Here is a 63,907-nt window from a genome sequence, read left to right as displayed (position 1 = left end):
AAAAGGCGGAGAGGAACCATGTATGCTTCCCTGAGCTTGGAGGAAGAGTGGTATAAAACCAGAAGAATGTACACTGGCGGCATCAATAACTCAGAGACAGAGCATAGGCTTTGTATATGCAGAAGGTCTGAAGTTCATTTCCTGAAGTTTCTAATTTGAGGATCTGGGAAGCGTTGGGAAATACTTTTGGAGATTTGCATCTAGTTGGAGTAGCAGGCCTGACTCAGCAGGCAGCATCATAGGAAAGGAAGGCTGGATGGTATGTTAGATCTGCACCATTTATGGCTTTATAAGTTAGCACCTTGAACTGTACTCTGAAGTTAACAACTCTTGATGCTGGGACCGACAGTGTCATGTATCTCAAGGCCATCCCTGCCACCAGAAGTCAGGCTGGTGCTTTTTGTGTTTGGCTTGTTTTTTCTGAAAGGCCGTCACAGAGCTCTGTGGAGCATGTTGCAGTCAATGCTGTAAAGGCAGGAAATAATTTTTATTCTATTTGTAGAGGCATGTTATGATTCCCTGTAGCCTCCCAGAACCTTTGCAAGGGAGAATTGTGACTTGCCAAACCGCTTGCCAAGGGTATTTCCAACTTTGGTACCATTGCAAGTCTGAAGAAAACTTGACTGTCATTTGGAGGTTTTGTTTTCTAACCTTTGCTAGGAACCAATGTGACCAAAGGATAGATCCTTCTTAAAATTTTAGGACTACCATTGTCTGAAAGGATTTTGTGTGTGAAAGCCAGATACCTTTGTTTAAAAATGACAACACTGGTTCTCTTAATTCTGCAAGATTGGCCATTTTGTTTTTAGAATGGTGTTAATAAATGCCTTGCTGTTAATGTTTTTACAAGAAATCCCCAGCACAGGATGCAAGGGCTGCAACTGGAGCTCTTTCTTGTTGCGTTTGGTTTGAAGGAAATTGTGAAAGAGGAGAGGAGTTGTGTGTTTACAGATGGAACATCCTGTCTGAAGTGAAAACTTGTCGACATTACTCTTCTTCTTGACGTTCGTTAACTAATTGGTTGTGGGTTCCAACCCCTTTCAGACATACTGCAGAGGTGAGTTCTGCACCAGAATCTCGGGCTGTCATCATGCAAAGACACCCTTTTCTCAAAAGAATGCTGCTGCAATTCTAGGTATGAAAAACATGTTGAAATCTCAGCACCAAGTGACTCGATTGGTTCTTCACTTATGAAAACGTTTGTTGTTCCCGACAGTCATGCAATCTCCTGGGAGATTGCCAAGTCCTTGCTACCTCACCGGAATGAGTCTGTGGACCAACATGCAATGTCATTATCACTTAACCACAATTTTGATTTCATGTTTTGCTGTGCTGTAGTCCTTGTTACAGAACAAACTGTATGTTGTCTTGTAGGAACTCTGTAACAGATTGTCAGTGCATAGCTAGAGGGTATTATAATACTATGTACAGAAATTCTTGAATTGGGTTTCACGCTTAAGAGAAGGCAGAAAAATAGCTGACAATAAGTATTTCTAATACCAATAGTTTTAAAAGGGGGTTATACACAGGCATGGAAGTTGGAGAGGTCTACCAACAGCCATGATGACTGTAGGTTGGGGGAGGGACCATGGCTTGCAATCCACATGCAGCTGTTTGATATATCATGTATGGCTCATGAAAATATGTCGACTGAGCTCCTTTTAGCATCACAATAAAAAAAGGTAAATAAAACATTTTCAAGCTTTATACTTACACAGGCTGTTTTGCTGTCTTAAAAGTTAGACCTATTCTTGGGTATATTGGGGTACTAAATCCAAAAATGGCATTGGTTGTGCCCAATTGGCTCTAGTTTTGGGGATACAACATAGCCACCTTATATGCTGATTCAAGCAGCCTCCTTGTGAGGAAGCCATGGCATCTACAGTTTATAAGGTGGCTATGCTGTACCTCCAAAATTAGAGCCAATCAGGCAAAACTGATGCCATTTTTTGATTCAGCACCCCAAAAATATCCTAAATCCGTTCAAACGTCCTTAGCAACTAAAAAAAGTTGTTTTGTAGGCCTTTGTTATTTACTGTGTATAAGCTGAGTCCACTGGTTTAAAATGTAAGTTTAATGTTCATGGTGATTAAATATATTTAAGAATTTAAATGCTTCTTAAATATTGCAGTTCTCATACGTATGAAGTTCACTGTATGTGGCTCTTACGTTAAGCAAGTTTGGCCACCCCTGCTTATAGATCCTCTGTTTTAGAGGCAGAAAACCCTTGAGTGCCAGATGCTGGTGATACAATACAAGAGGGTTGTGGCCTTTATTTCTTATTTACAAGCTTTCCGTGTGCATTTGACTGACCACTTTGGAAAGATAGATGTCCAACTAAGTGAATCTTTTGGTCTGATTCAGTGGGACACTTCTAATGATCTTATAAGCCATACCAGCTAAATATACCCTCCGAATCCAGGAGAGGATCTTTTGAGTTCCAATTCTTGTGTCGCAGGCTCAGTTCCCGGCATCTTCAGGAACTGGACTGGGAAAGACTTCTGCTCAAGACCCTGCAGGTTCTCTACCAGTAGCCAGTCTGCTTCATCTACTATTTATTTATGTTACATACTCCCTTTACTTTCATGGTGGAACTCAAGGCAGTGTACAGAGGACTCCTAGATAATTTCATTCCAGGCACTGAACAGATTGAGTCCTGCTTATCCTCAGTGGGTATGGGTCAGTGTGTGTTGAAAAAACTATAATTCTTATACTGCTCTCATTGACGTGCAGTCATCCTAGTATGCCAGGCATCAGGGAGTGGGGTTAGATGCTACAAAATAGCAGCTATGAGAAAGATAAGAAGCTTTGAAGGAGGCTTGGAGGTGGTAGAGGGGATAGATAGATGATAGATAGATAGGGGAGGCAAGAGTGCAGGAGATAGGGCTTAAGTTCCTCTATGGATCTGATTAAAATTCAAGTTGCAGAAGAACTTCTGCTACCATAACTCTGCCAGTTTTGATTTTTGAGCAGTGTTTGACAAAGCTTAGTTGCTGTGCTTTTAAACTATGCCCTGAGACCTTATCACAGAGGGACACAGGAATCTTTATTTCATAACTCTTCTGGCTGCTAACATTTCTGCAGGCTTTAGCCACAACCCTTCAAGCATGTCTTTGCAGTCATGAAGGCTAGGAACTTGTTTTGCCCTTTCAAAAGTGAAAGCAGAATTCTGCACTTACTGTCCTGCATTTCTGTGAAAACACAACTTCCCACCTAGTCTTGCCCATCTTATATTCTGGGGAGGGTCTGGCCTTCCATCCCAGGACTGTTGCCTGTCCCATCACATCTTGCTCTTGGTTGCTGCTGGTGTCTGGGTGGTCATGCATACTTTCCATACTGTGCAAGTCTCTGAATCTTACTTACTCTCCCTTAAATGCAAATGTTTTCCAGTCCCCTTTTCCTCAGTTCTGAAATCTGTCTGTGATTTACTTAATACTGAAAAGACCTTGGCTAGTTCTGTCTCCTAAGCTTACATGTACACACCTTCCACCTCGGTTCCCCCCCCCCCGCCCCATTTGCTAAGGTCTCACATCAAAGGGTAGTGTGGCTTTAGAGCTCCATCCAAAAAGTGGATTATGGGGCAAAATTTATAGTTTATTAATTATGGTGTCTGCAAGTGACAGATTTATTTTTCCATGCAGGTTTTTTATATGTATATATAGCTCTCATTATAGAGTTTCCTTTTGGACCAACTATCTTCTGACTCAGCTGCTCTGATGAAGAAGAAAACTATTGATGCTTTGAAATTTGTTGATCATCGCCATAGTTCAGCGGCTTCAAGTCCATTAGCTGCTAAGGCTCCAATTTTCCTTGTCAGTAATAATGGGACTCAACAAGGAGCACATAGCAGATTTAGCCCCTGTCCTTTTCCAATGATGTCTCTGTATAAAGCCATTATTTTTTAAAAATGCTGTGTTAAACAAATATAAACTAATTGTGTTTTTTTTCAACAACTGGTCAATTTTTTTAACCCATGTGGCCCAGGAACGTCTATGCCTCCCGGAGTATGTGGTTAATTATTCAAAATTAGTCCTGTTGTTGGCAACCTTCAGTCTCGAAAGACTAGCACTCTGAAAGGTGGTTCTGGAACAGCATCTAGTGTGACTGAGAAGGCCGATTCGGGAGTGACAATCCCTTCCACACTGGGAGCAAGTGCAGTCTGTAGTAAAGAGGCACATATGTAGTGGAGCTCCTTGAAGAGTAAGACACTTTTTTTTCTAAAACAGCTAATTGCCAATGAAAATAACAATGAAACATATCCCCCAAAAGAAGAAATGAAAAATTTAGAAAATCAAATTACACCCCCCTCCCCGTTCTTATCCGGCATACTCCTAAAATGTATCTGTGTCTTATAATAGTACAACTTGAGGCCAAGACAACCATTCTTTGCACAATACCTATTTAACTCATGGAATTCAGTGCCCTATGGAATCATCTGCAAGCTGCAGTGGTGGCTGAGATGGCTTTAACCCATTTTTGCCTGACCCGCAGGTGTTCACATTTAGTCCCTGTTGTGTATACACAACGTTGGGCAGAAATGGCTTAAAAGGGGGTTAGATAAATTTGTGAAGGAGGAGAGGTGAGTCAACAGTAATACCGTATTTTTGTTGAGTGCTTTCTGCAAATGTAAAGTGATTCACGTGTCCTTACAACTCGGTAGGGAAATTATTATCCCCATATTGTAGATGGAAGGACTGAGCCTGAGACAGAGCAGTTTGCCTAAGATCATCTAGTGCAGTGTTTCTCAACCACCTCAAGTACCAGTGGTACTTGAGGTGGTATCTGGTGGTACTCAGACCCCTGCTGCTTGGCAGCGAGACTATCAATGCAACAAGCAGAAGTTTGAGGCTTGGTTTGGCAGGCAGAGCTCCAGTGTGTGCTTTTTGCATGCTTGAAAATGCCCTCCCACCTGTCCCGAGCCTCTTATCAGTGTTTGTCAGGTTGCATCTGGCCTCCCAATTGGTTACCGGTGGTGACATCAGTGCCAGTAACTTTTGGTGGCACTTTCAATTGATGGATCATGCAGATTGGTGCAGCAGGGATCAAATATTGAGAAACACTGATCTAATGAGTTCATGGCAGTTGAGGTTTGAACCAGGGAAGTCCTGATTTGCATCTCAGTTTTGTCTCTGCTATCCTAGATTGACTCATGTTTTATCTCAGCTTATGCTCAATGACTTGTAATTATGATGGGAAACCTCTTTGTTCAGGAGAGTACAGCTTGAGATACTAGATAAGATACTATTTGGGGATTGATAGTAAGGAATCAATGCTCTCACACTTTCCTTGTAGAATGAATTGATCAGCCTTTGTTCTGATCCAGAAGGGGTTCTGATGTTCTTGTCCAGTCTGTTGCCTCTCAACACAGAGTCCTGCAACACAAATGTTTATCAAGTATGTTATTTTTCCCAGACCTTAAGAGTAACCTTATGCAATATTTTGTTTTAATATGAGATGGCTCCTGAGTGTAGCATTAGAGCTCCCCCTAACGTTCTTCCTGGTCAAGCTCCCTCTTGTCAAATGCCTGGTCTGCCTTGTAAATGCCAAATCATGGTAAGCAGTGAATGCAGTTTTCTGCATATTTCATCATGACTTATGACACAAACCAGTTTCCGGAAAGTTCGTGGCAGCTTGTATAACTGTGATCTGGTTTTATAACTAAAACCAGTGTGGTATAAATAAAAAATGTTCGCTTTTAAGGTTCAAAAAGCCATACCCTCTTCTCTTCCCAGCAAACAATAATTTCCACATTTTGCTCATTTTCACATTCTGGTCTAAGAATATAGTAGAACTAGAAACTGCGTAAAAGAGAGTAACCAAATTGGTCAATGGGATGGAGCACCTTCTGAAACAGGCTTTTCAGTTGTCAGGTTGCACTTTTTTTTTTTGCAGGAAAAGTGAGTAAGGAACAGGGGAACAATTATAGTCAATGGAGCTTATTCCCAGGTAAGTGTGGATAGGATTGTGGCCTAAGGCTTCCAAAATTATGCATGGATTGGAGAAAGAGTAGTTTTTGTCTTACACACACAACACTAAAAACAGGCATTGTTCAATGACATTGATTGGTGGATACTTTATGATGGACAGAAACAGGTGGTACTTCACATGGTGCACAATGAGTCTACTTGTAACGTGCGATGGACTTTACTTCTAGAAATCTGTGCAAACCTCTTTTAAAGGCATTGAGGTCAGACACCATCATCGCATCATGTAGCAAGGAGTTCCACATGTATTTCATATGTGTTACCTTACAATAACAATGTAAGGTAGTGGTTCTCAGACATTTTAGCACTGGACCCACTTTTTAGAATGACGATCTGTCGGGACCCACTGGAAGTAAAGTCATTAACCTAGAAGTGATGTGATGGCCAGAAGTAACATCATCAAGCAAGTAATCTTCTGCAAGTGTATGAGCTGTCTCTACTCTGCAGCATTGCATGGGAGGGGATGTGATGATAAATTATGGGCATTCATGTTAAGGTTCATGTTTGCCTTCACACATGCAGTTCATCCCTTGATGGTGATACAATCATCAAGAGGTAGCAATCTATATGTACTAATCAATCCTCAGTCTACTTTCAAGGGCTGTGTGAATTTGCCTTGATTGTCAAAAACCTGCTCGGCTCTCTTTCATGCTCAAGTCATCTGTCCTCAATCCTACTGCTACATTTTTACAACCTCTGCAAACCCACTCTTCCCCCCTCCCACTACACACAGAGCATCTTAGGATAAAGTACAGCTTTATCTCTGTACTATAAGATCAGGGCGATTGCATTGTTGCTTCACCCCAGCCATCATCTCATCACTCTGTTACTGCAAAAGCAAACTCTTTCTAGCAGGAGCCAACCCAGATGCCTGCTTGGCCTCTGGGGGATCACATTTCAGAGCTTATGCAGGCATAACTAGGAGCCAGGGGGAAGGGAATCACACAGTGCACTCTAGAATCACTTCTGCCCTAACAAAAAAGAAAAAAAGAAAGGTAAGTTTCTTTTGTCTTATGGGTTCTCCTTTCTTCCAGCCTTTTAGTCAGTTTCTTTGGATTCTGGTCAATTTCAGAGACCCTTCTTTTGCTTCCAGGCTGGTAATATGTGCATTCCCCCCCCCCCTTTGCTAGTGTGTGTTTAGATCATTTTTGAGACGACTGCACTGAGAAATTGAATAGCCCTCTTCTCATTGGTATGTTCTGGTAAGGAAAGGGGGGGGGAGATTTAGCAAAGACTTTAACATTCAGTTCAGATCAAAGTCACTTCCCTCTCCTCCCTGGTATATTTCCAGGAAGTAGCAAGGAAGTAGAGGCTATTGCATCTACTGGGATCTTGTCAAAAGGGGTGGGGGGAAGGGTGGAGGGAGGAGAAAAGCAAGGATGGTTATAAATGCAACAGGACAGAGAGTCCTCTACAACAGTTGCTCTGAGATCCTGAGAGAGCCCTACCCCTGGTTCTGCTCCCACTTCTAAGACTTAATTTAGATATTTCTCTTTGTCACCAGTAGGTTTCAGGAGGACTTAAAACAAAGGACTTTCCCCCCATTCTTTACAAAGGTAAGTGCCACATTTTTTGAAAGTTGTTTTTCCTAGGGAGGAGGTGAGTGATGTTAATGTCTAAGACAGGAAGAATGCTTTTGTTTCAAGTGTAATTTTCTTTTCCCAAGAGAACCTAGAAAGAGGGCTTTGCAGTTTTGTTCTAGAGGGAAAAATTCAGTGCTGGATCTGCAGAGGGCTCTCGCAAAGGAGAGACTTCTGGTATTTCTTGTCAGTCAGTGCTAACTTTCTTTTCAGAGGCAATGGGATAAAGTGATTGATCCAGGTGACTGAGCAGGGTTGCTCTGAAAGTCTCATCTGAGGTCCAACCTTGGGAAACCTTGGGATGGAGGTGCAAACACGGTGGCACTGCCACGAATTGTTTTCTCACCCTTAGTTACACTGGAGTTAGTCAGCCAGCTTGCCTCAATGAGATCTGTTTGTATGACTTGCTGAGTGTGGTCAATTCATTTGCAGTTTGGCAGTGGGCATCAACTTCACCTCAACTCTCACATTGTCACTGGTTATCCTGGCTCGGAGGTTTGCATGTTAGTGTCTCAATCAATAGGCACTAACATCCTCAAGGAACCCCTGGAACAATGGGCTCTCAGTGTGCTTTGTTTTGGCAATGCTGTTGCCCACCCCACCACTCATTTCCAGAGCTTTGCCCCCTTTTAGAATGCTTGCAAGCTGAATCTGCATGTGCTTACGCATTCATCTGGTCCTTCTCCATTATTAGAGAATGTTTCCTTCCTGATTTTTTTTCCCCCCAAGCTGCATTTGTACATATCCACCTATTCTGTAAAGGTGCTTTGCTAATTCCACCAGCAGATGATTGTTTTGGGAAAGGTAGCTAGGCTGGTTGTCAATCTTGCTCAACCCTGGCTACTTCACCCCCTCTTGGAGGGGTCCCAAAATGCTGTTCTCCCCACGCTTGCCATTTGTTAGATGCTTTGCTTCACAGATGCTGTTGCACTTATTCAACACACTTATACAAAAGGGAATCTCCTAAGATTGAGAGCATTTCTGTATGGAAAGTGCTCAGAGATTATAGCTTCAGATAATGGGGAACAAGTTGAAGTGAACACAGAAACCTGCCCTGTACTGAGTTTGGCCATTGGTCCATTCAGCTCAGTCAATATTGGCTGGTAGCAAACTCTCCACTGTTTCAGATGGGGGTCTTTTCTCTGCCCCTTCTGGTGACTGAACCTAGGACATCCCCTCTCTGTGCCACAGCTCCTCTCTGAAAAATAACAAAAGGTGCAGGTAGATTCTCAAAGGATGGTGAAGACCTTTTATGCCACCCCAATGACAGCGTTAAACTCACATACCTGAATGTGACATTATCCTTCAGCAGCTGAATGTTGCTGAGTTATGAGAGGGAAATCTTTATTTTTTTTAAGAACTTGCTTAAAATGTGATAAAACAGTTACACTTCCCAAACATAGGCACAGTTTACAAGCATTTTTAATCCAAACCCAGCTACTAAATTCCTGTGTAACTTGTTCTGTTTAACTGACTTGTTCTATTCAAAAATCTATTGGGATTTGAGGTCTTTCACTAGTTCCATACTTCATATTCTGGTACCCTGCATATTTACTCATATGCAAGTTCTGCAGGAGTTACTCTTGAATACATCCGCACCGTATTGCAACCTTTTTCTATGTTGTTAAAAATATCCCTGTCAGGAGTCTGGGTGATGCCATGAAGCAACAGTGGACATGCTGTACGCTGTTTTAACCGTGAAATGCAAAAATGAACATAAGTCTTTTCTGTCAGTCTATCAATGGATCTTCATGTGTGCTTTAATTCAGGCTTGTGATGGGGTGGAATGAATATGTTTGTGAGTTTTTTGTTTAGTCACAGACTAGAAACTTTTCTTTAAAAGAATTCTAAGATTCAGTGGGCTGATTAAGGTGGAGCAAAAGTGTCCTGGGTTCAGGAAGTGACAAGGATGGTGGGATTATTATATCATACACTTAGGGGAGGACTTGGTCTTTTGAGTTAGATACTGTATTACCTCTCAGAAGTTTTAAGTAGCATTTATTTATTTAAAAGATTTTTACCCCACCTTTCCTCTGCCAGAGCAGATGCCCAAAGTGGCTTACAATTTCCAGGTAAAAGTGTTGTTATTATTGTTGGGTCTTATAATAGGTAGGAATGGCACAGTTATAAAACTCTTTGCTTAAAAAGGGGTATGGATTGTTTGACCTGCACCCTTTGATGTTGCGATACTTGTTCTGTTTTCAATTTAATCGATCAGAGTGGGATTTTAACGGTTGCTGTGAATGTACATCCTCCTTGCACCAAACTGAAATCTATTTGTCATCCTCTTCCACCCTGCCATGGAACACATGGTTTCTCCCTCATCTTATCCCCACAACCACCTTGTGAGGTAGGCTGAGATGGACTGACTGCATGCAGAGTACTCAGTAAGCTTCTTGGCCGAGTAGGGTGAGAGCTGCCTGGTCCTAATCCAACTCTCTTAACCACTATGCCATGCTGGTTGTCCATCATGTGGCTGACTCACACACGCAGCTGTGCCCATAGAGTAGATTCGCTCCACCACATTTGGAGCAAGCCAATTTGGTCCTGTGAATTGGCTCTAATGTGCAACTGTGCAAAAATCCTGGCCGGGTTGCTTTGTGGGCAGTCTTGCCCTGAGATATGTGGGGTGACTCTGCGCTGTGCTTTTCCAAGCAGAATACAACTAACTCCCCCAGCCACAGGAAGGGTTTCCCCTTTAGTTCCAAGCCTTGGACTCTTTTTCCAGAATCCAGATGAGGCTTCTCCTCTGTCTGCACTGGGAGGCACTTTTCTGTCGACTCATGGCTTTCTGATTCATCCCAGATGTCAACGCAGCATCTGTAGCGCGCAAGTCGGATGAATTCAAAAAGAGGTCACCATCGGTGAGGCTCTCCCCCCTTCTCTCCACCCTCTTGCTTGAAACAAAAGCAACGTTTATTCAGCTGGCTAGATGGCAGCAGGTCCCTTTCAAAAGAATGGCAGGCGCTGGGAGAAAAGTTCCAAATCAAGCACCATTTCCTTCCTTTCCCCCAGGCGTTTGCAGAGAGTCTGCATGAGAGTTGGGGGACTGGGTCTGGGAGGAACTGGGAGGAAATCTCAAGAACCCAGCAGTGACCAGCCCTACATGATTGAAGAAGTAGCAAATATATGGGGTGAAGAGAAGGGATGGCAGACAGCCTGGGAACTCAGCAGGATAGTCTCAGCCACACATTGCCCAGCTGAAGGAAGCACAGTAGACCTTGGAGGAGCCAAACAGAGATGTGGCACTCTGGGAACCTCTGGTTTCCAGCAGCTGCAGAATTTTTCCCTTGAACTGCATGCAGTTCTCTCTTCTACAGCAGCCCTAGTGTGCACTTGTTTTCTGGGATACAGACTCTACTGGTAGATGGGGAAAGACCCATATATGAGATCCTCATGAGCTGGTGCCAATCAGTGTCAACAAAATCAACCCAATATTGACCGATGGTCTATAAGACAGCTTCATACATGTATATAGAGAGCCAGGATGGTGCACTGTTCGGGAACTGGACTTAGACCTGGAAGATAAGGTTCAAAATCCCTCTCAGCCATGAAGCTTCCCAGGTGACCTTGGGCCAGTCACTATCTTAGCCTCACCTACCTCACAGGGTTGTTGTGAGGACAAAAGAAGGAACCATGTATGCCATCCTGAGCTCCTTGGAGGAAGGGTGGTATAAAAATATGTGATAAATATATGAAATAAGTATATAGGAGAACTATTCCTGACTGCTAGGGTTCTGGATGCTAGTTTCATGCCCTGACCCAGCCTGGCTTAGATTCGGCAGCGTGACTGTATTTCAGTGATCTGCCATGCTCAATAGCAGGTGGAACAGGAAACTGGTCACAGTGCAAGACCCTGCTAACAATCCAATGCCGATAAGTCAACTTTGCTGCTTCTCAGCTCAGGCCTCTTTAAATGTTCCAGGTGGAGAAGGTAGTGTCTGCTTCTCTTTCACATGACAGTGGAGCAGTGGCCAAGTTCCCAGCTAGAGGGAAGGACTAGACGGTGGTGTTTGCCTAGGCAGCACAAAGAGCAACTGGGAGCTTGCATGCTATGATGACCTGTGCAGGTGTGAGTGGGTTTGCCTGTGCCCACTTCTGTGTGCGGAGGAGGAGGGGTTAGCTGAGATGGGATAGACTCCAGCAGACAGTGCCAATTTTCCATGCAGGTCACAATGATAAGAACGAACAGCTCCTACACGTCTGGGATCAGGAGGTGGCTATGGACGCCATGCTTGGCTTCCCAGACCAGTAACGTCTACATTGACCTGCACTGATTCTCCAGGGTTATCAACAGAGGAAAGTGTTTTCCAGCCTGCCCTGGAGATGGCAGAGGTTGAACATGGCATCTTCTGAGTGCAGTGATGCTGCCCATTGGTGGAGGCAGAGTGCTGGGCTGCATGGATGGATCCAACAGGTATATTAGGTGAATCTTGCAGGGTCTGAGCCAAAGCCCAGAATCCTGTTTCCCAGAGTGGCCAGGCATATGGCTCCAGAAAGACCACAAGCAGGGCACAGGGCATTGGCTTTCTTGTATGGTGGCTGTGCCCCAGCAAATGGTATTTAATGGTATACTGTCTTTGGACATGGCAGTTCAGAGACGATCATGCCTCAAGGGTCCAGGTCAAAGTATTACAACTTCCAGACTGGGATGAACTCATCATTTCAATATTAGCAGATTAACAGAGGGGGAAGAATCGCCTCCAGCCAGCTTGTGTTAGCTCTTTAGAACCTTGGAATTGTCAGGATTTGAGGGGGTAGAGTGAGGGACAGAGAGGGGAAGAATAACTCATAATCCATATCAGGGCTTTGCAAAAGCAGGTTGGGATTTCTTCTATAAAACCGAAGTCCATTCTGCAACCTCGGTCTGATCCTCCACATTCTTTGGATTCTGGAACGTGCCCAGGAATGCAGGATTGGCCCGACGAGTCAACACATGCCTGGCGTGATCTTGTCCTTTCATTTAAATCATGTTGTGGCTGCAACATCTGGTTAGGAGGCTGGTGTCAGCAGCAGAGTGCTGGGCAAGAGGTGGGGGTAATGGGCTAGCTCCGTAAGGGTTGGCCAATCCCAAAGGTCTTTACATCTGTTCTTCTGCTGATTATTATCAGTCTTGAAATGGGTCTTTCTTCCTGGGAGGCACTTTTATGCATCTTGTAAATTGCTCATGCAGGAAACAGCAAGTTACTGAGCGCTTGATTATCTCTTGAGGTTGTTTTCCCAAATTCTCCAAGGGCTGGTTTACGCATTATGGTTGCTGGATAAAGCCTGTTTCAAATGGGTCCACGTGGAGACCATCATCACGTGGAGTCCAGTGGTTTGCTCTGAGTGGCTTTCCAAGGTCTCCCTGGGCCTTCCTAGCATAGATCTTTTGGCTACAGATGCTCAAATCTGAGTCTTTATGCATGCAAAGCATATGCTCCACCGTTGAGTGATGGGCGCTCCTGATGAGCATATGACGTGAGTCAGACCATTGGTCTATTTAGCTTGATGATTTAGCAACTGTTCTCTAGGGTTTCAGAATGAGGAAAGTCTTTCCTGGCCTCACCTGAAGATGGCAGAGATGGAACCTGGGCCCTTTTGCATACAAAACGTGTCTCTGCCACTGAGTGCTGGGCTGCCAGGATAGTCTCCTGAAACAGGCAACTATTTCTTTACCCAGCATGGTGCAATTAATCTGTGGAACTCCTTGCCACAGGATGTGGTGATGGCATCTGGTCGAGATGCGTTTAAAAGGAGATTGGACAGATCTGAGATCTGACAAGTTTTTACAGAATGCCTCCCAAAACTGGAGTCTTGGGTAATAAACCTGAGATCTAGCAACCCTTGTGTGATAAACAAACTGACCAAAGCAGTTTACTTTTCAGGGTTTGTTTACTAAGACCAGCATCCTTGCCCCTGTGCAGACCATAATTAAAAGTAGTGTTCTTCAACCTTTCTCTGTAAACCGCTTTGTGAACTTTTTGTTGATAAGCAGTATATAAATACCATTAATAATAATAATAATAATAATAATAAATAATGGGGGTGGGCTGGGACGATGGTGAAGTGGGCAGATCAGCTCCTGGGAAGAGGCAGGATCAGCAGTGGGTGCCCAGTCTCATACTGTAATGGGGGGGGGGTTTGCATAAAAAAAAACCACTGGATTGCATTTATCTCTAAAATGCATGACCTGGGACAAAATAGGGGCACTTATTTCCCAGAGACAAGGACCAGGAAAGCCCTAAATTGGGGGGGGGGGAGAGTTCTGTGTATTGTAAAAAGGGGACAGAGGGGGGAATGCTCTGCTGGCACTATGCATTGTCTGTTGGAACTAGCTGCTGAAAGACTTTAAGAAGAATTAGGCATGTGTCCACCTTGAAGACTCTTGGTCCATAATTTGTCTACTTGCCTGCATAGAGCAAGGAAAGGTTGGTGCCTCTTTCTCTGAGCTGACAAACATTACATCAGATGGCCCAGTGCACTTTCTGTAACTTTACTGTTTCCTGAGAGCAGGCGATCTGTTTGGGCAAGGTTGCCGAGACGAGACAGCGCGGGCCGGTCTGAGTGGGGATACATATGTTAACCGTCTGCCGTACCTAAAAAGCAGGCCACACTGGAAAAAATGGCTTGAGCTAAAAGGCCACATTGTCAATGCTTACAGAAGAGCATCCATTTATAACCCCTTCGAAGAAGACTCTGAGAGTAGGAATTGTTCCCTGAAGTGGGTCAGACTGTCTACAAAAGTAACCGCTTGAGGTTAGCCACACCAAGCAAGGCTTTTGCTTGCAAGGAGGTGTGTGTGTGTGTGTGTGGGGGGGGGGGGAAGTACCCAAACAATGCTGCAAAGAGAATGAGGTTAAGGCAATATTTGTCCCCAGAGATGCTGAAGTCATCAACCAGGAAGCTAGTTTGGGGAAGGGGGGTTATAACTGCAGAGGTTCATCTTTGTGGGGTGGCTGGGTTAGTAGAGGATGAATGAAGGAGGAGATGCTTCTGCCACAGAGGGTTTAGAAAACTGGGGGCCCTTGTAAGGGAGCCTGTTTCAAAGAGAATTCCACTGCCCCTTGACCTGGTGTGTATGTCTGTGTTAAGCTTCAGTCTGGAGCAAGTTTTGAATGAGATTGCATAGGCTAACTGAATATATGCAAATGAGGAACAACCTATTGGTTCAAAATGTGCCTTCCTTTTTAAACTTTTACTTGATCCAAATGAAGAAGTTAAATGCAAGGGCTGAACTTGACTAATACCTCAAATGCAATGCTCACCATTTCTGGAGCACAGCTGTGTTACAACACAATCCCACACAGGCTTACTCAGAAGTAAATCTCATTGAGTTCAATACTGAGCAGGGGAGAAAAATTGTATCCATTATTCTAGCCTTATCAATCCATTTCACTTTCCCATCGTTTATGTGTAAGATAGAAGTAACAAACATTAACTGGTGCCCTTTTTTACATCTGATCTAAGATTTACCAGACTCAAGCTGCAATCCTATAATGCTTACCTGGGAGTAAGTACCTCAAATTCAATGAGACTTCTGAATAGATATGCATTACGCCAGTGTCATTTTAAAGACATGCTTTAAAATGTAATCAGTTCTCAGCCAACGGGCATTCCCAACAGGAGACATCCTTCTCATGTCTTGTTAGGTGAAAAGCAGTAGGACATTCCTTGTTATCTCCAGATAAGATCATTGCAATATCCTCAACATGGGTCTGCCTGTGAAAAGTGTTTGAAAGCTGCCTGGTACAAGATAAAGGAGAGACAAAAGAAGGGTAGGGGCTAAGTCAGGGGTGCTCACACTTTTTTGGCTCGAGAGCTACTTTGAAACCCAGCAAGGCCCGGAGATCTACCAGAGTTTTTTTTACAATGTTCGCGCCATCATAACATATAACAGTTATGTGTACAATGTATGTTGGTGTACCTTGAGCCCCACTGAGTATAACAAGACTTACTCCTGAGTAGACATGCCTAGGATTAGGCTATGAGGCTGCAATCCTAGCCACACTTACCTGGGAGTAAGCCCCATTGAGTACAATGGGTTGAGGTCAACCCTTAACCTCCTTAGTCAACCTCATGCTTGAGCCTAGCCTGATTGTGCTTGACTATCTTACTTCTGTACCTGCCTGCCTGGAAACTGGTGGTGTCATGTTTGGGGTTACTGAAGGCCTTAAATGCTATAGGTCAATGTACCCTCTCTGTGCTGCGATTCTGTCTTTAATTTGTTTCTTAAGTTTGTTTTGTGGTACAATCTAAGTTTTTCTGCATGGGTTTTTTTGAATGAAAAGTTAATATTTTATTTAGTGGTCAAAAACTTGCACTTTTGAGGGATTTCATTTTATAGGCCAAAGCAGCTGCTTATCTTGAATCCAGAAGTCCTGAGATTTCTCCATTTGTCTTTCTGTATTCTAGATCCATCGTGCGGCCAGAAGAGGGTCATTTGAAGGAAGAGGCTTCTCCATCTTCCGTTTCCACCAAGCAGAGAATGGCTAGAAGTCCAACCCTCCCATGGGCCATCATCCCATTTGGGCTCCTGCTCCTGGCCCATGGACTTCATGGCATGTTCTTGTCCAATTCCACCGTTTTGGAAGCCATCCTCAGTAAATACCGAGATGAGCCGTCCCACTCAAGGGCAAAGAGAGCCATTTCCAGATCAGACAAAGAAGAGATCCTCATGCTTCATAATAAGCTGAGAGGACAAGTTTACCCTTCAGCATCCAACATGGAATACATGGTGAGTTAAGTTTCCCTCCCATAATTACAGGACTGTCACTGGATCAAAGAAACCCAAGCTGATTAACTGGGAGGATTTGGGTTTTATTTAGTCAATTACATTTCTGCATCAGTAAAAGACCAGTTCAGACACATTTGTCATAGCAGGCATCATCTTAGCAGAGATGCTTCTTTTTATGTTTGAAAGAGATCAGGGAATGCCTCTTCCAAGCATTAGCAGCATTAGCATTAGCAGCAACAGCATTAGCAGAGGCAGCCTCTCTTGTGTGTGGAAAGGGAGAAATGTATCTTCTGCTTTTCATGAGCACCTTATGCTTGTAGCATGTAGCTCCAGCAGGGCTGGTCTTTCATGAGAGTAATGGAGGTGGGTCCCCTTTGCCAGAAGGTTGGGGGGGGCACTGCCCCCCTTCCATCTGCTTGTGTTCTACCTCCTCCTTCTGTTTCCACTTTCTAAATTTGAAAAGGAAGCAGGGAGTGGAGCAGGAGAGGATACGTGGAGAAGAAGAGAGTGTTGGGCTGCTTCATCAGACACTCTAGCCCACCACTTCTCTCTCCTCTGCACATACTTTTCCTCTTTGTTCCCCTGTTCCTTTTTTGAATCCAGGAAGTGAGTGGAGAAGCAGAAGTGGAGTCAGCAGCTGGGATACTACTGGAAGAGGGTTAGTCAGCATTTGCCATGTTTTCTCAGGCACTGGGAAGTTTGAAGCTGGTTCTGGACTCCACCCTTTCACATGGCCTTGAAATTGACCTCATTTCTCTGATTTAGGCCATGTGCTCTATAACAAATTCCAGCATAAGGAGGTCTCCCCTCCAGTGGTTTCCTGGAACAAATTTGGCTCAGATTGCAGCTTCTTGTGTCATTTCAACTGGAAAGGAACTGTTAACAGGGTCAGCTCAACCTGGTGCCACCATTCTCATGGTTTAGTTTCTCACTCTACATCTCTTGCTATTAAGAAACTGTTGCTAAGTTTTCCATCACACTCTAAGGTGACCCAGCAATGAGAGCCAGGCTGGGGTTCTGCAGATAAGGGGGTGGGGCTTCAAAAAGGAAACCCAGGTTAGAACTCCTGCTCAGCCATGGAGGTCATTGGGTGTCCTTGGGCCAACCATACCGTCCTAGAACAACTACCATGCGTTGTTTCAGGGATAAGATGCTGGTGTCAGAGAGGAGATGCATGTCATTATTTGAGTGGGTGAGATACAACGTTAAGCTAAATATTGGTATTGTAGGTTGTACCCCAAGAAAATGGATCCTGACTAAATTCCACTGAAATTCAACAAGACAAATGAGGCACAATTAATTTCAATGAGATTTAGACTTTCTAGGGAAATTACCTGTTGTTGTTATCTTTTTCCCCACCTTTCTACAACATATTCAAAGTTTTATTATGGCATTAAATGAATGATAAATATAATTGCTTTTCTAAAACAAAATAAAGAGAAGCAACTTAAAACAGCATCATCAAACATATCAAAATCCCAAGAACTACAGCTATCCTTTCAATCCTGGTATAGAAGCACTTTTCATCACAGTTAGTCTTGGACAATGGCCATCTCTAAAGATGTCCATTTCCCAAAGGTTCTGTGCCAACCTATTCCATTACCAAACTCATTGGGATATTCAGACTTTCCTAATGTTTAAACTGCATTTTCCTGCTTTGATGTTCATTCTTTTCCATCATTGTGCACTGAAATCAACTGCATGGAGAAACCACAATGGTAAATTCCGAGAAGTGTATGTTTTTAAAAACAAAATCCCAGCAGTACTTCAACTATGCCAGGTTATTCTTTGGCAAAGCATATGTGATGCAACTTGAAAACTCAACCTTAAGGTCCTTTGGATGTTTGGCAACTGGGGAGTTCAACTTTCTGAGCATTAACCAGGGCTGACCCATGACCTCTTGGCACTTGAAGCAGTGTGCCAAATGCTGCTCCCTCTTATCTGGTGATGTGCCAATCTCTGCTTCTTCCACTCCCTGGAGGACGTGAGGAAGAGAGGAGGGATATCTAGTTTTTCAAATTGTATGTTTTCTTTGGTATACAGAACTACATCACCTGACTATACCCCTCCTATCTAGAGTTTCTACTAGAGCAGTGGTGGCTAACCTATGGCACGCGTGCCAGAGAGGGCACGCAGAACCGTCTCTGTGGGCACGCACGCCATTGCCCCAGCAGCCAGGCGGGAGCCTCTATGATCACCACCTTGGGGCGCAGCCACAAAACCAGCCTCCTCCTGCTGGCAGCAGCCGGGGCAAGGGAGGGAGGGGCGAGGACAAGGGGGGAAAGGAACGGACAGCAGGGGGAAGAAGGAGATCAGGCAGGGCTGACGGTGCTCCCATCTAGGCAGGCCACCCAGGGAGGAGGAAGGCTGAGAGGCCCTCTGCCCAGCAGTCCAATGGGAGCGCTTCCTCCCTCCCCTGTCTGGGGTAAGGCGGGCAGCTCACATGCCTCGTGAGAGTGCGGCGGGTGGGGCACAGGGAAGCTGCTGGTGCTGCGGGCTTTGGGGAGCCAGCCCTGCAGGTGGTGCTGGTCCTGAAGTAAGTCTCATTAAAGTCATTGGGATTTGCTCCCCAGGCTAGGATTGCAGCCTGAGAGCCCAATCCTATGCATGTGTACTCAGGAGTCAGTCCATTGTAGTCAGTGGGGCTTACTCCCAGGAAAGCGAGGGTAGGATTGCAGCCCTAGTCAAAAGTGTGAGGGTTTGTTCCTAGTTAAAGAGCCCAATGCTATGCATATCTATGTGGGAGTCAGTCCCATTATAGTCAATGGGGCTTGCTCCCAGGAAAGTGTGGCTAGGATTGCAGCCTGAGAGCCTGCTCCTGTGCATGTCTACTCAGAAGTAAGCCCCATTACAGTGTGCGTGTCTACTCAGAAGTAAACCCCATTACAGTGGATGAGGCTTGCTCCCAGGAAAGGGTGGCTGGCATTGCAGCCTTGGAGCCTGCTCCTGTGCGTATCTACTCAGAAGTAAACCCGATTAGAGTCGGTGAGGCTTACTCCTAGGAAAGAGTGGCTGGGATTGCAACCTTAGAGCCCACTTCTGTGTGTGGAGCTTTTTAAAAAAATATATTTTCTTGTTTGAGAAAATGAGCAGTGGCAAGGTCTTGCAGCCACCCCCTCCCTGCCAGTATTTCTTTACCCAGTATGTAATTAGCCTGTGGAACTCTTTGCCACAGGAAGCAGTGATGACAGCTTGCCTAGATGCCTTTAAGAAGGGATTGGACAAGTTTCTAGAGGAAAAGTTCATTACAGGTTACAAGTAATAGTAGGTAAAGATGTTAATGTATGAGTTTTTTTTTAAACTAAAACCTCAGTATTCAGGTTAAATTGTTGTGTTGGCACTTTGCAATAAATAAGTGGGTTTTGGGTTGCGGTTTGGGCACTCGGTCTCTAAAAGGTTCGCCGTCACTGTACTAGAGTATCCCACTTGTTCTCTCTGTTCCACCAGGTTTCTATTAGGCCCACTATATCTATGTCCTTCTTTGAAACTGAGCACTCTAGGAACCCGATCTTGGTTCTTGCATTTGCATATAAACACTTGTGCATTGTGTGCTCTTCCAAATGTTTTTGGTGTGTATCTTCTCCCCTGCAGCCTTTAGCTCTCTTTGAGCAGTTGTCCTGCTCAAAAGAGCCCATTTCCCTCAGGAGTCAGTTTAAGAGGAGTTAGCTCTGCAACCATTTTGATGTCATGCACCAGCAGACTAGTTCAAGTGGAGCTCATCCCTTTTGTTCCACTTTAACTTTTCCCACTGCCTAACAAATCAGAATCCCTGCTCCCAACATCACTGCCTCATCCACATGTTGAAACTCTCTCACCTCTGCCTGTGTGTGAAACAAATAGCAGTTACATCTTTTTAGATTGTGAGCCTTTTTGGGACAGGGGAGCTATTTAGTTATTTGATTTTTCTCTGTAAACCGCTTTGTGAACTTTTAGTTGAAAAGCGGTACATAAATACTGTTAATTTCCAAAAAATACCACCCTGCAGCTCCTGGTCTTCAGGTTCCTTCCTAGCAAACTAAATTTGGCTTCCAGGATTGCTTGACTACAATTCCCAACCTCACGTGTGCCAGTATGCCAATTTCAAACCCATTTCTCTATGTTCCTAAGGATCAAATTACCCGCTATGAAGAGCCCATCACCCCAGGAGGACTATTCAGCATGAGTGGGTTCATCCTCTAAGGCAGGGGTGCCCAAACCCTGGCCCGGGGGCCACTTGTGGCCCTCAGGGGCTCCCAATCCAGCCCACGGGGTGCCCCCTGTCTCCAATGAGCCTCTGACCCTCCAGAGACTTGCTGGAGCCTGTGCCAGCTCCACCCAACGGCTCTCAGTGTGAGGATGACTGTTCAACCTCTCACTTGAGCTGTGGGATGAGGGCTCCCTCCACTACTTGCTGTTTCACATCTGTGATGCAGCAGTGGCAGTGAAGGAAAGGCCGGCCTTGCTTTGTGCAAGGCCTTTTATAGGCCTTGAGCTACTTCAAGACCTTCATTCACAGAAGTTCCGCCTCTAATATATTCATTTATGTAAATTTAGTCAAATTTGAAATGTAAATTATTTGTTTCCCGGCACCCGACACAGTGTCAGAGAGATGATGTGGCCCTCCTGCCAAAATGTTTGGACACCCCTGCTCTAAGGAATGGGTCACTTTTAAAGGATCATTTTGCTCTTCCTTGAATTGATTACTTTTTCGGCAAGATTCCCACTCTCTGTTGGCTCAGCAGTAGGAAACCTCTGCTGCATCCCTGAGGGTCTCATCCTCATCCCACTCTGCCTCTCTTAGCTTCTCCAGATCAGCTGCCTGGCTTCAAGAAGCAAATGTGTTCTCTCTGAGTCTGGACTTCATTGCTCTGAGAACACGCCCATGACCAGCAGTCATTCAAGTGGCACTCTGTGTGATACACCGAAAAGCACACCTCCCCCCACCCCTTTGACAGGAATTCACCATTCCTCACTTTTCTTATGAGAATCCTGAGTGGAAAAAATAGTCTGAGTTATGGACAATTGTCTGCATTACTGACAGAAAGCAGAACAGTTCATTTTGAAAAATAGCATCTTGAAAGACAGAAGCAGAAATAACATTTAGCCCACTTTGTTCCAACTCCTTTGCTATTAATCATCTTGGGGTTTTTTTTTGTCAGTGATAGAAGAATTTATAATTTTTTTTTTCTAAGAAGTTTGTATTTGCTGTCCTTTCTAAAAAACCTGGACATATTTATACAGAAATCCCATGAATCTTAAGTGGGAAGTGCTTCTGATTGGGGGCCAACTTTCTGTAGACCAGTAAATATGAAAGAGAACTGATGCAGTGTGAAGCCAAAAAGAATGTGCAAATGTGACAGAGGAGGTGCATGTGTGGTGTGTCCATAGCTTGGTGACGGATGGGGTGCTTGTCTTGCATGTACAAGGTATCAGGTGCATTCTTGGTGTCTCCAGTGAAAAAACTTCCAAGAGGAGGGCTAGAAATAAAACTGAGAGACAGTATAGAGCTTGAGGAGGGGCCGTAGCTTAGTAGGAGAGACCTTGCCTTGCACTCAGAGGGTTCCAGGTTCAGTCCCTAGCAGAGCCTCCAGGTGTCGATGGGAAAGACATAGGAGAAAAAGAACATGCTATGACTGGGGTGTCTCCTTTATTAATGTCCACATTTTCAACATTTCTCCAAACATGATGCTCCATGCCACAAATGTTCACATGACGACATTTAGCACAGCCCCCTTGGACCCTTGTACATTAATTTGTTTAAAGATTACGTTTTTGGGTCAATGAAAGTCAGGTTCTCAACATTCTCGATGTAGTTTATTTTCCACATTTTTGTACTGCCCTTCCTCCATGGAGTTCAGGGTGGTGTAGATGGTTCCTCCCCCTCTTTTTGCCTTTATAACAACCTGGTGGGGTAGGAGAGGCTGAGAGAGCAATAGTGAGAGTGACTAGCTCGAGTTCACCCAGGAAGTTTCATGGCTGAGATTTGAACCTGGATCTTCCAGGTCTAAGTCCAACTCCCAAACCACTACACCATCCTCAATTGTGTTTCAAGCACCCAATTCCTGCAGGTTGTATTGGAACATACAGCTTCGCTTGTGGACTCCTGCTGCAAGTCTATTTAGGATCACAGCTCCTGTTACTCTTGGGTAGATAAGCTGTTCCATGTTTGTGAGGGCAGGAACAGGCCTGCTGCTTCTCTGAAAGTAAACACAACGCCACGCAAGAAAGCCAAATGTATTTTCCTTGGCCTTCAGGGTCCCTCTCACTCAGTGCTGTAGCAGAAAACTTTCTGGCCAACAGCTGTTTGCTTGTCCAACGTGGTGTCTGCTTCATGTTTGGCTTTGCTCAATGTGCTTTTCTCCCTTTCTTCCCCCCCCTGAGTGCTGTGAGGTGCATAAAGAGCCTTAGCAAAAAGGCCAATGCTCGATGGCTCTGCTGGGACTGGCTCATAATCCACCTTTCATTGAGGCATATTTACCTAATAGGACTTGGAAATCACAGCACACACCTTCAGAATACAAATTGGGTGTTGGTCCTTTTGTTTTTGCAGCGAGATGTGTACATCCCCCCCCCCCCCCGCAGTCAATTTGTGGTCTTTTAAACTAAGACCAAGAGTGATTAGCAAATGGTTTTGTACACACAGTCCTTGGGTTTTCTGCAGACCTCTAGCAAACAGTTCCAACTAGACCTGGTGCTAATTTGGAGTTGGTTGCTAGAACGTGCGTTCTTGGCTCAGTTCCCCTCCCCCTTTTTCTCCTCTCCCCTTCATGCCTTGGCTCTGAAAAGTCACGCTCCCCAAGCATGAATGTACTTAAATGACCTGCACTCACTCCTGATTGCCAGGATTCCAGCTACTGTCTGGCTGTGGCATGTCCTGACATATGACCTGTGCAAAATACAGCAAGCAGAGTTCAGTGGCCAGTTTTATGCCCATCTCCAACGCTGTTTCTTCAAAGAGTGGCAGATCTGAAAGCCAGACTCCCTGTTCTGTTCTGATTAATGCCCCAATTCCAAGATCTCTTAAAAGGAAAAGTTAGTGCCTTGCAAAAATGGCACTGGCTTCACTATGGTTTCCATTATGGTCCTTCGGAATAATGTCAAACAGCCCTTTTCCTGCACAATTAGAGAAAACACAAAACAAAACAAACATGATGGTTCACAGGCGCATATCCTCATCGCTTTGCACCTTGAACTGCCTTTATGAGGAGAGGGCTATTTTTGCAGTGGTACAAAGAAATCACTTGCCTCACTGCTTGATGGCTGTAGTGCTCTCCGACTGTATGCAATGCACATTATTACCGAGAAGCATGTCCCAGGGAACTCGGTGGGGCTTATTTCAGTGTAGACATGCACTGTTTGTGTGATTGAACTTTGGGAGCGTGGGAGAGATACAGAGGAGGAGAAAGTGTGCACGGTGCTGAGTTACCAAAGTATGGTACTGATCATTAGGAGAATCGTCCTCACTGAGTGGCAGCTCCAGACCAACTGCCCGTTCACGGTACCAGGGAATTGGGCAGCAGGCAGGCACAAGTTCTCCTTCACCCAGTAGCTGCAGCCACAGGAGTGGGGCTGAAGGATTCTCACCTGCGTGCTTTGCACTTGCTGGGTGATTTTCCAAAGTTTTGTGGAATGGGGCCTTAGGCCACAATCCTAAGTGGGACTTACTTAGTGGGACTTACTTGAACACAATGGGACTTACTTCTGAATAGGCATGCATAGGATTGTGCAGTAAGAAGTTGAACATGTGAAAGATACTTTTTGGCAAGCAATCCCAGCAATGGTGCAGAGGTCCAATGGTTCAGTCCAATGATCCAGACCAATGGTCCAGCGATGGCCTAGAGGTCCAGCAGTGGGGATGGCAGGGGAACTACTTGTTCAGGGGCCCCTTTTCCCCCTCTTGCTCTTGGGCACTGTCTGCTCCCCTGCCTGCTGTATGGGGTAACAGGAGTCTGGCTTGCTGCACAGATCTGGGAAGGATTCAATAACCAGAACAGTGGGGGAATGTTTGTTAGTGTTCTGTTGCTGATCCTCCAACTGCATTGGAGAATTTAAGAATTTCAAGTAAAAATTAGCAACTTGGCAACCCTTTTAGCTGTTCATCAGGAAAAAAAATTAATAACTGGCTGTATTTAGACTGCGCATGTTCGAAAAATATGAAGCCAGCCAAAGAGGTGAATGGTTAGCCTTTTGTAACCTATAGAAGTTGCCCGTATTTTTTTATGCACACCTAGATGTAGACTGTGCAGTTTCCCTTAAGTATCTTAAATCCAGAACTCACAAATCTCCGAATTAAGTCAGGTGTGTGCCTTATAATCATGTCCACACAGAAATCTGCGGTTTCTTATTTGAGAAGGTTGATTCTGTTGTGCAGCTCTCATCTGTTTCAATGCACTAAGAACATCTCCATGGGTTGCATCCAGATCAGGCTAGTGGCGTGCAGCAGCCTTCAGGGTTAATGCTTGTGTTTTGGCAAGCTCACCTCTGAGGCCAGATGTGCAAAGTGTACATTTTCTCCCCAATATTGCTAGCCAAAAATAAAATTGCCCTGAACCACTTTGCAACTCTAGTACATCCACTTCTGTTGTATGTTTTTGTTATAGAGCAGTTACAAAGACAATGGAGAGCAGCCAAAGGCAAGCAAGTGCCATGTTGATTATGAGCTTAGAATGAGCGAAGAAATCTGTGACTTAAAAGCCTGGGTGTGTTGTCAGTGAGGCAAATTGGGAGCCAAACCTTGAAGGGAATGTGTATACGAGGCCATAGGGATCTCATCATGGATGTTCTATTAAAAACGCCTTTGTCAAAAGGACTCATTGCAAGATTGTTAAGGAGCACTCTCTTCTGTGCCACATTGAAGAGTTCTTGGATTTTGCTTGCAAGATTGCACTGTCTGTCCTTGGGCTTCTGGTTTGGCTCCTTTAAAAAGAAAGAAAAAAAATACCTGAACTAATTTCTCATCCTTTCCTCTTTCTCTCACCTAGACATGGGATGATGAACTGGAGAGATCAGCTGAGGCCTGGGCTCACGAATGCATTTGGGATCATGGGCCAGCCACCCTCCTCAGGTCTATTGGTCAAAACCTGGGAATTCATTGGGGCAGGTAAGATGTTACCACCAGCTTGTATTTGGAGGAGGTCTTCCTAGGTTGGGAACATCAGTGGTGAGGGAAGATGTGAATTTGAAATGGTTTTGATAAGAGCTAAAGGGCTCTCAAGAACATATTTGGAGATCTTCAAGCAGAGACTTGGCAGACACCCTTTGGAGATGCTCTAGGAGAATTTCCTGCAACAGAAAGGGGGTTTGACTAGATGACCTTGTAGGCCCCTTCCAACTCCATGATTCTACAAGCAGAGCCCTGTCAGATCAGAGCAATAATTCATTGTTCCCCAGCATCCCCTTACCTCTAGTGGCCAACCTGATGTCTCTGAGAAGCCCACAGCCTACTGAAGATGCCTCAAGAACACTAAAGAAAGTAAAATGGGGCAACCTACAAGTAGGAGGTAAAAGAGCTTGGCTATCATATTTGGCATTAAGAAATTCCATCCTTGCTTGTTGCAGAAATCCTTTCTCACAGACAATAAAATTCTTACTTGCTTTATTTAAATGCAAACAAACTTTTGTACAAATGCAAACAAGCCTTGCACCTGCACATGATCTAAAAAGATTCTAAATTTAAGTCAGATTATTAATGTGGCAACCAAAGGCAAGTACAATAACAAGAGGTGACACAAGCGGAGGCCTCCAGGAGTCTCAGTAGCAAGACAGAAGCTAAGGCAGGTCCTTCTATACTGTAAAGAAACCCATATTTGGCTCTTGAGTGGTGATGGATTTGCATTGCTCCTTAATCCCCCTATATATCTCACTGTCATTCTCTGTACAGCTAGACTCAGTGTTCCCAAATGAAAGCGATGTGTGTTCATTCCCTGATCACTTATGCATATGTGAGGTGGCAAGGAGTGTACTTTTCATAATCCTGGTTGGACATTTTATCCTAACACCATGGCCAGGACAAGGAATTGTGCTTGTTGATTCAGCTGACCGTTTTTGCCAGCTCTCAGTGGGAAGAGTTGGCTGCAAATGGCCCTTAATTGGAGTCTGGGCTGGGCTCCAGTGCTCATTTTCAGTACAAGGGTTGCATCTCCCACTCATGCACCTTAAATGTGATTCTGTATGCCTGCTGGAAGAGAGAGAAAGTCCCTGAGTTTGTGCAGAGTGTTTACTGCCAAATAATCTGGAATGCTCAGAGATGCTCTCTTTCATTTCCTTTTTCAGAGATGGTAGTTTGTGTTGAACCAGCCATGCCTCTGTTCTACCTAGGTACCGATCTCCAGCTTTCCATGTCCAATCTTGGTACGATGAAGTAAAAGATTATACCTACCCATATCCTCATGAATGCAGCCCATGGTGTCCAGAAAGGTGTTCGGGAGCTATGTGTACTCACTACACACAGGTAAGTGGAACAGGCCTTGTGTTGGAGGGTGCAGTATCTGCAAATCTGTGGACGTTCTTAGCTTGGGTTTGCACCTGAAAATAAGATCCGAACACTCTCTGCTCTCTGTTCCCAAATGAATCTCCTTCCCGAATAACAGTAAGGGCCACCTTGTCCAGCATTTTGCTATTCAAGAGCAGCCACTCAGATATCCTGAAAGCGAAGAATGGCGACACAAGAAGGGCCAACTCTCTGATGTGGCAATTGGGAAAAGCAATTGGCATGCAATGGGACTGACCCATATAGTTCAATGGATGTATGTTCTTGTCTCCCTTTCCAGATCGTGTGGGCAACAACGAACAAGGTTGGCTGTGCTGTCCATGTTTGTAAGACGATCAGTGTGTGGGGCGAAACCTGGGAGAACGCTGTTTATCTGGTGTGCAACTACTCTCCCAAGTAAGGAAAGCAAGATGATGATGGCAATGTGTCTGTGGGCCTTTTCCCTCTGAATATTCAGCTGGTGCGAGGTTGGCAGTCATCCTTCCAGGATGCTTCAGGGTGGTGATGAGCACAGAGGCCAACTGGAATGTGGCTTACTGCACATAAGTGCCCACCAGTTCACTAGCCATGTGTCTCTCCAAAGTGATGAGAGACAGGCGCCCTCGTCTGCTTGGAGCTGGAGGCAGGGCAAGAGATTGTTTCTGACAGACATCCTGCTTCACATTAGAGATTCTTTAGCACCTTCACAGCTTAATGTGATGCACGATAACATCCTGCCCCTCCTCTGAGAACCTGGTTCTCCTTGGCCTACAATTCAACCCTCTGTCCATTGGTTTGTTGTGCCTCTTGGCAAGACTTTCCCCATCAAAGGATCTGAACACAAACCCTGTCTCCCAAGAACTGCTCAGTTGTGGCCCTAAAAGAATGAAGTTCATGTAGTATGTTCTGGATAGTACTGCAGTGATCAAAACGGCAGTGGTGATGAATCAGGTCACTGAGGACGTTCTGAGGGCAGCACTGAATACCTGTGTGGGCTAGAAGCTGGCCACACAAGCCCTTCCTTCATCCAACCCTAGACTCTTCTATCCTTGTAAACCAACCCATCTCTTCCACAGGCCTAGATTCGGCCTTGCCTGACATTGCTCCTTGCTATAGGGGTATAAATGGCAGTGTCTAGCTGGAAGTATTTGATGAAGTAAACAACAAGCACATTCCAGATTGATTTAGGCCTCCTCTCTGTCTCGAAGATAAATTTGGTACCAAGTGATGTCTGGCTATTAGGGGGTGAGCTGTTAACATGTGGAAAGCATTGTGTGAGGTGAATATTTCCAGACTTTGGCAAGTTGTCACAGGGATATGCCATGACTAGTATTTTGGTCCTCTCTGAAAACTCTTTGGAAACTTCCCAAGGTAGGAAGTGGAACATTTCTGAATGTGAAAGACTTGGACACTGAAGTTAGTTTCTTCAGCCACCTGAATGGTGGCATGAGAGACCAAATGGAGGCAGCCTTGGATAACGGCCTGGTGGACTGTCCATGAGGGAACCAGTGGCAGAATCCAGTCAGTGATGGGCTAGTTGTGAAGCACTGAAAGAGGCAGGCAAATGTACTTAGCTTCAGTTGTTCAGTTTGGCAAGACTAGAGGACTGTATGTTCATGGTCGGAGCCATTTTTTTTCCATATTTACAGTCATTTATCAAAGTGTAAGTATAGTGGGAACATTCAGTTTTCCACAGCTCTCCAGAGCTTGGAAGCTTTAGGAGGGTGTAAATTCAGCTATCTGACCTTGAGAAGTCCAGTGAAGCAACTGTGTGTGTTCTGCGTCAAACAGAGAAGATGCTTGAGAAGGAAAAACAAGGAATGTTTTTGGGCACCTTTTTCAGGGGCAACTGGATCGGAGAAGCCCCATACAAAAATGGCAGGCCGTGTTCAGAATGTCCACCTAGCTACGGAGGAAGCTGTCTGAACAATCTCTGTTACAAAGGTATGTGCAATAGCCGGAATCCTTGCCCCAAGTCTTGTGCATGACCCAAAGTGCTTTTGTACTCAGTCCTGTTCCACAGTGAGAACTGTTTGCGTTCCATAAAAGAAAATTGGGACACTCCTGTGGATTTGCAAGACCCCGGGTTTCAGGCTTTCAACTATCACATGTTGCTGGAGGCTTTTTTCTGCCTGCTGTTCCTTTACGCTTCAACTCAAATGCATTTGGCCACATGTTTTATTTCCAGTCAAAACCAGAGAGGGCACAGGAGATTTATGGCTGTTTTATTTTTTTTAATTAACAATAGATGTACATAGGAGGGATCCTGGTGGAGGGCATGGTGCTGGGCTGGAGGTGGGACACCCTCTTATCCACACTGGTTTTGACAAGGGAGCAGTGGGAACAGAAGCTGAATATTGAGACTATCCACATGCAACTTTTCTCTTCTCAAACTGGGGAAAAAAACAATTTTGTGGAACATGGAACCTCCATGTCCAGGGGCAGCATATTTTTGGTTATCAAATGCTAGAGATAAGCAGAGGATAGTCATTGCCCACTTATCTGTTTTCAACTGTTGGAAACCAAATGCTGACCTAGGTTGACTTTGGACCTAGAAGTTGCTTTCTAGCCCAGGAATGTCTCCCCCCCCCCCGACATGCAAAGCAAGGGCTCTCCCACTGAGCTATGGCTTCTTTCCACAGAGGTCCAACCATTCTATTTTTATGTTGGAGGTTTATTTTCTGGTGCAAGTCCAAGTTGGGAACGTCTCACTCCTTCCCCCCCCCCCCCCAAAAAAAATTGATTTTGTATTTTAAGCTTTCACCAAGAAACAGCCTCTTCTGGGCAATGCAACTGAATCTCCCTGGGCAGATTAAATAGACCCATCCCCATTCCCATCCCCTCTGTCACCTGCCTTCTCTGCCATAGACCTTTATATATTAACCTGCTGCTCCTTTGTAACCCACTAAAAAGATGACCGCTATGTCCAAAAGCCTGAGATAGAGGAGACAAATGAAGTGGAAACTCCCCTAGTGGTGGAGGACCAGCACGTGTGGGGGCAAGAGAAAGTGACCAAGCCCACGAAACCTACTAAGGCAAAGAAACCGACCACGACGACATACATGAGTAAGAGAATGCTTTTGTCTCCTGACATTCAGGGTGGGTTGCGTTTTAATCTTCTAGAGAATTCCTGAACCACTGTAGATGCTTCCTATATTTTGGTACATTGCAAGGAACTATGCAGTCAGGCACACAAGACCACTAAAAGGCTAGTGGGTGCTATAAATAGGGGGCTCTCTGTATGTGAGGATGACATCTGGCCTAGATGCCTTTAAAAAGGGATTGGACCAATTTCTAGAGGAAAAATCCATCACGGGTTACAAGCCATAATGTGTTTGTGCAACCTCCTGATTTTAGAAATGGGTTACAGTCAGATGCAAGGGAGGGCACCAGGATGCAGGTCTCTTGCTATCTGGTGTGCTCCTTGGGGCATTTGGTGGGCCACTGTGAGATACAGGAAGCTGGACTAGATGGGCCTATGGCCTGATCCAGCAGGGCTATTCTTATGTTCTTATGTATTGCATGAAGACTCCTCTGAGGTTGTGGCATCTGCCACCACATCTGGAAATTCTCTCCTTTCATTTTAACAAAAACCAGACATGGTTAAGGTTCTAGCCCTCTTGTGTATCCACCCTGAACTTCCATGATCGTGATCTATGATGGACATGATTCAGCTGCCATTTATCAAGGAAAATCAAAGTCTATTACAGCCAGTTGCACATTTGACATCCCTTGGTCTTAAACACAAATCCCCATTCCTGATTAGAGAAAGCAATATAATGAGCCAAACCTACAAGCAGGAGAGACCTTTGCTGAACAGAACTGAGTTCTCAGTTAACATCATAAGGGAATCTTGGCCAAGGGGAAGAGCTTGCTGGGTAACATAGCACTGTATTAAATGCTGTATGGAACCAGTGTTTTAATTCTGCTGGTCTCAGAAGCTACGGTAGTGTGAAAATACCTTAGCATGGAGTCTCATGTTTCTGCCGTTTAATACCGCCCTCATTTTTTCCCATATTTTCTCATTTTTTCTAGCACAAGTGATCAAGTGCGACACCAAAATGAGGGATAAATGCAAAGGTTCAACTTGTAACAGGTAACCATTTTTTTCCCCCCACATTGCTGGGGAAGTAGCAGCCTTAGCCTGAGTGGATTCTTAAATATGTTTTCAAGTGCAAGATAGGCTGTGTTTTTTGGTTGTCATGTCCTGGGTCCAAGGCTGTGCAGAGCCTCTTTGCCATGAAATGGACCTTTCAGGCTGCTTCACTGAAACCGTCCTTGGCAGAGGGTATCTCTGCTTCACTTAATTCTCCAAGCGCCTGCGATAACGCATGGCTCTTTTAGTGCCCGACTGTGCTTGGCCGAAATTGGAGCTGACTTCTCAGCAAACCACTCTGGGAGATGTTTACTTATCTCAGCTGTACCATCAACTGCCTCCACCCGTCTTGGTCAAGATCTGTGTGCCATGGTTGAAGTTGAAATACAGTACAGTTTATCACTTTGTGTGGGGAGGAAAAGAAACACACCAAACCCAAACCAAACATTGGCCTGGCTCTTAAAGAGAAGGCGTTTGGAAAACTTAGGGAGGGGGTGGCATCTCTCTCTCTCTCTCTCTCTCTCTCTCTCTCTCTCTCTCTCTCTCTCTGCCTTACTGTGCACTTTTAAAAAATCTTTTTGTGGGTAATTTGAATGAGGTTAGCAAGTATATAGGGAAGTGAATAAAACCCCCTTCCTTTGCAAGGTTGAATGATATAATTTGGTGGGGAGTTTTGTTTGCTTGTGGTGAGGAGCTGGGGGGGAGAGTGAGAGAAGGGGAAGATAGACTGGATTTCTGTGTTTCAGGTTGGGATCAAAGGTGGGCAGAACTGGCCCATTCATGAGGCCGCTGGAATGGTCACTTCAGGTAGCAGATTGATGGGGGGGGGGAGGGCACACCTACCTGCTTCCATTGCTGTTGCTCTTCATGCTCCCTTGAAAAGGAGCAGAAGTGTGGAGCAGAGGAGAATAATCTCTGACATTCTGGGTCTCTGTTCTCTTGTCCTCACTTCCTCTTCTGATCAGTTTCTCTGTTTGTTTTTGACTCAGGGAGGGCCCAGCAGAAGCAGGGGCTGGCCCATTGTTGAGTAAGGGGAACCAGAACCGAAGGGGGGCATGTCCAGAAAGGTTAAAGCTGATTGCCTAACTGTACCCATTTCCTTGACTAGATATCTGTGCCCTGCTGGCTGCTTGAACAATAAGGCAAAGGTTTTTGGGACTTTCACCTATGAGACAGTAAGTAAATGCTATTTCAGACAGAGATTGTTTTGCAAGTGGAGTTTAGGAAGCTGCCTGAAGTTTGGGAGATTAGGGGCCCAATCCTACTTTCCAGCGCAACGCAGCCCCAAGGTAAAGGAACAAATCATTCCTTGTCTTGAGGATTCCTCTGTGACTGCCCTCCCCTCCCCCCACTTGCAGGATGCAATACGTGTATTGTTTGGACCAGCTGTATCAGCACTGGAAAGTTTGATAGGATTGGTCCATAGAAAGCTGTCAGGTCTATTTAGTCCACGATTGTGACTGGCTGTGGTTCCCTAGTTTCTCAGCACAAATATTTCCAGTCCTAATTCCTCAGATCTGGAGATGTCAGGCACTAACCAGGCACTCCAAAAGTACAAAGCATGTACTCCACACTGGTCCATGTCCCTTCCTCAGGTTACAATCTGCCTTAGTGATTCTGATGATAGAAGCAGTGATATTCACCCTGTGTCACTCAACAATCATTGTGCAATCAATGTGCAACCATGTCTTTGTGTTCTGCGTTTGTGGCATTCAACTGAGCTTAACAGGACTGCTACAGTGTAGACCAGTGGTACTCACACATTTAGCACTGGGACCCACCGGGACAGAATCTGTCGGGACCCACCAGAAGTGATGTCATGACCGGAAGTGACATCATCAAGCAGGAAAATTTTTAACAATCCTAGGCTGCAATCCTACCCAAGATTAAGTCCCTTTGATTATCATTGTTAAAAGAATATACATAGTAGCCTGTTCAAAGTACAGGTCTGTAACATTTCCCCAAATGCAGTCACATACCATGGTAGCATCAAGTCTAATACGTTAAAAATGAATTATTGAAATGAATGGGGACCCACCTGAAACTGGCTCGCAACCCACCTAGTGGGTCCTGACCCACAGTTTGAGAAACAGTGGTGTAGACAGTATTTTGCCAGTGCAACCTTGTTCAATTTGGTAAGCAATACATTCTGAAAAACCATGAAGACCCAAATCTGGCCAGGTTCCACCCTCGCTCCACTCATAATCAACCAGGTTCCACTTGAGCTCCACCTGATTGGTCCTCCTGACTCCACCTCTAACTTCAAACTTGTGGCTGTGGCTCCACCTTCAGTGTTCCGAGGTCTCTCTGACTGTGCATGTCTTCGTTCTACTGCTCCCACAAGAGGGAGTGGTTATCAGTATTTTTGATATCAATTTTGGCATACTCTGGGCTAATTGTGCTGTAGATTTGTAGGCTACAAAATGACACCACCACCCAGTTAAAGGTACGCAGATGGCAATAACACATGCTGATTATTAGCTAGGAATGGCTTTACGAAATAACTTTATTCTTAAGTCTTGCACTGTGTCATCATTCCTTGTAGTCATCAAGCATATGTCGTGCAGCCATTCACTCGGGGGCTTTAGATAACAGAGGAGGCCTGGTAGATATCACCAGGAAAGGCAGAGCTGACTTCTTTGTGAAATCTACAAGAAATGGAATTGGATCATTAAGGTAATTTTCATTGAAAAGAATAATCAACTTCATGTGTATCATAAACATCCTTTGGTGCTGGTCAAACCAGATATCTGTCTTCTTTTATCATCAGTAATTTTCAGTCTGAGTTGTAATCAAGTACAGTGAGTTAAGTCTACACTGTCCTCTTCAGTACAACCCACATTCCAGCTTTCCCCTCCCATTCATCTTTTGAATGAGGAGAAATTCAGCTGCAGATCTGTGCTAAGAGCCCTGCCGGGGAGTTGCATATAACCCGACTATTGAACCTAATTGTGAAGCCTGAATTCAGGGTTCAAAACACTCAGTCCTATATATACTGAACTGTCCAGCAAGACTCTATGGGCAAAATTTGCAGTCTTAAAGTTCTCACTCCAGTCCCACTCAGTGATTTACTATAAGGAACCATTAAGTCATGGTCAAGTGACTCCCAGATAGCTACTGATTGGTCTCTGCTTTGACAATGCCAGTACCTAACATCATAGTTTGAATGAAGCAGCATCAGGACTGTTTCCTTCTTTGGGAGTATTCAGCCAAACTCTTATAGGGTTGCCAACTGATCAGAAAAAAGACATGTTCTACTCTTCCACCTTTAACTACAGCTTCATCAGCGGAAATCAGGCAGTGAAACTCTCCATGGCATGAAGATAAACTTCTTGATTCCTTCCAGTTACACAGTTTTGGGGTCTGGTTCAAAAGTTAGGCATCGTAGAGCCTAGCATCTGCTAATTTCCACCCTACTCTAAAGCTTTTACTCCTTCCTCTCTTGCTCAGTGCATGGAGGCAATCATTTTTCAGTGCCTAGATTAATTTCTAAACAGCTATTTAATAAATGTTCCCCTTTTTCCACAGTAAATACAAACCTTCAAATTCCTTCGTCGTTTCGAAAGTTACAGGCAAGTATTCTTAAGGGGAAACTTTTATGGTTGAGATGGAAATGGTGGTTTGGGCAGGGTGGGAAAAGCATCCTATTTGGTTGTTTTAGGCAAGGAAGACACTCATGGTACACTACAGTGTAATAAAAGAAGTGGTCCTTTGTCTACAGTCAAAGTATTGATTCTGTGGTCAATGAGGTCCTGAGTTTCTTTATAATTCATTTGATTTTGTGGAATATTGACACAATACAATTTTCACTGGAAAGTTCCAGTATGTGTATTTTTAGCACTCATATGGAGGAAAGGAATTTTCATTGCACTTTGATAAGCTTATGATTAGTGAACTTACATTTTTTGGGGAGAGTCTCATTATCTATTCATGACATTTGTATCCTATCTTGCTTCTAAGAAGCTCAGGACAGCACATTTGGTTTCCCTTCCCCCATCTCTCATTTTAACTTTACAACAACCCTGAGAAGTAGGCTAGCTTGAGAAATGGTGACTGTCACAAGACCACCCCTGAGCTTCAGGTCCATGCTACACTAGCTCTGAAAACATAGTATCAGTTGACTCCTGCAGGATCCAAATGCTTGCCATGTCCGACTCTGGTTTTCCTCTTCTCTGTACGGTCCCTTCCAGTTTAATAGTCTTCTTATTCTGTCAAACAGCACAATCCCACATGTTTACTCAGAAGTAAACCACTCCCTACTATGTTCATTGTAGCTTATTCACAGGTAACTATGCATAGAATTGCAACCTAAGTTTCCCATCTGTAAAATGGGTCTAAGAGCAGCCTACATTCTTGCAATGTTGGGAAACAATGAACATTGTAATGAATTTTGTATATAAGACTCTCAGGTGAATGAATAATAGCCATGATAAAAGGCCAAGTCTTTGAAAATAAAAGTGGACAGAGTCTGGGATTCTTAAAAACCCCAGATTTTCTATTTTCTATCAGTTTTCTATTAAGTGGACTGAAATGATATCCTCGTTTTATAAAAAGAAAACCCTGGAGATGTTTATTTTTACAAGCACATGAAAGAGACATCTACCCGACTAAACAGCCACCGGGTAGATGGGACTCGTCAGCCTGGGAAGGCAGCTCATATGAGAGAAGGAAAACTCTGACCCCAAACCTCCACTGCCTTGTGGCTACATCCAGTTATGGAAAAGGCTTTAGGAGTCAACCTCGAGGCAAAATCTGGAGCTAGAGTCCATGAGGCAGTTCATGGCTGAACACAGTCACGTCCTGGCAACTTCTGCGATGCCGCTGGAACCAACCGTACTGGCTTCTGCCTTTCCATTGGACCATTTCAGCGACGTGGAGAGGGGAGATTTGCTGCATGGGTAACAGTCTATCCTCCATATCTACCTTACCTAGGCTTCATGCACTGGAGAGGACACTGTTCCGGAACCACTATTCAGAGTGTGATACCATGGTCTTCCGAGACTGAAGGATGCCAACTAGTAACTGAAAGAGACAGTCTTCATAATTATAAGAAGAGGAAGGGAAGAAAGCTTCAAGGAAAAAACAGGCCCGACATTGTTCTGAAACAGTTTCAGTTTTGATCCAGGCAAAATACTGTCCTTTGCCAGACCTCTTTTTGCCTGAACCAAGGCATTAGAAAGTCAAAGCAGGGCATTTGCAAGCAATGCTATCAAAAGCCTTTGAAAGCCAGACTGTGACTTGCATCCTGCCAGGAAGGGCCCCTCTAGGTTGCAAATCACCCTTTAAGGAAAAGAAGCCACTTCAAAAAGCTTCCAGTTTTTTCTCTGCTTGCTTGAAAGGAAAGGATCTTCTTGCAAGTCAGCAGATCCCAAGATAAAAGGACTTGCAGTTTCCTTTTGTGTAGATTTTTCTGAAGATAGCTTTGTGCATCTCCCAAAAATTTTTCCAAACCCACCTTTTTCTGTGATGCCTTTTTGCACAATCCTTATTCTCCGTGCTCCACTGTAATGAAGTCACTGAAACTATGGCACATTCTCTCCCTCCCCATTTATTTCTGCCTCATTCCCCTCCCCTGTTGCCTCTCCTATGTCAAACTTTGGACTGTAAGCCTCTTGTGACAGAGACCTGTCCTCTACAGAGGACCATGCACATTGAGTACGTTATGCAAATAATGTGCATTCAGATTCAGTGGGTATAGGAGCAGAATGGCCATTTCAAGTGTCTCCTTCCACTCACCATTCTCTTTCCTTCCACAGTGCAGACACTGGATTGTTACACCACGGTAGCAGAGCTCTGTCCCTTCAAGAAGCCAGCAACTCATTGCCCCAGGTAAATTGGATAGCCCTCGTAGAGAGCATACATTGTGGAGAATGCTTCCTGCACTAGGCCCATTGAAATGAAGGGAAACTGTGCAAGACTGAACATACCCTTGGCAACCATGGCCAATGAGGTAGTGCTCTGGAGAGGGAATCACCCACTGCAGATGATCAAGGGAGGGGGGGCATCCTCTTCTTGGTAAGAACTTGTGGGAGAAAGGTGGGATATAATTTTTTTTAAAAGAATAAGGCTGCAATCTTAACCTCTCTTTCCTGGCAGTAAGTCCCACTGAACACAATAGGACTTACTTCTGAGTAGACCTGGTTAGGATTGTGCCCTGAATGAATGACTGAACTGGGAAGCGACCATAAAGGTATCTCAGGCTGCAGTTCTATGCACACTTACCCAGTAAGTCTCACTGAATGCAATGAGATTTACTTCTGAGTAAACATGCATAGGATTGTACTGTCAGTCAGTGGACAGCAACAGCTCCCAGGGTGGGCACAGACTATTGGCATAAGCACAGGGTCCTAGCCAATCAGCAACCACATACCTGCACAGATATTGTCTATCCTTTGTCTCTCCTGTCAGTTTCTGACAGTGATTGGAAAGGGTTGTTTCCTTCCCAGGTGAATGCTTTGCACTAGTAAAACCATTTGCTGCTGACCCTTGGCTGCAAGGCTGCTCTTCTGTTGGGTCACCTCCTTGGTGTAACCTCAATGCATTGCTTTTCAGGTCTTATTGTCCAGCTTACTGCAAAGATGAGCCATCGTATTGGGCACCGGTATATGGCACCAAAATTTATGCAGATGTGAGTAATCTTTCCTCCTACTTGGCTAAGTGGTTTCTAACTGGAATAATGGTGCTGCTGTGGGATTGTAGGAATTTGCCCGCTTCGTATGTGTTATGAATGTCAGAAACATGAGTCTTCCACAGACCATGCCTGAGAGTGTCAAAATGGCAGGTTGTCACTGTTGAGGATTCTGAAGGCTCCTCCAAAGACAATGGGGAGGGCTTTGTTTGCCCTTCTCCAACAGTTATCTGTGCTTATCTTATTCTCTTTCAGCAGCTAATGGTCCCTTGCTCCTTCCCTTCCTCAACTCTGGGGGAAAATTAGCCACTACAAAAAAAGATAAGAGAAGCAGAGATAGGCAGTCAGCACCTCTGTGGTGTCCTCCAGCCATTTCTGCCCATTTCCACAGGAGCCATGGCCTGACTTTTACCTTGCTGTTTGGGGTGGGATAGGGGGGCTATCAGTGAAATACAGGGGTGTCCAAACCTTTTGGCAGGAGGGCCATGTCATCTCTCTGACACTGTGTTGGGAACCAGGAAAAAATTAATTTACATTAAAATTTGAATAAATTTACATAAATTTACAAAAATGAATATATTAGAGATGGAACTTAGATGAATGAATGAAGGTGTCATGATAGCTTAAAGCCTGTAAAAGGCCTTGCACAAAGCAAGACCGGACTTTCCTTTGTTGCCGCTGCTGCTTCACAGACATGAAACATCAAGCAACAGAGGGAACTCTTGGCCCACAGCTTGCACAAGAGGTTGAAATCTTGACCCTCATGCTGAGAGCAGTTTTGTGTGACCAGCATGGGCTCCAGCAAGTCTCTGGTGGGCCAGAGTCTCATTGGGGACAGGAGGCTCCCTGCAGACCAGATTGGGGGTCTCCAAGGGCCTCAAGGCTGGGGTTTGGGTACCCCTGGTGTAATATGTAGTCAAGCAAGAGCAACTGATGGAGTAACATTAGCAATGAATTCCCAGCACTGCTGCAAACCTACAATTCCATGGGTTCCTTAGATGGGCTGAGGGGGTGGAGGAGTACTCCACAGCAAAAGGTGCAGAGTAGGAAAAGCAGATAAGCAAGTCTGAAGATGACCACCGACACCATCTGCTTTCCATTCTGAAGCATCCTCTGAATGTCTTGTGGCACAGAGACGCTACAGATGAGGATCTCTCAGAACTCAGCTAAAAGAAACATAAACATTGATTCCCTGTTGAAGAAGAGGTGTGTTGATTAGTAACGTCCGTCTTGCCTCCAAGTCTCTGCTGTCCAAAAATGGTTTGTCAGCACTGGAACCTAACTGTGGTGAGGTGCTGTATGGTTTGGCTGTGGGATCAAGGTATGACTGTGCAGTTGAGGAAATCCAGTTATATTACGGTTGTGTCCTTACTAGAGAGTTTCTTGATTCACTTGTGTCGCTACCAGGGAAAAAGCTTTTATTTCAGGAATATGTGGGCTGATTTCAGCTCAGTTTGGACACTGTGGTCTCAGCTCAGCTTGATGTCTTCCTGTGAGTCAGTTGTGAGTTTTAGCTCCTCGTTAGATCTTGTTAGCAGCACACTGTGGTGAACCTTCAGGAGAAGGTTGAATGAGAAGATTGCTTCCTACCAAAGTGGGGAGGAGAGAGGCCATAGCTCAGTGGCTGAGCAGAAGTTCTGAGTTCAATTCTTGGCAGCTGGAAAAGACCCCTGCCTCTCAGATTCTGGAAATTCAGTGATAGTCAATGTAGACAAAGCTGGGCTAGATAGACTTGGGTTCTATTCTGAAGAGTGCATGCAGAAATAAGGCAGCATTTTGCTGCTGTTCTATGTGTGGTTGCACAAATGTATATGGAAGTCATTGTACATAAGCATCTCATGTGTGGCATCTTGTGCAACATGTGGCTCAAGTGCCAAACCAAGCCCAGTGTTGATCCTTAGCAGCATTACTAGGCAGGGCTGGGGAAGGCTCTTCTGAAATCCTGGAGAGCTGGTCAGTGTGGACAATACTGAGTTAGATGGACCAGTGGTATGGCTCATAGAGTCATGGCATGTTAGAGTTGGAAGGGACCTTAGAGGTCACCTCCTTCAAGCCCCTGCTCAGTGCAGGCAATTGCTGACAGGTGACCAGCTACCTTGAAAACCTACAGTGAGAGAGAGATGACTCCTGTACTAGGCAAACTATTTCAATGCCAGACCGGAAATTATCCTCATGTCTAGCCCAAATCTACTTCACTGTGGTTTCAGCCCACTGGTTCTAATCCTACCCTCCGGAAACACAGAGAGCAAGTCCTCCCCTTCTTCTGCATGATAGTCCTGCAGATACTTGAAGGTGGCCATTGTATCACCCCTTAATCTTCTCTGTTAGGACTTAGTTTCCAAACCCCTCTCCATCCTTGCTGCCATCCTCTGAACTTGTTCTAGCTCATTAATGTCCTTCTGAAAATAGGATGTCCAGAACTGGATGCAGTATTCTAAGTGAAGCCTGGCTAGGGCAGGATAGAGTGGAATATTACTTCTCATACGAGGCAGCTCCTTGTGTTAGATAAATGCGACCACTGAATTCTGCCTTGGCTGCAGCAGTTTGAGAGGTGGGCCTGATTGATTGGATACAAGATGATGGATAGGGTGCACTGGATATAGTTTGCACTAGGGAAATTTGAGCCCATTTCTGCATCTGCAAAGAGCCTTGTGCTTGAGGAGTTTCTCATTGCTACACTCCTGCAAACACAGAAGTTTAGTTTTTCGAGCCCAGTTGGTGTGCTTTTGCCTGTAGGGTTCAGGAGTTGCTAAATCTGAGTTGTGGGAATTGGAGCAGCATGAAAATAACTTTTCTTTCTTCCCATAGAAAACCACATAGCTATTTTAGCTTGCTCAAGGCAGAGGTCTTGGGAGAGGTATATTTGTACGAAAATAGGTCAAGATCGTTTTGGAAATGTTCTGCCCCAGGAGCCAAGGTGCTTGTAATCAATGACAAAATAATGAGACCGCAAACATGCCAGAGCTATGCTCCAAGCCTCAAGAAGTGTCGGGTGAAGCAAAGACTTGAAGGCGGCAAAGCCTTATCATGAAAGCCAGATGGCCCAGAGCTCTGCATGCAAGTTGTTTCCGGAGCAAAACAACCCTGCAGAGAGCAGGGCAGGAGCAGCCCTTTTCAAAAATAGACCAAGGGAAATGAGCCAATGAAGCCCTATTCGGATTTGCGCACCATGCTGAGTGCCATGGCTTCCCCACCCACATGAGATCTCATCTGGCTTGCTTTCCACAGGCAATGAGAAGGCATTGTCTCGGTTCAGTGGAAGTGCAAGCAATGGTGAGAAGCTGGCTGGAAATGAAGTTGGAATTGGATAGCGTAGCCTCATGGTTAGGATGATTAGGATCTTCTTGATTAGTGTCCAGTCCTTTTCTTTTTCCATGTGGCCCCATTGATTTGCACCCCGTCAGCTTTCCTAATGACTGACAGCACCTCTGTCTTGCCTGGGTTAAGTTTCAGCTTCTTTGCCCACATCCAATCCTATCCACCCGTTCAGAACATCCACAGCCTCTCTGGTGCCACCAGCTGCCAATGAGAAGATGTGTTATCAGGATAGTGATGGCACTTTTGCCAGCCTTGGATAATCTCTTCCAGATGTTTCTTAAAAGGTGTTAAATAGCATGGGGAACAAGATGGAGCCTTGTGGGACCCCCAGGCCAACGGTCAAGGGGTCAAGTAGCTGTCATTATTCTAGAAACATTTTAACAGGTAGGAGTGGGTTCATTGTAAATTGGCACCCCTCTCCAACCCAGTCATTGCTAGGTTGTCTAGAAGGTTATCGCAGTTACCCTCTGCTACTTCTGGAGGGCAAGTGTCCCTTTCTTGAAACTTCAAAGGATTCTTTCAGTTCTCCTCTTTGGATGAGACAATCCATTGGCCCTGTTAGTGGAACAAATGTGCAACATTCAGCCCTGTATGTGTGTACACTTGTGTATACACCACTGGCTTCCTTCAACTTCAGAGAAAGAATCCAAAAAACTGTCCATGTTGAAATTCTAATGGGCATCCAAGGTTGTTTTTAGAGATCCGGGAAGAGGACTCATAACAGATGAATAAGAAGCTTCAGGGTCCATGGATAACAACCATGGACAGCCAGTCCTTCTAGTTGCTCTCCTGAACAAAGATGACATGTAATCATTAACCCTTTATCCTGCTATTTAGAAATTGGCCATTTCTCATCATCTTGTTCACCTTTGCCTGCAGTAGCTTAGCGCCTCCAAGTCCTGCCATGGCTTGGCTTGGTATTTTTTTTTGTTGGATAGTGCTTTGGTCAATTTCTTATGTACACACACTGGGGCCATTGTGTTCAGGCAACCAGCCTGCCCACTACAGAGAGGAAACTAACTGAATGTGAGTTCCTGTTTCCTGTTAATGTTCAGTTCGTCATCCTCTAACGTGGTTGCCTACACACTCAATTCTTCAGTTTAGCAAGAAAGTAAAGCAAGAAACACTTGCACTGCTAACCTGACTACAATAATGAAAGGTGAATGTAATGGGGCTGTGGGGAGACATGAGATGCCCCTGGATCCAGATTCATGGATAACTGAATCTGTGGATACCGGATCTGTGGCTATGGGGGCCCACCTGTATAAATCTTTTAAATAAATAAGTAAATGCAGAAGTCCCCATGTCCTGTCCCTGGCATCTCTTGACAGGGCTGGGAAAGACCCCAGTGGAGAAATCACATGGTGGGTACAATGCAAGGCTCATCGGCTGCTTGGCAGTCCTTTACTATAATTGCCTTTTTTTCCTCCCCAAAGAGAGGAAATTCTTTTCTGAGCTCCTGCAGGGATTATCCGCTTCAACCGGCTTTGCTAATTGTTCATGAAGATAAGAGACTTCTGCTGGGGGACAGAGAGAGGGTGAAAGTTCACGGGTGTGATGTGAGTAGGGGTGTGTGGAGAGAAGGGCCTGCTGGCTGTGCAGGGGACACACTGGGGCAGGCCACACAGCCAGGAAATAGCTGTCGTGGAAAGAACATTGGGGTGGGATGGTTCTTCCTGGTGGATGGGGTGTTAAGGAATGGTTAGGCAAGGGGGAGGATGTTCCTGGCCAATTTGAGATGCTTTTCAGTTGCGTCTGAGGTCAGATTCAAAGCATATCTTTCTGACTGTGTTCCCTTGCTCTCCGTAACCATATATAGCAACTGAAAAATCAAATTGGCAATTGAAACCGTGAAAGCTGCCAGCACAGAGGCAGTGATAAATGGCATAAGGGGCCCGAAGAGAACCTGCCTTTTATGGGCGGGGGGGGGGGGGGAGAGGTGGAGAGCAAGAAAATATGATCACTATGTGCGATCTAAACACACACACACACAACAGTATCTTGAATTGTGGTTGATACCAGTAATGATATTGCAGTCAACATGCTAAAGGTCAAGAGGGATAAATGGTGGATTTTTTTTTTCCACCCAGCACTGCACTGGAGTTGAGCTTGCCATTTATCTGGTTGTTTGTGACTTGTTGCTCATAAATCCTTTAGAATTCAAAGACCAGACTTCTTTTGGGGCTTGCTGTTTCTGCGCTTTATTTCTGTTATTCCTGAAAAGTTTGTGGGAGCAGTCATACGTCGATGGGCGTCTTGCATTCCAGATGTGGCATTTTGGTCAATGTCACAATTCAGAAGAAATTGTAAATAAAGAAACCATAGGCTTGACTGATTTTTTTTTTTTTTTTAAATTTTAAGGTTAGGGAAACATTTTTGTTACACTGTATTAGAATACAAAGCAAACTGACTCACAGCAAAATTGAGTGTCAGGAGAGTTCGGACAGACCACAGAAAATATTTCTTTACCCAGAGTGTAAGTTAGTCTGTGGAACTCCTTTCCACAGGATGTGGCGATGGAATCTGGCCTGGGTACCTTTAAAAGGGGATTGGACAGATTTCTGGAGGAAAAATCCATCACAGGTTACAAGCCATGATGAGTATGTGCAACCTTCTGGTTTTAGAAGTAGTCTACCTCAGAATGCTGTGGCAAGAGAGTGGCAACAGGATACAGATCTCTTGGTGTGTGCTCCCTGAGGCATCTGTGCGACACAGGAAGCTGGACTAAATGGGCCTATGGCCTGATCCCGCAGGGTTCTTCTTAGTATTTAACCCTTAGTATTTTGTTCTTAGTATTTAGCCCAAGTGGGTAACACCTTTATGACTCCAAAATGACAAATGTAGAGGAAGGAAAGGAAAGCAAGAGAGAGAATGAGGAGAAGGAGAATAGAAGATGCAGTGAGCTACATGAGATACCTCAAACCATTTAGAAATCAAGATCCAAAGACCAGCTGCAATCCTATACAATGTCCTCGGAGTAAGCCTCATTTAACACAATGGGACTGACTTCCGAGTAGACATGCACAGGATAGTTCTGTAGGAACTTAGGCCATTTAGAGTTAATGTCACAAGTAAGAAATGCTATTTCTTTACTGACTGCCTAGTCCAGAAGCTGTAAGTTTCACTGTGATGAGTGCCTTCTGGTGTTGAAGATGATGATGACATTGACCTTAGTATTGGTTCTGAATGCCAGGACTCAATCTTGGGACATGTTGAGCAAGAATGAAAAGTATCTCTGAGCATGTGAGGAGTGTCTTTCATTGATCACAGAGGAACCATAACCAATAAGCTAAGAGGTCCAATTAAATGTTAATGTTGTTAATGTCTCTGAACTCCTTTGTCAAAGCACATTGCTCTCCAATCTTCCAGAGTTCCAGCATCTGTAAAACCGCCGTGCACGCTGGCATCATTTGGGATGATGCAGGTGGCTATGTGGACGTGATGCCTGTGGAAAAGAAGAAGTACTACCATGGCTCTTTACAGAATGGGATCCAATCTGAGAGGTAGAATTGTCACTCCATTCTTTGAAGGGTTCTGTGAAAATTGTTCTCTTTTTAATTTGCCAGGCTAGACTGAGAACTTACTTAACAGTCCAGTCTCTGGTTGTATTTGAACTTTGAACATCTGGGGCTATGGAGATGGGAATTGTTGATGCTCTTACACATAGAGTTTGTTGCAGAGACATGGTTGAAGTTCACTGAATATTAGAACTCCCCAACTCTTTTTTTTTTTTTTTTTGGTTCAGATCAAAATCTGAATTGGAGAAATGTTCCTGGTTGATCCTCCACCCATGTCTCCCATGATTAGGGTAGCTTACAAGCCTTCCCAATCTCTGGTGGTCAAAGACTAACTTCACGTGGCCAGGAGAGAGATGCTCATTAAGCAACCTTTCCCCCTGTGTAGACATCACTGCCTGCTTTGATTTATATAGTGGAGAAGAGAGGCGACAGCTCCACTGGGGCATGGAACCCAATACTGAAGACTCCCATGCCTCAAGTGTCTTCAGGAATATGTTGTTGTATCTCCTCACCACTGGTTGTCAGGGCTGTCACAACTTTTCAGTTGGGGCAGGGGTTAGATGGCTGAATGGGAATTGACTCAGAAATAAGTTGAGCTATTTCTGCATTTTTTTGTGGGGGGGGGGGGCGGCAGCTTGGCTTACTTCTGATTCAATGTAATGTGAGCCCAGGCAACCCTGCCCTACTCTTATCTGTAAGGTGTGTATTCAGGGTTTCATCAGGGTTGATCACCTTATGGTGACATTTCCATTACCATAGTGGTAATTCTATAGAATACATGGGTTTCTCTCCTCTTCCACCCTCTTCTAGTATCTCATCTGTGGAAAACATATGAGATTTCAAAAAGCTTCTCAGCTTTTCTTAGTAAATTATTCCCTACTGCTGCTGTTAGATCCCACCAGACGTCTGTACTTTTGTTAGTATGTCCTTGGGAACTCAAATGCTATTAAGATGCCTGGTGTGTGGCCTTTGTCCATTCTGTATTTGGTCCCACCATCTGGGAAAATACTTCTTGGTTCTCATTTTCTTCCTTGATCCCACTCACTAATCCATACACCCTCTTTCCTCAGGGGGAAGCATTCCCTAGTGGGATTTCCCCAAAATAGCAGTCATTGAAACTTTTTATAACTGAAACTCTCAAGACTGCAGAGATTCAGGGTCAAATCTTATTCAACTTTCCAGCCCTGGTGTACTTGTGCCAATGGGGTGTGTACTGCATCTTGTGATAGAGGGGTAGTTATGGAGGCCTCCACAAGATAAGGGAACATTTGTTCCCTTGCCTTGGGGTTGCATTGCAGCTGCACCGGTGCTGTTAAAGTTAGATAGGATTGGGCCCTCAGAGATGTGGTGACCAGAACTGGACACAATACTCCAGGTGTGGCCTTACCATCGATTTGTACAATGGCATTATAATATTAGCCATTTTGTTCTCAATACCTTTTCTAATGATCCCAAGCATAGAATTGGCCTTCTTTACTGCCGCCGCACATTGGGTTGACACTTTCATTGACCTGTCCACCACCACCCCAAGATCTCTCTCCTGATCTGTCACAGACAGCTCAGAGCCCATTAGCCTATATGGGAAGTTTTGTATTGCATCTAGTTCTGGTTGCAACATCTCAAAAAGGACATAGTGGAAATGGAAAAGGTGCAAAAGAGAGCGACTAAGATGATTAGTGGGCTGGGGCACCTTCCCTGTGAGGAAAGACTACGATGTTTGGGTCTCTTCAGCCTAGAAAAGAGACACTTGAGGGGGGGGAAATGATTGAGACATACAAAATTATGCATGGGAAGGATAAAATGGATAGAGAGATGCTCTTTAAACTCTCACATAACACCAGAACCAGGGGACATCCACTAAAATTGAGTGTTGGGAGAGTTAGGACAGACAAAAGAAAATATTTCTTTACTCAGCGTGTGGTTGGTCTGTGGAACTCCTTACCACAAGATGTGGTGATGGCGTCTGGCCTGGACGCCTTTAAAAGGGAATAGGACAAGTTTTCCTCCTATTTCTGGAGGAAAATACATTTCCTTTCCTATTTCTGGAGGAAAAACGGGTTACAATCCATGATGTGTATGTGCAACCTCCTGATTTTAGAAATGGGCTATGACAGAATGCCAGATGCAAGGGAGGGCACCAGGATGCAGGTCTCTTGTTATCTGGTGTGCTCCCTGGGGCATTTGGTGGGCCGCTGTGAGATACAGGAAGCTGGACTAGACAGGCCTATGGCCTGATCCAGTGGGGCTGTTCTTATGCTTTTTCATGGGGGGAGGAGAGAGAGAGAGAGAGAATGCCAGGAGAAGCAGTCAGCAAGACAGACTTTAAACAGGGGAAAAAAAAACAGTTTTTCAGAGACTGCCAGCATTTTCAGATGTGATGATGAGGGAATGGATGCTTTAAAGCACAGAATAGGATGAGTTTCCTGGGATTGCACAGCATTCTGTGGCTGGGCACCTATTTGGCCTGTGAAATGTCCCAGATCCTATCTCAAGCACTTCCCAGTAGGACTGTGAAACACCCAGAGAGGAGGCAGAACTCACTGTCAGGAATCTTCTCACCCATCTTGTGCTTTCCCTTCTGCAGTATTGCTGAATACAAACCAAACTTTTAAAATTTGAGTTAGTGAAGTGTTTTTGCTTCTGCACTGCTAACCTTCTCCTCTTGGGAAATGAGGGAACAGATTCCTCCTCCTGCCCCCTCTGCAGAGGTGGCAAGGCAACACAGCCACCTCCTCCTTTGCCTCCTCTCTCCCTCTGGAGAACTAGCCCTCTGGGAGTGTGTCCCATCAAAACCTTTCTCCAGAGGGCTTATGTCCACTGTAGACTAATTAGGCTGCAATCCTATATACACTTTCCTGGGAATAAGCCCCACAGAACACAATGGGGCTTACTTCTGAGTAGACATGCATAGGATTGGGCTGTTATTCTCCCTTTGTTCCCCCAACACTGGCCCTAGTTCTGTGGAAAGTACCACTGGACCCCACCAGCAGGGTGGCTTACCTGTTTGAGCTGCAGAGGTCCTCCTTCCTCCCTGCTCCAGTCAGCACTTTCTCCAGCCACAGTAGCACCTTAGCTGTCAGCAGCTCCTGAATGGGGTAGCCACACATTAGCCTCCAGAAGCCTCCAGCATTTATCATTCAGTTAGCCGGTCGATTAGGCAGTCAATCCTTCTCCCCAACTTTTCTACTTCCCACACCTTCTGGCAATGATTCTCTCACCTTTATCCTTCAGGTTCTAATTATCCCTACAAGGTTGTAACTGTGGGCCACACTCATTGCAAGCCAAGGTTTTAACCCTATACTGTCTGCACCTGGGGCCACTGCTGAGACCATACCCTATCTCCTGGGGGGGGGGGGGAATCTGCAGTTCCAATACAGAGTGACTCTTCTTATGTTCTTATGTACAGCAGGGCTCTTCTTATGTTCTTAGAATGGCCTCAGGTAGGCCTAGGATGAGCCAGCAAGTGGTCTTCCCACTGATTTATTTCCCATCTTTCCTTTGCAGCTTAAAGACTCCCCGAGAAGGAAAAGCCTTCAGAATCTTTGCCGTGAAGCAGTAAATATTCAAGAAAGGGAAATACTTTTGTCGGGAGGAGCCTGCAATAGCGATTCTGGAGTGACAGGAGGCCTGCACACAATTTGTGTTTGTCCTGGCACGTAGTATGTCGAAGTCCTTTTTAAGGACTTCCAACAATGAAAATGTTGGATGTGGGGACAGCATTCCTGCTAAACTATCCACATCTCATTTGCATCCATGTCTTCTTATTCTTACTTTCAGTGTTTAGAATCTGAACTTTAGATCATCAGCAGTTGCTGTAGATTCAAAGGACCAAAGAGGAATCTCCCCCCTCCCTGTTTCCCTCCCAGTGAAGACATTTGATTGTCCACAGATGGCTTTGCAATTCATGGACACCACTTTTACTCAAATGTGCACATATCTGGGCTAGTGGACAAATAATTGGATAGTTATGACATTGGATGGTACCCTTTACTGTCCACTCCATGCAGCTCCTTTGCAGAGTGAGTCACGTGGATAATCAGAAAAATTTGGTTGTTTTTTTAGAATCCAAAAAAATCGCTTTGGAATTCTTGACTTGTGTCCGTGGTGTGATGAGTTAGATTAGGGATGTCAAACTCATTACATACAGAGGGCCAAAGTTAGCATTCATGCTGCCTGCTGAGGGCTGGAAGTGACATCATTAAGCAGAAAGTGACATTATTAAGCAGATCATGGCCAGAAATAAGCACTTCGTTCTCACATAGAAACTCATTAGCTGCAAATGACAGAAGAGAAAATGTGCAAATCTTGTTTGTATTTTCAAGCTATGAAAGAGCCCAGTTATCAAACTGGGAGAACCCAATTATAACAGGGGCCGGAGAAATTGCTTCTGGGGGCTGCATTTGGCCTGTGGGCCTTATGTTTGACACCCCTGAGTTAGATCCATTAAGTGCAACATTAAAGCAATATGTGGTAGACTGTTCTGTGGCAATAGGACGGATGACGCTGTGGTACCTTTCTGGACAAGTCTGATGAAAACGAAGCAGGTTTGGCAAGGAGCAACATCTCTGGAAGTTGGGATTTCTCTCCAACAATTGGAAACATACAGGACAGCTGGGTTTGCTGGCCAAACAATTGCAGGCAATTAGGAACGTGGGAATGTTAATGAGAAATCAAGGACCAAGAACCCCATCTGGGCACATTTCTATCAATAGTATGTCAGACAGTATTGTCTTATTTACAGTTACATGCAATTTATTTTATATTTTATTCAGCAGAGCTGATTATATCTTAGTTAAGCAGAGATCTTTAAAAGTTGACCTTTTACTTTGTTGGACATGAAAGCATCCTTTATCAATAGGGATTGCTTTGCCTCTTTTGTGGATTGTACAGATTTGGGGTTTTATTTTATATGTTGGAACTAACCCCAAGATCTCTAATAAGGCTGGACTGTTTTCCTGTATGCAGTCTACATGAAGATCATATGCAGTTCCTAACTATCTGCACAAAACATGTCACAAATTCATCCAGTTGTTCCAGGGGGTCAGATTTGACATTCTCACCATTCACATACTCCCCCCAATCTTTAAACGCAACACAATCCATAACTATGACCCAAAGAGCGAGTTTGTGTATATCCAGTAAGATTGTTGAAATATCTAATTTGGCTATCAGACTCTTCCCACACTCTGTTGCAAATTTGCCATAGGTCATAATTTGAACATGTCATTTCTATTTATTTTAAAGTGATATTTAACAGCAGGCAACAAACACAACACTTAAATTGTGGCCTCAAGTGGACTGTGTGACTTTAGACTTCCATGGTGCTAAACAGGTGCTAATTAGAGACGGGCAGGGGCAGGTTCCCACCCATAATCTTTCCAGGAACCATCCAGAGTGAATTCACTGATTTCCTAATGAGCCCTGGCATTGAAGCCATTACATCATCCTTGTGAGCCAGGATTTGAAGGACACAGTACTTGTTGTAGCCTTCACACCACAAATAATGTCCTCCATGTACATCTTCATGTTACCTGGCAGAGGTGGGCAGGAAAGATGGGAGCCCAGCTGGATGAAGGCCACAACAAGACCTTGAGGTCTTGGAGCATCACACAGTGATGATATCATCACTGCATGTCTTCAAGAGCCTTCAAGAGTCATGATCACACTCAGACAGAACCCAGAGTGTCCGGGTGGGTCCTGGTCCGAAGTGGACCCTGTGGGGCAGGCTCTGCAAATCTAGTAGTAATTCCAGGTTTGACAAACTTCACTGGCATCCTCAGTGCAAATTAGCTGAATCACAAAATATTCCTTTGTTTGGTTCCTTCAGTAATTGGACTTGCGGTGTTCGTGTGGGGAATAAGAAGAGGGAAAAATAAGGATCATTTAGGGGTGTTGCCATCCCCCCCCCCCAAAAAAAAAAATGTGCTAGTGGGCACATCCAGATAGGAAAATGACTAGAATCAAGAATAGCCTTTCACCTCCTGGGTTATTACTTCTACCATTTTGAAGCCTCTATAGATCTGCATACATCTTATATGTAGGCTGCTATAGCCTGCAGTTGTATATTTGCTTTTTTTCTATGAAAAATGATGTATTTTTTACTATTTCTTCTGTAAAAAAAAATGTTTAATGTAAATGGCATTTGTTTTGCTTCTGCATGATCTTGTTATATATGCCAGGTATCTGGTTTTCAAGCTCCCCGCCCCACCCCAGTACAATATCTATACAGCATAATTGCCTGACGTCTTGATATTTTGGTTTATGATTTATTTGTGGAATTAAAACCTTTTAGAATTAAGTTCATCATGGAGTTTGTCTCTTTGTTCTGCCTCAATAGTGCTGTTGGGAATAGTTTGATGGAATTGCCAAGTGTTTCAACATTCGTTTGCACTCACTTTCCTACTTGCTCATGCATCAACGCGTTCTTGAATTAGACTGACGTCATTCAAACTTGGATGTCCCAAGACTGAAGCGTTAACTTCTCTCCATTGAACAGTCCACCTCACACCCTTCCTTAAATCGTTTTGCTAACTTCACGCCCATCCCAGGATCCAGTATGTGCATTTCAAAGTTGAGGCTGGCCAAGGCCTCCCGGCACCAACGTGTGTCAAAGGCTACCTCTTCCTTCCCTTGTGCCAGCCTCTGCTCCTCCTGTTCCTGGGACTGAAAAAGGAAGAAGGGGAGAGAACAGAAGAGAAAGTGGGGAAGAGCAGAGAGGGGTCACCTAAGTACCAGCACTCTAGCCCTCCTCTCTTCCTTCCTCTGTACTTCCTCTTCATTCCATTTCCCACTTTGTTTTCCAGTCCAGGGAATAAGAGGAGGAGGGCAGCGAAGGTGAGTGCAAGGGCAGAGATTGGTGTCCCTCACCACCCTCCTCTCAATCTACATCTCAGTCAGCCTGATGGGTGCACCAGCCCTGCCCACAGCCCTCCACTGCCTGGCCTCTCTCTAGCTCTCCACGGTCATATCCTGTACCTTCTCTCTTCCAGCTCAGTTGATTCTTTTCTGACCTGTTCTTCCTTATGCCGGAAACTCCTTCCCAGAACACTTTTGTGATGCCACCTCTCATTACCCACCTTTTCCAAAAAAGTTTTGGCACACACTCCTATTCCTTTTCCCCTCCTGTAACTAAGGTAAAGTACAAGTAGTGGGATGAACTGCATGTTCATCTCCTGTTTAGCCTGCCTCCCACTTTCTTCTTTCCTGCTTTTCATCTGCTCTTAGATTGCAAGTCCCTCAAGGCCAGGACTGGTCCTCTCAATGGTTGTAAAAGTGCTAAGTACATGGATGGCGGTATATAAATAATAGTTAAGGAGAAGAAGAACAGCATGGGTCTGTACTTTTAAGAGGAGGTTGTAACAGCACCCTCCTGACACCACTCATTATTTTTATGCAGTCACATCTGGGTTTAGAAGGACAAGGCTGTGGTTAATTCAAAATCTGAGATGACCATCCCTGCCTTTAAGAACTGAACACAACAAAGGCCTCCAGAAGACAGGCTTTTGTTAAGAATTTTTTTTCTTTTTTGACTCGACTGTATGAGAAAGTAAAGAGAGACTAGACAGGAAGTGGAAGAGGTGGCAATCAGTGGCGCAGCTAAGCCATCTGGCACCCAGGACACAAACCCCTGTGTTAACACCCACTCCACGTCTGGGAGGTGGTCTGAGGCACGGGGAGGTGCGTGTGGCCTCCCCAAGCCTCAGAAGGCTGCTTTTTTTTTTTTTTTTGCCTCAGCTCTGCTATTGGGGCTGTGGATTGGCACCCCCTCAAGGCATTGCGCCCGGGGCAATGTACCCCTGCCCCCCTTACCAATACCACTGGTGGCAATCTCATCTTAAATATACAGCCATATCATACCAAGGACATTTGGACAAATTCTGGTCAGCCCGGAGTAGTTTTATAATATTTGATAAGGTTGGCCTTCCATCTAGCTGCAATATCTTTCTCTGTATATCTGGGATACCTGCGTATCTGGGAAGGGATTCCTTTCTATTGCTAGTGATCAAAGAGCTTGAAACGAGTTTAAAAGTTTTGTGCCAATACAGGAACAAAAATTAGCCCCACTCTCTAAAGAATCACTACCCCTAGTTGTTAATTTCTCAGTTGCAGTATCTTAATAATTAAACTCTTTTTTCAAAATATATGTTGAAAAATCTATAAATATAAATACAGTATATCTTCCAGGGTTACAGACTGGCTTGTTTGTTTCACTGCAAACCTGCCCAAACTTTTTATATAAATTATCTCAATACATAAATGAAGGATTTTTGTGTTTCCATTCTCAGAATAGAATGTTCAACTGTGATGGAACTGCAAGGAAAACCAGCTCTCTCCCTCAAATCCTTCTTGGCTGTATGATTCAGACTTTTAAAATTAGCACCAACGGAACCCCACCAAGAAGAGACTTGCCAGTGCCGAGGGGTGCAAACTTTAGAAATTTGGCTTCCCAAAAAGAATTCAAGTTTAAACAGTAACCAAGGAGGGATTGTTCAGGGAGAATTTCCTTGGCTGTGACAGAAAAGAGCTTTTCTCACTTTTGTCCCTGGGGAGCCTGGTCAAAGTTTATAAAAAGACCTTCCTTAAGTAAACTCCTGATCTTAAAAGCCAAATATTAGCAATTCATAAATGGGGAACCTAAATAGGAGGAATTTTTCTTGAAGGTCAAACTTTTTTTTAAAGAAAAAGAATGTGATGTCACATTTTATATATATTTACACACACACACACACACACACAAGTGAGCAATTTTTGGGGTGATGGTCTGTTCCAGTTGTGACCTGGCTAAAAATTTGTCTCCTCTGGGTTAATGAGTCAGCAGATTCACAAAGAGCAAAGCCGTTCATTAGGCAACAATAGCTACAATCCTAAACACACTTACTTGCAAGTAAGTCACGCTGGATATAATTCTGAATGAGAATGTATAGGATTGAGCTGTTACAGCCCAATCCTATGCTTCCCAGGGCTGCAGGCTACAGCGGTGCCCAAACGGCTGCCACTGTATCCTGCCAGGCCAGGGAAGCTGCCCCTCGGGGAAGGAGACGTTTGTCCCCTTACCCCAAGTAAAGTCCCAGCCTCCACAATGGGTAAATCGTTCACACAGAATTGAGAAGTGGTGGGTCAGGCTTCTGAGCCCTACATGGGGAAAGGATTCAGTGGGGAGGCCTCTGCTGGTCCCACCCCCATCCCAGACCAGTCCCTCCTCCTGTTCCGTGCCCTCTCTGCCCAGGAACACCTCCCCCCTGCCATCATATGCTTCCGGGAGCACATAAGACAGCAAGATACTTGCATCTTTTTGCCACTCCCTTGCATCAGGCACTCAAAGAAAGGCTCTCTCTAAAGCCCAGAGGTTGCATACAGATGATTTTGTAAGAACACCATCAAGATAATACTGCGAAGCACTTTAGCACACTCACAAAGCACAATTTTAAAAAAATCAAGATTGCCAACAAATCAACACAAAGATGCTCCCTGAATTGCTGAAATCTCACCAGAGGGACATGTTCAGTATCTAGGATTGTCACATTAAATGTATTCCAAAATCCGAGATCTTGGGGTGGGGAGCTCCTGGTGAGACCACAAGGAGGAATCAATGCCATAAGACTGCAAACCCTTGAAAAATGGGGGAAAAAAATCTGGTATAGATGCAATTCAGCAGCAGCCCCCTCCCAAACTCTTCCATTGGAAACAATGATAGAAATAAGTTTTGGTAACGGATTCAATATGTTTTTCATGTTGGAAGCTTTGGTACAGTGCATTTTAATGTCTCCGCATTGAAGAAAAAACTGTTGTTTTTGTTCAGAGAAGCAGAGCAAGTGAAGACTCTGCTCTTTCCAAGACTCAGACTCTCCTTAACAGAGTTCTACTCTTGGAAGGTGGCTTCTTTCCAGCCTAGGGAGAAAGGGCACCTTGTGGTCAGCGTGATAGTCTCAGGTTGCCTATGGAAATGGCACAGCTGCCTGTCTGCTAATCCATCTCTGGGAGACATAGGTAAGAGCTGCCCTTTCTCTGTCAGCCCACATTACTGCTCCTTTCCCCATTCCACTCCCGGGATTGGAAAATGAAGAGGGAGACAGAGCAGGAGAGGGGAGTGATGGGTCAGAGCTGCAATTTTCAATTTTTTTCATCTCATGGCACACTGACAAGGTGCTGAAATTGTCAAGGCACCCCATCGGTTTTTTTGACTGTTGATAAGGCACACCATGCTGCTGGTAGGGGGATCAAATCCCACAATTGCCCGACTAGTAAATGACCCTCCCCAAACTCCCACAGCACACTGCAAACCATCCGTGGCACCCCAGTGTGCCACACACAGTGGTTGAAAATCGCTGGGTTAGAGTGTTGAGCTCTAGCACGACACTCACCTTTCCTCCACACTTCCTCTTCCACTCCAAACCCTCTTCCTTCCTGGCACATCACCAGGTAAGGGGGGGGCAGCATTAAACACACCGCTACAGTTGCCGCAAGACCGTAGTTTGTCCCTGCCCTCAACACTGGATTATCATCCCCCCCTTTTTTTTGCTGCTTCCAATCCCTTCCCAGGAATGGATGCTCTCATGTTTTGCAAAGAGTATCTATTCCTAGATGAAGATATCTAACATTTTCATCTATTTCTCCTCTTGCCAGGGGCACTTCAGGTTTGGCAGCCTCTTCTTAGGCCTTGTGGGGCAGGCACTTTCAGCAGATGGACAATCTGAAAGGCCACCCTTTATACGAGATTGATTTTTATGTTGATACCATCAGAGAGAAAAAATTGTTTTAACTGGCCTCGTGTCTGGCTAAGGAACTAAGCAATGGCTCCAAGTCAGAACCTCTGATGCAACAAGCAAAACTGATTCAGAATCTAGGAGGGTTGAGGCTGAAGTCAAGTAGGACAAATGAGGCTGTCACTGTTTGAATTAAGCAATTTCTGCCCAATGTTGCTGTGAGGGTTGCCCTGTGAAGGGGGTCTCTGGGGGGTCAACCAGTGGGGAGCCAAGGAGCAGCTAGATGGCCTCTTGTGGTCCCCTGGGCTGGGTGTCTGCCTTCTTGGGGCTCCCTGAAGGGAAAGTCTCAGACCTAACCAGGAGGAGGGGGGGTTCACAACACCCTTGTCCTCCCGAGAGACAGGACCTGAGGTCCTCAGGCAGGGTTCCAGCTCCAGGCTTACCTCTCCAGAACTGACTGTCATCACTGGCTTCCCTGCTTTTACCCTCCCCAGCCACACCCTCAGTTGCTCCCCTCCCTCCCCAGGCTTAAAGGGTCCCCAGTCCTAACCTGCTCCTCTCCTCTCTGGTGTCTAATGGTGATCCTGCCCTACTCACTGCTCTGGTCAGGTGAGCCCTGGGGAGACTGTCTCTCCCACCCAGCCACCTGGTCAGCCAGCAAGGTGGCAGCAGCTCTGTGGCTCTGTCTCTGGCCAGCTGTCAGGTAAGGCAGGGGTTGGGCAAGGGCTCAACCCCCAACAGTTGCATATATGCGACAAAGATTAAATGTGCACACCTGTGGGCTGAGCAGAAATCTGTTAAGTATACTTAAATGACGCTGTTCAGCTAAACGTTTGCAAAGTTTGCACTAGCAACTAAATCAAGAAATGCTTCCCTGTCCCAAAGGTGCTCACAATTGAATAACAAACACAAGGGAGAGACCTTGCACACCCACTGGCAAAGAAGCAGCGCTGGATTGAGCAGGGACTGTCATTCCCCCCCCCCCCCAATATAAGAGAACTGCCACTTAAAAGGTGCCTCTTTGCCCACTGAGCAAAATGGGATTACGTGAATGTGGAGTTTGGCAGTAAAAGGCTGCCAAACAAAGTGCATTTTCTGTGAGTTTTGATAGGTGCTTTCCTGTTGCCTTTGGAAGAGGGAACAGAAATGGCCCTGCTTTGCAAGGTCTGGAACCAGAACTGCCCGGCATCTGTTTTTTCTCAACCATCTCTTTGTTCCCTCTGGAGAGCAAGAAGACACAGGTGGCCAAATGGCAGAGAAGCCAAAAAGTGTCTTTTTCCCTCTCTTCCCTCCCCCCAATAATAACAACAATAACAGTATACTACAAGGCCTAATTGTTTTCTTGATTTTTGTTTTTATAAGCTCTTTCCAAATTACATAAACTTTGGAAGAGCTACGGGGCACATACAGCTGTCAGACAGATGTTGGCTGCTTTTAAAACTCAATTTGTTTTGGGATTATTAGTTTTGCAAGAAACAGGCTGAAAGTCTAGTGGCTCTTCATTCATCTAGACAGGGTGTCCAAAGTTTTTGGCAGGAAGGTCACATCATCTCTCTGACACTGTGTCGGGGAGCTGGGGAAAAAAAAGAATTCATTTACATTTAAAATTTGAATACATTTACATAAGTATACATAAATGAATATATTAAAGATGAACTTATATGAATGAATGAAAGTCTTACAATAGCTCAAAGCCTATAAAAGACCTTGCACAAAGCAAGGCTGACCTTTCCTTTGCTGCTGCTACTGCATCACGGATGTGAAACAGCAAGCAGTGGAGAAAGCCCTCATCCCACAGCTCATGCGATAGGTCAAACAGTCGTCCTCACGCTGAGAGCGGTTGCATCTGGCCAGTGTGGGATCCAACAAATCTCCGGAGGGCCAGAGACTCATTGGAAACTGGGGGCTCTCTGAGGGCTGCATTGAGAGGCCTTGAGGGCCGCATGTGGCCCCAGGGCCAGGGTTTGGGTACCCCTGACCTAGAGAGTTTTGCAAACACAAAATGGAACATGGCAAATTCGCATCTTGTCCTGTGGTCTGCCACTTTTAGATGAGAGGTCTAAAACTCCATCGAAGAGGGACTGGCCTGCCTGGGATTGGTCCAGGCAGTGACAGGACCAGCCTTAGGTGACTCCTCATCATCAGAGACAGACCCTACTGCAGGCCTCAACATTTTCTGGACCAAGGCGACTTGAGGCACCTCAAGGGAAACCCACAGACCCGAATCAAAGAAGTCATCCCAACAGGAGAAACTGGAGAACTGGGAAATTGTAGACATCCCTATTGGACTCAACCCTTATCTCTGAACCCTGCACAATCAGCTCTAGAAACTGTCAATGAGCCTGAACTGAAGTCCAGAGGGTACGGGGCAAGAGGCATCCCATTTCAGGATTCTTCTTGGGAAGAGGAATCTTTACCTTATGTGAAGTCCACATGAGAACCTCATTAGGAGGATGGACTACTGTGGTCTCTAACATCCAGCTCCTGGTTGATAATTCCAGTAGCTCCCCCCCACCCCACCCCGGCAGCATTTGGTTCTCTGACTCTTCTTGACAACCCTGCTGGACAGCTCTTGTGCTGGTCAGAAACCTGACTGCCAGGGGCTTGCAATGGACATTGTTGGAACAGCTGCTAGAGTGCTTCCTTGCCTGCCCTAGAGCACCAAAGCCCAGAACGAGTGATACAGCATCCATCTCACTGCTCAAGGCTTGCCCTCAATCAACCTTGCTTGGGAGGAGATCCAGGAAGAGGCAGAGCAACGAATGCAACTACTAGCAAGGGCTGCTCCATGGGAGCTTCAGTGGCTCCTTGAGAGTTGCTGGTGCTACAGCCTCCAATCTCCACTCAGCTGTGAAGCTTCCTGGATAACCTTATACCAGTCACTCTCTCCCTCAGCCTCACCTACCTCACAGGGTTGTTGCAAAGACAAAAGAGGAGAGCAACTACGTGCACTGCCCTGAGCTCCTTGGAGGAAAGGTGGGGTTTTAAAATGTGGAAAATAAACAAATGTAAAAGTAGATTGTCCAAACAAGATAGCAGGTCCAAAGAAATGAGTGTGAAGATGTTGACTGCCCTGATTCAGCCTAAGGCAAGACAAAGTAGAAGAAGTTACAGGATTCCAGTAAGTTCTAAGGGAGGACCTTTATCCAACAGACTCCCACCTCCCACTGAGTTATTTCATATCTCCTGGCTGAACGGCCTTCTCAGGCTCCCTCTCCATTCCTTCAAGGAGGGGGCCCTATGAGCCTGCAGCCAAGCACGCCATCGTTTCTAGTTAACTTCTTACCTAACCCCTTCCCTGTGTTGATGGGCAGGCAGCAAAAGTGGTTTGGGAGTTGAACTTCGACCTGGAAGATCAAGATTGAAATCCCCTCTCAGCCATGAAGCTGATTGAGTGACCTTGGGAGGCCAGTCACTCTCTCTCAACCTCACTGGGCTGTTGTGAGGACAGCAGAACTCTGCCCCTCACATGGGAGAGGCAGAACTATGTACACTACCCTGAGCGACTTGGAGGAAGGATGGTATAGAAATATGTAAAACAAACAAATAGTGAGTCTTGGTATGTCAGGGTCTGACTCCTCAGGACTCTGGACATGGGACCTACTGATGCCAACTCCACTTCCTCCAAGCCCAGTTCTGATCACTCAGAGTTGGGGCCATGACATCAATGGTCAGCGACAGCTCTATTTGACTGCATTTAGCAGTCTTCTAAACCAGTGTTTCTCAAACTGTGGGTCGGGACCCACTGGGTGGGTCGCAAGACAATTTCAGGTAGGTCCCCATTCATTTCAATATTTTATTTTTAATATATTAGACTTGATGCTACCATGATATGTGACTGCATTTGGGGAAATGTTATAGACCTGTACTTTTAACAAACTACTATGTATATTCTTTTAACAATGATAGTAAAGGAAACTTACTCCTGGGTAAGTGTGGGAATGATTGCAGCTTAGGATAGTTGAAAATTTGCCTGCTTAATGACGTCACTTCTGGTGGGTCCCGACAGATTCTTATTCTGTCCTGGTGGGTCCCAGTGCTAAATGTGTGAGAACCTCTGTTCTAAACTATCTCTCTTTCCTTTGTGAGGGAAGATGGATTCATTACAAAATCAGGTGACAAGTTACTTTGCCGTGAGCTATCCGGCTGGTGCCTGCTTCAGTGTCTTAGGGCCCAATCCTATGCATGTCTACTCAGAAGTAAGTGCCATTAGATTCAATTGGACTTTCTCCCAGGTAAGTGTGGATAGGATTGTAACCTTAGGGCACAATCCTAACCCCTTATGTCAGTGCTTTCCAGCACTGACATAAGGGCAATGCAGCACTGAGGTAAGGGAACAAACATTCCCTTGCTTCAGTGTTATTCAAACTGTGAGGCGCGGCTCTTTAGGGAGGCACCAGGAACTCAAAGGGGAGGCGCGGGATGTCCTCTTGCAGCGATACAGTCACACCCCTGGGCAGAATACGAGCCTGTCTTCTGCCCAGCTCTGCCCATAGTCTGCGCCTTTTTTTAAAGCAGAAGAAACGGGACTTGCTCAGCTGCGAGAGTGGCTGCTGCCACCCCGGAGGCTGCCGCCTTCTGTGTTCACTGCACGTTGTTTCCAAAGCTCTTCGACTCCAACCCCCATCTGGCAAGTACCAAACATGCTCAGCTTGCAGTCCTTAACCCTCCTTGATCCTTGTCCAGTTGGTTCCTAATTCCCAGCCTGGGATCGCTTCTCATCAAAGTGAAATCGCTCCTCTCAAGCCCCTCCCTCTTCCACTCCCCCCTTTTGATCTCCAAACCTTCCCGCTTCCCTCCCCCTCCCCAAATAAAACGCTTCCTATTTTACCAGTCATCAGGATTCTTAAAGCTGCTTCCATGCAGTTGGCAAAGGGGAGGGAAGCACACACTTTACTTGACCAGGAGCAGAAAAAGGGTACTGTTTTTAAAGTGATTTATTAATCTTCTTGTTTGACTGAAGAGGAAAGGCTGTATTTTTAAAGTGAGGAATCTTGCTATTTGAACGGAATACTTATCAGCCATTGATGAAGTGATTGCCAGCACAATACTATCCACACTTTCCTGGGAGTAAGCCCCATTGACTCTAATGGGACTTACTTCTGAGTAGACATGCATAGGCTTGAGCTGTGCATCTCCTAGTATAGGAGACAAATCAGCTTCCTAACCAAACCCTTATCAGCTCTGATATATTTTCATGGTCTATTTTTGTTTTCCCCACCAGCTGCTGGAAAAATTTAATTTCATTAAATTAATAAAGGGTTCAGTCCTATTCAAGGAGAATGGGAGAAATGACTAGTTGGATTGGGGTCCACAGGGCTGTGTGTGTGTGTAATGTTGGTCAGACTGGTTGTTCACAAAGTTCATTTGATAAAACAATTCTATTGGTATGCTTACAAAGTTTAAAAAAATGAGTCCTCCTGGACCAGACAAAATCTACCTACTCCAGCATCCTGTCTCCAACAGTGATCAGCAGCTGATCATTTATAAAGCATGTATATTGCTGTGTATTAATAATATATTTTAAGATCTGCATTTAATTAATGATATGATAAATATAATTAATATTAATATAGTTAATATATATATTTAATATTTAATATAATAGTATAATAAATATAATATTATAATATTATATTTAATATATTTAATATAGTTAATATTTCTGGCCACTTCCTGTTTAATGATGTCACTTCCAGCCCTCAGGAACATGATGGGGAGTCATGGCCAACAGCCACGGGGGTCAAGGGAGCCACTGGTCGGAAAAGTTTGAGTACCACTGCCTTACTTTGAGGAGGCCTCCATGAGTGACACCCAACTGCAGGATGCAGCACGTGTCTCATTGGCACCGCTATGCCAGTGCTGGAAAGCACTGACATAAGGGGTTAGGATTATGCCCTTAATTTGTCACATCTAATACTCCCTGAAAAGATCACAGATCAACATGGCAGCTGTTGAAACTATTTGTTACAGAAAAATCCAGTTCCTTTTCCCATTTTACTTTTGAAATTTCAGAATTCTCCTTTTCATTCCACTCTCTTCCGAGTCACCTATAAGCCAGTTTGGAGCAGGCTTTGGTGAGGGAATTGGGCATGTGGTTTGCATTACTGTTTGTTTACATGAACCTCCCTCCAGTCCTAATTGGCTGCTCTCCTTCAATGTGTGTTTTCAATTTATCCTCTGAAATATGAACCAGGTAACATTTCCAATGGAGGCTTGGTGCTTTGAGACCTCTGTTATTCAGTCCACTCGGAATAGCTTCAAGGACAGTCTCATTTGCTCTTGAAGGCTGCTGGATTGCCATATGGAAGGATGGGAGGGCATTTTCTTCCAGGTGATATTGGCTTGCCTCTGTAGAAAGAGATTGGGTTTTCTTGCATTTGCTGTGCTAGAAATTTCAAGCTATTCGATGTGTATGCACCCTAAGGACATACAGGCCAAAGGCTCATTGTCCAAGATTCTGAGCCCCACAGATGGCTAATCAGATTCCTCCAGAAAGTTCACAAGCAGGTCAAGAAGACAATAACCTTCTCTTGTTGTTGGTTCCAAGCAACTTCAATGGCGTCTGACCGTAGAGGATCCATTTAGCCATTCTGTCTATAAGGAGATGATATAACCTACACTGAGGAAGGCTTCTCAGATTGGACTAGAACGAATGCTTCTGGTCACCTGATCTGAAAGGTCATCTAGGTACTCCTGGAAGCATCTTTCATTTCAGGGCAATGCAGTGATCAACATTCTGGAATAAGCTTGGGTTTAACCTCACTGGTTTATGAGCTTAGTTATGTCTCAACATAAAGATCGGAACAGCCCTTTCAGAATGGTAGCTGGTTCAACACGTAGAAGGTATTGATGGGAATAGTTCTTTGTGAAATTTGTTTTCCAGACAGTGTATCCCCCCTTTTTGAGTACACAAGAGATGTGCGGATGTTTGAAGATGATGTTGTTGTTTTTCAAAGGGGAGTTGGAACATATTGATGGCATGTTTCCCTTTTGTTCTCAAGTGACAGTATAATATTTTTGCACAACTTTCTAAAATGATCTCATGTGCTCTTGCATATGAAGGACACATCTGAACTGACCATTTGTATGGATAAAGAGCTACAACAGTAGAATATGAACTCTAAGAGATCCCAGCAACTGACTTTTGGCTCAGTGGTGCCCAGTTTAAATGTAGGGCCTTACCCCTTGATTGGGACTTTTAGGATGCTGGGGTTTGCTTCCAAGATTTTAACAAAAATGTCCTTGTTTCATCACTGCATTCAGGTATTCTGGAACTGAGTTGGAAGTCCACCTGGGGGAGGGAGGGAGGGATTCTGCCATATTGTTTTGTCTTTTGCAGGATTTACAGGTAGTTTGTGAGATACACAGAAATCACAGACCTAATCCATCTGACAGGGCAGATCAGAAGTAAACACTTTTCTGCTTTGACAGATCACAAGCTCTTTTTTCTGTCTTCATATCTCTCTTTCTTTCTCTCTCTCTCTCTCTCTCTCTCTCTCTCACACACACACACACACACACACACACACACACACACACAAACACACACACACACAATCTTATAATGATCATAATGACCTTATGAACTGAATATTGAATGAAGATTATAGATGTTTTATTTGGATTCCTTGTATCTGAAATGCATTTCATCAAAGTCGGCCTGGTTTTGAACAGCACAAAAGTTCAGGAACAAAGTGGCTCACTTTCTTAGGTTCGGTCATGAATGGAAGACAGGGTGGGGTGGTTTTACTGGGCCATTCACTGGTGTTCTACAAAAATATATCCACAAAATATTTTTCTCACACTTGACAAAGCATGAAATGCCATGCAAGCTTCCACGCAACTTGGCAGTCATTTCGTTGCCTCTTTGGAGATGTTTGAAGGCTCTCCCTCTGTGCTTGTTTTCTCTGTTAGACCAGAGCCCCTCAATGAGTCATTACCTGACCTGAGAAGGTGGCACCTTTCTTCCTAGCTTATTTTTGTGGGGGCTGCAGAGCTTCTGGTGGAGATTGTTTTTGCCATTAGGGCATGTTATGAGGTTATGTGGATGGCAGTTCTCTGCTGGGCACGGTTCCCGCTCATGCTGTATGCAGGCAGACACCTCCTGGCTAGGAGACAAGGCATCAGGCGAAGCCAATTCCTTCCCTTTGCCAGGACTGCAGAGCAACTATTGCTCTTCTGCCAGAGCAGCAGCACACCTAGAAAAGTCATTGATTGCTCCTCAGCTGAGTGTGGCTGAAGCCCAAAGGTCACTTGAGGCAGAGTGCAAAGGCCTCCCCCGGTCTCTACCAAGCCTCCTGAAATAAGAGAGGAAGGAGGGACAAGAGAGGAAAGAGGGCTCCCCCCTTCCCAGTAGGGCAGCAGCAGCTGGTGCCGGGGGTGTAAGTGCCAGGGGAAGAAAGGGGAAATAGTGCTGTGGGTGCTACCATTGCTAGTCCTTGTGCTCTCTGCATTTGGCCAGGGAGAAGCAAGGCATGGCAATCCTACCACTTACCTGCCCTTCCATGCCATGTCATTGTCTACCCTAGTGCACGTGGCTTCTATAAAACAAACAGGAGGAGTGGAGCATGCTGGGCTCTTGTTCATTTTAATGAAGACCCCATGCAGAGGGCAAGCAAAGAAGGGACACGCAGGAGGAGGCAAGGGGCAGCTGCAGCCAAGTGGGTAGAAAGAGGGAGGAGATGATGACAGCAGCAGCCACAGTACTTTCTCCTCCCTTCTCTCTCCAGCTCCACTAGAGGGAGAAGGCAGCTACCACTGACCTGATCCTCTTCTTACTTGTCCTCAGCAAGAGTGAAGGGGATCCAAGTGCCAACTGAAGGGGTTTCCTTGGCAGAGGGCTGGAGGAGGGTAACAGGCAGACAGGGGCCCTTCCCAAACCCACCCTTTCCAAGGTGCTGTTTGACATGGTGCA

At 45.0% G+C, this 63,907-nt stretch overlaps 1 protein-coding gene across 2 annotated transcripts; it reads left to right on the top strand.

Annotated features, from left to right (window-relative positions):
• Positions 1 to 6,901: 6,901 nt before the first annotated feature.
• Positions 6,902 to 50,590, top strand: CRISPLD2 (cysteine rich secretory protein LCCL domain containing 2). Of its 2 annotated transcripts, none has more exons than XM_066637232.1 (16): positions 6,902 to 6,979; positions 7,489 to 7,540; positions 15,959 to 16,280; positions 25,241 to 25,359; positions 26,577 to 26,709; positions 27,029 to 27,144; positions 28,571 to 28,671; positions 29,641 to 29,793; positions 30,763 to 30,823; positions 31,932 to 31,998; positions 33,369 to 33,499; positions 34,352 to 34,395; positions 36,580 to 36,652; positions 37,376 to 37,451; positions 44,139 to 44,272; positions 47,792 to 50,590. In XM_066637232.1, exons 3-16 carry the CDS (start codon positions 16,032 to 16,034, stop codon positions 47,844 to 47,846), a joined length of 1,512 nt encoding a protein of 503 aa, XP_066493329.1. In that variant the 5' UTR covers positions 6,902 to 6,979; positions 7,489 to 7,540; positions 15,959 to 16,031; the 3' UTR covers positions 47,847 to 50,590. The 2 variants fall into 2 exon arrangements, with proteins under 2 accessions (XP_066493329.1, XP_066493330.1); XM_066637233.1 differs by having other exon boundaries at positions 6,915 to 6,979; positions 7,492 to 7,540.
• Positions 50,591 to 63,907: the final 13,317 nt, after the last annotated feature.

Source organism: Tiliqua scincoides, chromosome 9 (genome assembly GCF_035046505.1).
Source record: "Tiliqua scincoides isolate rTilSci1 chromosome 9, rTilSci1.hap2, whole genome shotgun sequence".
NCBI classification, from domain to species: domain Eukaryota; kingdom Metazoa; phylum Chordata; class Lepidosauria; order Squamata; family Scincidae; genus Tiliqua; species Tiliqua scincoides.
This window is presented reverse-complemented; position numbering and strand designations above follow the sequence as displayed.

Bases quoted from the DNA above. Each gene is read 5' to 3' on its own strand.
- CRISPLD2 (XM_066637232.1), top strand. From the start codon at position 16,032: ATGGCTAGAAGTCCAACCCTCCCATGGGCCATCATCCCATTTGGGCTC. The intron at 31,999-33,368 runs GTAAGTAAATGC...CATTCCTTGTAG, and splicing joins GGACTTTCACCTATGAGACA to TCATCAAGCATATGTCGTGC. The intron at 33,500-34,351 runs GTAATTTTCATT...CTTTTTCCACAG, and splicing joins AATGGAATTGGATCATTAAG to TAAATACAAACCTTCAAATT.